Here is a 72,089-nt window from a genome sequence, read left to right on the forward strand (position 1 = left end):
GAATCTTTCTATGTAGTTTCGGAGACTCTCCCGATCTCCTTGTTTGATCCCTAGTAAGCTGGGGGCATGCTTGGCCTTATCTTTCTGAATGGAGAATCTGGCTAGGAATTTTTTAACTAGGTCATCAAAGTTTGAGATGGACTTTGGGGGTAGGTTGTCGAACCATCGGATTGTTGTCTTTGTGAGAGTTGTTGGAAAGGCTTTACAGCGAACAGCATTTGGGGCGTCGGTAAGGTACATTCTACTTCTGAAGTTGCTGAGGTGGTGGTTGGGGTCCGTGGTGCCATCGTATAGGATCATATCTGGGAGTTTGAAGTCTTTTGGAATTTTGGTTTTCATAATTTCTCTGGTGAACGGGTCTTGCTCTTTGCGTGAATTTTCTTCAGGATTGGCCCGGGGGGCTTTTAATTTAAGGTCGGCTTCTAATTGCTGTAGTTTTTCTTCCAAATCTCGACGTCGCCGTACCTCTCTTTGTAGATCTTTTTCGATTTCTCGTTGTTGTTGGGTTTCTTTTTCAAGTTGTTTTAGGCGATCTAGGAGCGCTTCTATTGCCCCGGAATTTGGTGAGTCTTCGTCTTTGTTGGTTTTCGAGGTATCTTGTAGCGTGACGTCCGCGTTCTTGTGCGGTGTTCTATCTTCCAAACCTGAATCATGGTCGTTGTCATGGTCGTCCGCCATGGTGATGGGATGACTTCCAAGTTCCCCGGCAACAGCGCCGATGTTCCGAGGGTTACCTGAAACTGTAGGTCGATCTCGGACGAGATCTTCTGTGCTGGTCGGAGTTGTTGTGTCCAACTTGCTGATGGTGGCTGGAGCCGCCGTGTCCGACTCGTTGGACTTGGTGAGGGTGCTGATCCTTCGTCCCCGGAGGGTGGGGGTACCTGCAAGGGACTCCGATGCTTAAGTTACCAAGGGTATTAAGCAGGTATTGAGTAGAATCAGAGTATGAGTTATATCTGGGTGCTCTAGTGTATTTATAATGGTGAGATGTGACCTTCTGTGGATAAGATAAGTTAGTTATCTTATCTTATCTTTATCTTATCTTGAGGTGAGGTCATCTTATCTTCAAGGGAACTTCCCTTCTTCCTGTAGGCTTGGGCTGCCCTTGGATTTGGGACGTGTTCCTCTATTTTGGCCCTTTGTTTGGGCTTTCCTGTGACTTGGCCGAGCTCTTTGAGAAGAGGTCGGGTTGTCCTGACATAAAGAGGTCGGTCGCTTTGTCTGTCGAACATCCCGGGTCGGACAGCTCGACCCAGGGTATGAACAACTTCCACTCCTCATACCTCTCTGGATCACCTTGACAAACCATTGAGAACCGACATAACTCTTCAAATTTACTAGTGTATTCCGCCACATCATAGAACCTTGCTTCAGCTGTAGCAGGTCCAACTCCTTCGCTGCCCTAACCGAATTTGGAAAATACTTCTTATAAAACTCCACTCAAAAGGCATCCCAACTAACTGCAACATCACCTTGTTGCAATAAACGACGAGCTCCTTGCCACTAAAACTGAGCTTCTCTCTCAAACTTTTGTGTGTGTGTGTATGTGAAAAAACTGAAATATGACCACCCCTAACTATATCAATAAGTTTGTGCAAAATTTTGTATGCTATATTTTGAATTTATTTGCTACGCTTCGAAAATTTGTATGCTATATGTAAAAATTTATGTGTTATATGTTATGTACAAAATTTAGTGCACTATACTTCAAAAATTTGTATTCTATGCTTCAAAATTTTGTTCTCTTTAATCAAAATTTGTGTGCTATAAAAAATGCGAAAAATGCAATGCATGTTCTAATTGTGCGTTAATAGAGTGCGTATACATATGTATTTTTTTAAGAGTATCTTGGTAACAGATAAACTTAGTTAGATTTAGTTAAAAAAAAAAACTTATACATGTAATATTATTCAAATTTTTGTTTCTTAGAATAGATAAAAAAGCAAATCTGGACAAATTTAGACGATCAAAATTTTCATTTTATATATAAATTTGAGAAGTGATTCGTCGTACCAAGGTCAGCAATTTTATTATGATCTTGAGAAATGTCATACATCACTTTATAGTGAAGTCATCAGTTTAAAAATGCCCATTATTTTCCAATTTCAAAAAGGTTATGAAGATCTAATTGTAGGAAATAACCAAAGAAAAAAGTTCTCTTACTAATCATGATGGCCAAGTAAAATAGTAAATAGAAAAGAGGTTTTGAATGAGTTTGATCAACGAGAATTTATTACTTATCAAAGAATAGAAATTAATAAAATTGGATTTCCATATGAAAAGCATGATTAGAACTAAGCCACTCTAAAATTATCAACACATGAATTCTTTGAGTAAATACAAAAATTGTTTACTATTTAGTCCCAGCTCCCTCTCTGCAACTGAGTTAAAGAACTGAATTATGCCTTATGAGCACATGCAAACTGCAATGGAGATGTTAATCGTGCTTCATTTTGATGTTCAGTTTCTCTTTCTCACTTTACTCGGTAAAGTCCTACATCGTGTAGTGTTTCATTATTTTGGCAGAATATATATCAAAGCGAGCAAAGAAGGCTCGTCCCTTTGGGGACATCCGATAAAATTGGAACGATACAGAGAAGATTAGCATGGCCCCTGCGCAAGGATGACACGCACAAATCGAGAAATGGTTCAAATTTTTTTCCTCCCCTTCCCTTCCAATTCGGAAACCCATTCTCATGTGGATTTGGAAATTGATTTGGAAATTAAGTCATTAGGGTTATTTTATTTTTGCACCTTCAAACGCGAATGGATCACCAACAGTTAAACCCTGGCGGAGGGAAACCGGTGGCTGCAGCGGCGCCGCCGCTTCACAAAAGTCACGCCGACGACGATGATGAGAACGTTAAGCAGCTCGACGAGTGTTATGCTGTCTACTTTTTAATGCAGGTGAAAATTCTTGTGTTACTCTCAGCTTCCCTAAACCCTTCGATCTTTGAATTGGAATCGATCGCACTCGTTCGAGTTGTTTTTTGTTTATTATATTTCAGGATTGCGTTGTTCGAACAAACAGGAATTGGAAAGAATGCCAGCCAGGTATGTTTCTTCAATTTCAATCACTTCTCGATGATTTGATTCTTTTACACGCGGCTTTTTTTGTTATTCTGTTGAATGTTACTTAATTTTGTTTTCTTTAGAAGCTCTATATTGCAAATCAATGCTTGTAAGTAAATTGTTGAGTTTTTGACATACAGAAGTTCAAGCTCTAAAGGAATGTTTTGAGAAGAAGAAGAAGATAAACAAAGGCAAGAGAATTTTTAGCTGGCAATAATGAAGGTCATTTATGTAATGTACTTCCTTTTTCTACTCTTCATGGCACCACTTTGATGTTGTTTAGACACTGGTGCACACGGGAAAAGAATTGAATTTGTTTGTAAGAATGATTCAATATTTCAATTGAAACTGGTTGAGATTGAACTTGTGGAAATGGGACTCCATATGAGATCCCTTTATAAAGGTTGATTCTAATTTGAATATAACAGAAAGATGATTAAGAAGAAACCATTTTGGCATTATTGATTTAGATTTAGTGCTTAGGATTATGCTTTTATTCTGGTTGCTCTGCTGTTCTTAGGTGATTTGATATAATTGTTACTATGTTTTGAAGAAATTGTTGAGGGGCCAAACACAAGGGAACCGTGTTGATATTTTGTATTCATCATAAATTTGCATCTAAAAGTGGAGTGTTTATAAGACACCATTGAAGATCAGAGGTAAAATAAAGTAGTTTAGGTGTAGGTGTCAAAGTTGAAGGCCACATAAACATTAAACAATAAGATCTTAAAGTAATGGAATAGGCACCAATATGGGGTGGGTGCAAGGTTTAGATGATTAAGAAACATTGTCTTTCAATCAAGTCCTGTTCCACACCAAGAAAAAAACTATTGTATCGGCACACCACCAAACAAAAGAAATTGATCGACTATCCTTTCTTTGCAGTGTCTTGCAGAAATCCATATTTATGCTACAAACAGAAAGGGATATAAATAGATTTTGCCAAGAAAGAGAAAGGGATTTTATTAGTGCCTCAATTTTCAACACAGGCCATAATGGTTAAGCAGTAGAATTAGATGGAATAAACTTAACGGAAACACTATTAACACAATGGCGTTCATCAGTGGGTGTCTTGAACCCCTCTCCTTTGAAAACATGACCCAAATGGCCACCACATGCTGCACAAGTTATCTCAGTCCTCCTCACATCTGGGTCCGGCTGAAAGTGGTTTATTCAATCAATGTTGGCAAAGGAAAAAAAAGAGAGATGAAAATCCAAATATTGAATAAGAAAAAGAACTCACTGAGCGATTGATGGTACCAGGTAAACCCTCAAAGAAAGCAGGCCAACCACAACCAGAGTCAAATTTAGTGGAAGACTTGTAAAGGGAAAATTGGGGCATGGCAGAAACTGGGGGCGTTGACGAAGGCAGGACACGTGGCATATTAATATAGTTGCTTTCTCAAAGCTTGTGTCACCGATGGGTAACACCCGTAATTAGCTTCCTGCAGATCAGCCCAATAAAAACGTGCATTGTATTAAATGGATCTGAGAGTTTTCAAAGACGGATTAAAAGCCCAATAATACCTGAAAAAGACAAAAAAAGAAGAGAGTTCTGATTTCTTTCCATTCATTCTATAGGCCAAGGATAATGTCAAATGACTTTCGCGTATAAAGTGACATAGCATTAATTGGTAGGAATATTAGTAAGAAAAGCAAAACTTTTTTATATTCACTTAGAAAAATTAGAAATTATAGATTGATTAAGTATTTTTATAAATAGTATTTTTTTTTTTTTTAAATATTGGTAGAAGTTTGAAGCTTGATTTGACTTATGCGTGAATTTTTGACTCACCTCAACTTGATTAAGTTGGATTAACAATTGACGATTAGATGATATAAATTTTATAGATTTTCTTCTTAAACTATCATGATTGGGTTATAACAAACTAGACTTCGGTAATTTAAATTTTCATGTCATCTTATAGTTTTTTCTCTCTGTAAAAGTAAATTTTACTGACATTTTAAAAAAATACATTTATTTTCTATTTTTATTTCTTTTAAATATAAATAAAAAATTCAAAATATTTGTTTAAAAGTGTGAAAAATAAAAAAAAAATCCAAAATTTTCATGTATTGTCTATAATATTTTAAATAAAATATATGTTCATAAATATTTATATAAAAAATTGTCTTATATAATAATACTATTTTAACAAAAGTAGTTATTTAATATATTTTTATTTTTAATAAAATAATTTAATTATTTATCAAATAATATAAAATAATTTAATTATTTTTATATTTTACGTTCTGTAGTCAAAAATAACATTTTAATATAAATTTGTTGATATTATAAACATTTTACTGCATAAAAAATATATTAATGAACAAAAAGATTTATATTTTTATGTATTTATATATAAAGTGAGAATATTAGTAAAGTGATAAAGTAATGTTTTAATCATTTTGAATTTGTAATATTTATTATTTTTGAATCTCACTATCTTAATTCTAGGGGAATTAAAATATTACTCTATTACTTTACTAACACTATCATTTTAGAGGAGTTTGACACATTTTTAAAATACTGTATATTGAAGGATACTTATGCAATTATATATTAGGATAAAGTACTATTTTGTCAATGTTAATTAAGGTCAATCTTAATTTGGTCCCTAACATTTCAAACGTCTTATTTCTATCCTAAAAAGTTTTAAATGGGTTCAATGTTGTCCTATTATTAAATTTCACATGAATAGTTAATAAAGCGAGTGACGTAACGTTATTAGTTAAGTCATACATTCTTCCATGTATTAAAAAACAAAAAAACAAAACCATCTTTTAATACTTCTTCTCCTCAATTTTCTTTTTATGCAAAATTTCAAATCCTAACACTCAATCATTAATGCTCTAAAATTAAAAAAAATTTACATTGGTGATTATTGATAGACCAATTTTACTTACAAACTAAAATCAAACATTATTAGCTCTTCAATATGCGAATTGATTATGTCAAATTTAATAGTAGGATAGCATTGAATCTACTTGAATTTTTTTTAGGATCAAAATAGGATGCTTGAAGGTTTTTGAAACTGAAATAAAAAGTTGGAAACATTAAAAAATAATTAGGATTCAATCCAAATGTAGAAGATCAAAATTATACTTTACCTATATACTAATATGTTTTATATTTATTAAATTCTATTAATATTCTTATTTTATAACATTTTTTAGTTTTTATTTAATAAAATATAATGGTCATAAAAAGTGGCATATTTAATGTACAAAAAATTATTACGCTTATTTTTGACACCCCTTTTGCATGTAAGGTTACAAAGTAAAGAAAGAAATTTATTATGTAAGACCTTTATCACTAGAATATCACGCTTTTGGCTATGTCATTCTGATAACAAAAATATTACTGTGACATATATATAAAATAGGAGCCTTTACTTAAAATTTTTGGTGGCCTCTTGATAAATCCACATTTTATGGTATTTATTTATTTTAATTAGGTGGATTTTATCAACTTTTCCTACACTTATTCAATAAAATAGCTTGGTTTTGTAAATTCTCTATAAAAATTGCTCAAAAGTGAACATGTTTTTTAGGCCCTTATTTGCTAAATTTTATTCACTTTAATTCTATTTGATGCCTTGATGCGTTTGTTGAGTAATTTCAAGTTTACAAGGCTAATATAGATTGAAGAAATGAGGAAAAAGCATGCAAAAATAGAGAAATCATGAAAAAATGGAGTTTGGAGCTTTTCAGCAAGTGTGCGTGCGCACAACTATGTGTGCGTACGGACAGGTGGAAGCGTGCAGTCATGCGTACGCACAACCTTTTGTGCGTACGCACAAGTGGAAAAATCAGAAAGTGTGTGTACGAACACATCTGTGTGTACGCACAGGTGGCAACACGTGACCTCATTAATGTAATTCGCTGGCAGCGAATTTTGGCCCTCAGAACCCAATCTAGCTCATTTCTGAAGATATTTCAACCCTAATCTAAGAGAAGGCAAGGGGGAGCAATTAGGTTTAGATTTTTCCATGTTTTTGTCTTAATTTTCTAGAGAGAGAAGTTCCTCATTCTCTCTAGAATTTAGGTTTTCTTTGTTTAATTTCTCTTTAATTTCAGTCCTTAATTCTTGTTTTAGTGTAGTTTCCTTTATGTTTTCATACTCTTTTGTCTTGATCTTTTTCATTTCTTTTGTTATTTCATTTATTTTGTCACTTTTATGTTATGAACACTCTTGTTGACTTTAATTTCATTTAATGCAAATTTATGTTTCCATGTTATTATTGCTTTCTTTAGCTGTTATTATTATTTTCTTGCATTCGGTAGTTTTAGATTTTATTATTATTACAATTTAATATGCTTTTATTTTCATGTACATCAAGTGTTTGATAAAAATGCTTGACTTGATTTTTACTTAGTTTTTCCTCACTCTTGGCTTGGAATTGAGGACTTTGGTGACCTTGAGTCCTTGATGTCCATCCTTAATTGATATATTAGAGTAGTTAGTTGATTTGGTTTCTACTAACTCTAAGTCTTCAATTAATAGAGTTAGCTAGGACTTGTGGATTGAAATCAATTATGCCTATTTGACCTATCCTCGATGTTAGGGTTGACTAAGTAGGATTAACTCTTCATAATCATCATATGTTTGTGGTCAATGGCTATGATGGGTAACATTAACTCTCAAAATCCATGTCAAGAGGTTTCTTAGCATTTGAATTTCCCTTTTCTTTGATTAGTTGCTTTAAATTTAATTGCTTCCATTTAATTTCTTACGTGACTACTGACTATTTACTTTCTTGCTATTTATATTACTTGCTTCTTGTCACCAACCCCATTTTCTCATAGCCAATAATATGATACTTAATTACAATTCTTAGGAAAAATGACTCGGGATTTAAAAATTCTGGTTATTTTGTGTTGATTGTGACATTCTTATTTTAAAATTTGATGTTTGTTAATGGTTGGTTTGGGACTATACTTGCAACGCTAATTCTATTTTGAGGAAATTCCAAACCTACCTTGGGCCATCATCACCTCTCTTTAAATAACCGGTATGTATATTTTTTTTCATTTTTTATACACCTTATTCCTTAAAAAAATAAATCACACAAGCAAGAACGAATCTAAAAATTTTAATATGGAGAGCCAAATAGATGAACTTTTTTTTTCATTCCATACAAATAATTAACATATAGTCATTTGAGTTAATTTTTCAAAAGATTTATCAATATATATATTGTAAATTATAATTTTTTTAATTTTATTTTTAATATGACAACTACATAAAAGAAACATAACAATATCAATAGTATATTATAAAATTATAAAATATCTTATTAATTTGAAAGGTACAACGACTTGAGAGTTTGATATTAAATTGGTTAAATAAAAAATATTAGTGCGTTAAATAATTAAGACATCAATCTATCACATAGTAAAAAATAATATATATAAAGCTATCAAATTACATAATATCTTTTTTTTATTTAAGTACATATCTCATATATAAGTATATTTACTTAAAATTTGGGGGTCGAAACCATTACTCACCCCTCTAAGTCTGTCTATGCACACAAGTATACATAAATATATCACAATTTATTACTGCATTTTTATTTAAAATAGTTTACACAAATAATGTATAAACATATATAATTACATTTTCTATTTCTAACCTTTGAGTTGATAAATAATTTAACTTTTAAAACTTTTATTAGTTAAATCTTTTTCAAGTTAACTTTAATTACTTATTTTACTCTTTTCGTTGTTAATCAAATTAAATAAATTAAATCATAAATCAATTTCACAAATTAACACAACAATACAACTCATTTTTGTTTAATCTTAAATATATAATTAATTCCATTCCTTTAAATTCGCTAAAGCATCCCAAAACATAATTTTCTTTATAGAAATTACTTAATCAGCATCCAAGACAAAATCTTATATTCTTATTAAAGCCACACAAATATATTTATCATTTTAATTCTTACAAAAATTTTGACAGAATTTTTCTTAAAATTTGATTTTTTTTTTCACTTTTCAAAGGTTCCATCCAAATGAAACATCTCTCAAATCTTTCTCAACTTTTCCAATGCTAAACCATTTCTCAACATATACAAATCAAATTTCTAATATTAATGTATTTATTTTCTTATCTTAATTTATCTTTTAAGTCATTAAATTTTCACACATTAGAGTAACAAATAATTTGTACAAATCCTCATTCAACCCACCAAGAGGCTTTCTTGTTACTAATTAATTTTATTATTAGAACTTAATTACTCAAACTTTAATAGAGATAACCAAACTATAAAAAGGTCATCAACTCAAATGCACATATTTTCTAAATTTTCAACGCATGTCGAATTTGTAAAACAAACATTCCATACCTTAATTAGTCAAAACTCAGAAATTAAACACGACGAACCACCCCTTTTTATTTTTGATTCACAGTAGCGGCAGGAACCTCATGATTTCCAACCAACAATATAGCGACCTCAATGATCATAACAACAACAGTTTATTTGAAATAAATTAGAATTAATGCAAAATTGATAATAAACAAAATTAGAACAAAGTATCATTTAAAAGAGGCAAAAAGTCTCACCATGAAGAATAAGGCAAGATGGCACAATAATAGTTCCGGCAGTCACCTCCAGCAACAACGGTGGTGGAGCAGCTCAACAGTGACAGTTTCATTCAACACAAATAGCTCCAATGGCAACCACCACGACAATAATGGTTTTGGAAAGCAAAAAAGGGACTCAAAAACAGGCAGAGTTGAGCAAGCGAAAGTGACTCCGAAAGTGGTGTTTTTTTTGTGACAACAAACTGACAAACAACCAAAATAAATCGTAGATGTTGCGGGTTCAAAGACAAGAACCAAGAAGATTACGGTGACTGAACAAGACCAAGGCAGTGGCTGAGATGGGTCAGCAGTAGCGGCGCTAGTGATGTCTCTTCGATAACGAGCTCTGTCGACGGCGATAGTAAGCGTGACGGTGACCCCTCTTCCGTCGCATTTCTCTCTCTTCCCCCTGTTTTAGGTTTGTTCTCTCTTGTGCTGGGTTCAACGACGATAGGCTTTTCCTCTGGTAGCGACTCCTTTTGACAGCGATGGTCGTGGCTCTGGCGACAAGCCTTAGCAACGGCGGTCGAAGCTTCAGCAGCGATCCTCTCTCTCTCTCTCTCTCTCTCTCTCTCTCTCTCTCTCTCTCTCTCTCTCTCTCTCTCTCTCTCTCTCTCTCTCTCTCTCTCTCTCTCTCTCTCTCTCTCTCTCTCTCTCTCTCTCTCTCTCTCTCTCTCTCTCTCTCTCTCTCTCTCTCTCTCTCTCTCTCTCTCTCTCTCTCTCTCTCTCTCTCTCTCTCTCTCTCTCTCTCTCTCTCTCTCTCTCTCTCTCTCTCTCTCTCTCTCTCTCTCTCTCTCTCTCTCTCTCTCTCTCTCTGTGTGTGTGTGTCTCTGTGAGCCTCAGCCGATATCGTCCCTTCCTTTCTCCTTCCTATCTCCTTCTTCCCATTCTCCCACTTCTGATTTCTTTTTACTTCTTCGTGTTTGTGTGTGCATGATAGGGTGGCAGCAAAAAAGGGTGCGAGGGTTTGTGTTATAATAAAATTAGGGTTAGAATTAGAAAAAGAGAATAAAGAATAGTTTAGATATTTTAATAAAATTAAAAGTTAGAGTAGTAATTTAAAATTAAATATAATTTAATATAATTATTTTTAAGAATACTATTTATTTATAAATTTACTAATTAGTTTTTAATAAATACTCTAATTTAAAATTAGAGATAATCTAATTAATTCTTTTTTAGTTCATAAAATTACGATATTAAATTATAAATTTCAATTATTCAAATTAAATTAATAAATCTTCATTATTTTTCAATTACTAAAACTTTAAATTTTAAATAAAAAATTTGTCCAATTACTATAATAATTGTTTAGTCCTAATTGATTTAAACTCAAAGTATTATCAATTTAACTTAAATATTTTTAGTAAAATAATTTTTTAAATATAAAATTATAAACAATTATAAGAATTCATAATTAATTCATTATTTTAAATTTTAAATATTCAGGATCTTACCTATTATATTTTTTGTTTAAGACTACAAAATAAGAAGAAATTTCAAACCCATTTCCACGTTCTATGGCTACTAAATGTAGGAAAAAATTGCGTATTGTTAGTCGAGATAATTATTCTCGAAAAATTAAGCTGATTCGAAATGCTGGTGAAGGGTCAAGAAGAAAACAGAGGCAAAAAAGACGCACATGCAGAAATTAATTGGAAGTTATTTGACACGGACTCGATTTAGACACCTTGCTAAATGAACAAGTACTCGAATGAAGAATCAAACAGTTGTTCGAATGGAGAATCAAGCGGTTACACAAGTAGAGAAGTCAAAGGTTTTCTCTAAGTGAGAAATTTATGGGTAACGTTCATGGGCAAAAGAGCGGGAACAGTTACCTAAGAATTCGCATACAAGGCAGCGTCATGTAATTAATGGTCGGTTATGGAAGTGGGCTATAAATATTAGTAAGTTTTAGGAAATAGGGGTTGAAACTTCTTTTCAGAAATACACTCAGGCACACTCATATCCTAGCGAATTCCTGAGTCTGCGTTCGAGTTCGATTTCTGTAGGGTTCCTTCCACTATCTTTACCTTTTCATTTATGATTCTTGCAAAAAAACTTTATCTTTTTGGCAAATTTTTGTTTCAAGCATTGTCCAATTTTCATGTTCAATTTACATTCCAGTATCTTTAATTTCCATGTCTAAAGTCCTTTGATCTAGTCAAAGGCATCTTTATTGCTTTCTTTAAATTTCAATGCAAGCCTTTTCGATTGCAATCAATTTTACTTTTTGAATCATTTATTTTACACTTCTTTTTACCCTTTTTTGCACTTTTCGAACTTATTTCCCATTTTAATACTCGTCTAATTCGAGAACCTTTGATGCACTTATAGAAAACTAGTACCTGCAAAAGAGGAACCCTTAGAATCAAACCACCATCGATTTGCTAAAAATTCACAAAACAAATTGGCATGCCCGATGGAACAGTTTTTAAACTGGAGTTTGTCAAAAGATTTATTTCTTGGTGTCATTTGGTGTATGCAATTAAGAAGTGGAAGGATTATTCACATGGCTGATAAGATGTCAAATGTAATGACCCAATTTTCAGTATGTCTAGATCATACTGGAAACTGAGCGCTACCAACTTGTCTTCCTAATTATTATCTATTATTTATTATATGAGCCTGAATCGTCGTTAAGGCGTAGTTTTTTTAGCGAGGTATTTTTTTGAAAATGTTTGGACTAATAAATGGAATCATTCATAATCAATTCACAAATAATAACAGATATAACAGTTATAAACAACCACACATAAATACATCACAAACAGTTAATAAAATTCAGTGATCCAGCCTTTATTTAGGTATAGACTTTTAGTTAGAATGCCCCTAGATATAGCTAGATAATAACTATATACATATATATACATACAACATCCCAGGCCCTGACCTGTTCAAGAAGTCCCTAAGCTGGCGCCCAGGCTAGCCTAGACTCTATACTCACCTAGTCCCTCTAAACTACTAAGCGAGGGAAAGTACGTTCTAAGTCTTCAAAACTCAAAGTCAAATGGAACGTCATTGAAAGGTAGAACATCATCTGTTACTCCTCTGCACGATCAGACATTGCCATATGACGTCTTTCTGGTACCTCATCAAGTAGCCACACAACAGGAGTCTCGTACACAGGATTTAGGTTAAAGTTCACATACAAACGGGGTGCAGACATTGGCTGGTCTCACTGTACATACATATAAACAGAGAACGAGATTCACCCTAGACTCAGAAGACTACCTAGGAACAAGTCCTAGATATGGTTTCCCTTTGTGTCCTTAGTGCATACGTGTCGGTGGTAAGAATACCACTCCTTCGTGACTACCAGCAATCGGCGCAAAGCTCGACCCCTTAATATACGCACAAGGGGAAACAGTGATCTTCAGTTTGTGGGCGTCCCCGAGATCAATTCACAAACAAAATAATGATCCTCAGTTTGTGGGTTTCCCCGAGATCAACATACAACAACAAATACGATCCTCAGTTTGTGGGCTATACCCGAGATCAATACTCAACAATACAGTAATCTTCAGTTCGTGGGTTATACTCGAGATCAACATACAAACAAAACAATGATCTTCAATTCGTGGGTTATACCCGAGATCAACATACAACAGTTTGTGGGTTATTCCCGTAATCAATGATTATCAGTTCGTGGGTTATTCCCGACGTTACCCAGCAACCTCTGTCTGGATAAGGCTTTCCTGTTGGCAATATCCACTGCAACTAACCTTTGTCTTGCAGGGTGAAACTTATTAGCCGATATACGCCCAACACACTCACTTGAAGCAACCTTTGTCTTACAGGAGCACACTGATCTCGATACCTCTGTAAGCAACCTCTGTCTTACAGCAAAGCATTATAGCAAGGTATCCTAGGAAAGCATTCTCAGTGGTCGTACTACCATCCATCTGACTGCCACAATGCAATAGATGAACACATAGATATCTCTGAGGTTGCCTTAACGCAACAAATGACCTTTCAACAGGCCCTTTACTTGTTCTCTATTCTCTTTATCATATTACTCTTTTCTCCTTATATCTCTTTACTTTGTTCTGGTTTCTCTTTTCTCTATATCTCTTTACTTTTCTTTGATTACTCTTTCCTCTGTATCTGTATTACTCTTTTCTCTTTATCTCTTTACTTTACTCTGATTACTCTGTTCTCTGTGTTTCTTTGCTTAACAAATGTATTTAAAGCTTATGTAAATTTCGGTATGAATAGTTAGTTTGTCCCAAGTATAGGTTCATTAAGTCTATACTGAAACATTTTAACTTTTCATATTATACCTAACCCTAGTCGCAATTCAAGGACTAACTAGGTTGCCCTAGTTCATTCACTAATCTCTGTCTGTTTTTCTGTCATTAAAACTTTACAGACTTTTCTTTGGTTTTTATCTTTTTCAGATCGAAGGTTGAGGCATTTCTAGGAAGACGTCCTCATACGGAGTCGCACACGCACACTTACTTGAGCAGTGCGGAAGACTGGGGAATGGGTTGAGTAACGCCCGTTCTTGGCTAATTACGTATGACTCGTGAAACGCAACTTTCTTAGCCGTCATAGTGTAAGTCTAGTAAGAATTATTTAATTTTTTTATCTTTCCTTTATCTTTGCCTCACTAACATATTATTACCACTCCCTAAGTGTTTTATGAAGGTAATTATGAGATTCTACGCTTAAAGTTGTCTTTCTAAAGCTTTTACAAAAAACTGCCTTTTCCGTATTATTTTATTATTTTTATTAAAATATTATTTTTAATTAAATATTATTATTTAATATTTTATTATTATTTATTATTTTATTATTAAATTTTCGAAAATTACCCCACTTTAACCTTTAACCTTTAAAAATTCACTTTTTACTACCCGTAACTTTTAATATATCTACTTTAACCACCCTAACTTTCAGAAATTACCAAATAACCCCTCAAACACCAAAATAATTACTTCCTTGCCCTTTCTAAGATCTAAAAGGTGTTCTTCAATGTTCTTCACCACACTCAAAGTGTTCTTCGTGTTCTTCGTAAATTCTTCAGATTCTTTCTCTGTTTTTACCCATTTTTCAATCTTTTCAGCAACCGATTTTTACCATAATTCATAATAAATTTCCAGCCACTAAAACCCCATATTTTCACATGATTATAACACAAATTGAACCCCAATTTAAGCTCTAGGGTTCGTTTTTCCAGAAGCCCTCAAGAACAACATTCATAGCTTGAATATCATCAAATTTCATCAAAATTTCAATAAACTTTCACCAAGAATAACTCATAGAAGCAATCAATTTCAACCATAACCAAACCATATCATAATTAAACATCCCAAAAACAATCAATTAAGATTAAATTCGTCACACTCTACCTGGTTTTGCTGCTCCTAATTCGGTTAGACTTTCAGGTGGTCCTTAAGCACTTTTTCCTCCTAAATCACATCAAGAATAACTTTAAATCCAAAACTCTCAACTGACCAAATCTCACTCAGCATGTTAGGAAGGGATTTCTCACCTTAGAGTTGCTAGAAATTAACTTTTCTTGGCCCTCAAGTCAAGTTAAGCATGATTCCTAAGGAAGAACATCAAGAAAACACATGTTTTGCATGGTTTTCCTTGAAAACCAAATTGAAGAGGGAGGGAGACAGCCATCTCACCTTATTTCCAGCCTTGATATGTTATATGGTTATGTAGAGGAAGAAGAGAGGATCATTTTGGTGAAATCGGAGTTTTGATTTGAGTTTTAGTTCAGAAGAAATCAAGCTTTGAAGATTAAGTGTTCATGAAAGTTTCTCTCTTTTCTCTCTTCTCATTTTCGTCCAAAGGGAGTAAATGACCAGCCTTGGAGTGTCTTGGGGGTGTAGAGTGAGTTGTGATTGGTTGGCTTGGAGGTGGGTTAAAATAATATTAAAATATCTCAGGTGTATAACTACTAAAACTAGGTGTATCGGAACACTTGTAAAAATATCTCTAGAAATTATTTTCTGAGCTACTAGCATAAATGACACTAGTAAAATATTTATTATGAGAATAAAACATGTATGATGAGGCCTTAGCTTTGCTAAAGTCATCAGAGAGTGCTAGTGCTAAGCTGCACCAGTAAACTGTGAACCCGGTTAAACCGATTTTCTGTTTTTAACTAAAACTGACCAGGTAACCTCATAATATCATTCAAGCATCTTCTAATACTAATGTAATGATAATATTATACTATTATCTCTCTTCTCTCATGAATCGATTTTGGTTCATCAAACTGAGACTATTTACGAAAAATAAAATCAAAACTCCTAACCGATACGGTTCAAAAACTAGGTTCTTCGTGACTATGTTATTGAGCTTCCCTCAGAAAAGATTCTATCTTAAAGATGACATAATGAAAATGAGGACTGAGATACTTGATGATATAGCAGAAGTTCTCCCCTTAGTGATCTTCCAAAGAAATCCGTATTTTCAAAAAAGATCTCACATACTCGAAAATCGCGGTTGTTACATCAAATGTGAATGGTGGTTCATCCACCAATGACAGCATACCAGTAACTGTGCAATCTTTGGACATTACTTCACGTTCAAAAGGTTTGGTTGTAAGTGAAAGTAAGGCGGTTACTAGCATACAAACTGGAAATGTTGCGTTGGACGTAATATTCGTCCGTGGTAACTTACCACCAGTTCAGCCTACAATAACCACTAGTTGGCCTTCTTACGGTCTTCTTGTTCAGTTTTGTTCATAGGTTATACTCCACCGTTGGGTAGTTTTGTTCCTCTTGTTCATTTCGGGAGTGTAAATGGAGTAAATAATTCTCAAAACTCACAACAATATTTTGAGTTCTCTCGTGATTACAATGTGGGCTCTATATCGAAAGCTTCTAATTCCATGGCGGTATTTCGATAACATGTAGAGGAAAGTCATCATGATTCAGTCAATTTATTAACTCAACAAATGACCATAATTTTAAATCCCATGATGGCTGATCATGAATCTAAATTCGAACGGATTGCTCGAATCGTTGATTTTGATGGTTGACTGGTGCACGAAATTGTGATCTCAATGGCGCCAACAACTTGAAACGCATAATTATAATCTCAACTCTTTTTCACAATTTTGCACAACTAACCAACAAGTGCACTGGGTTGTCCAAGTAATAAACCTTACGTGAGTAAGAGTCAATCCCACGGAGATTGTCGGCTTGAAGCAAGCTATGGTCATCTTGTAAATCTCAGTCAGGCAGATTCAAATGATTATAGTGTTTTGATAATTAAAAGAAAAATAAAACATAAAATAAAGATAGAGATACTTATGCAATTCAGTGGTGGGAATTTCAGATAAGCGTATGGAGATGCGTTATTCCTTTTGAATCTCGCTTTCCTACTGCCTTCATCCAATCCTTCATACTCCTTTCTATGGCAAGCTGTATGCTGGGTGTCACCGCTGTCAATGGCTACTTTCCGTCCTCTCAGTGAAAATGGTACTCTACGGTTTCTGTACGGCTAATCAACTGTCGAATTTCTCATCTCGGATGAAAAATACCATGCACAAATATCGTATGGCTAATCAGCTGTTGGTTCTCGATCGTGTAGAAATAGGATTTACTATCCTTTTGCGTCTGTCACTACGCCCTACAGTCACGAGTTTGAAGCTCGTCATAGTCATCCCATCCCAAATCCTACTCGGAATACCACAGACAAGGTTTAGACTTTCCAGATCTCAAGAATGCTGCCAATGGATTCTAGCCTATACCACAAAGACTCTAATCTCAGATTCAGATGCCCCATTTTCAGAGGGGAGTCAATGTGTATCATTAATTAGAAACCCAAGAGATATACATTCAAGCTTGTTTTCATGTAGAACAGAAGTGGTTGTCAATCACGCGTTCATAAGTGAGAATGGTGATGAGTGTCACATAATCATCACATTCATCATGTTCTTGTATGCGAATGAATATCTTAGAATAAGAATAAGCATGAATTGAATAGAAGAACAATAGTACTTTGCATTAATACTCGAGGAACAGCAGAACTTCACACCTTAATCTATGGTGTGTAGAAACTCCACCGTTGAAAATACATAAGTGATAATGGTGTTCATTGGTTTCGGCCCCAGAGGGGGAACCAGAATAACCAAGACCTGGGTCTAGGGACTAAATGTCCAAAGATGTCTAATACAATAGTAAAAAGTTCTATTTATACTAAACTAGTTACTAGGGTTACAGAAACAAGTAAATGATGCAGAAATCCACTTCCGGGCCCACTTGGTGTGTGATTGGATTGAGCATTGAAGCTTTCACGTGTAGAGGCCTTGTCTGGATTTAAACGCCAGTTTGTAACTTGTTTCTGGCGTTTGACTCTAGCTTGCAACTTGTTTCTGGCGTTTAACGCCAGAATAGGGCAGAAAGCTGGCGTTGAACGCCAGTTTGCGTTATCTAAACTCGAGCAAAGTATAGACTGTTATATATTTCTGGAAAGCCCTGGATTTCTACTTTCCAACGCAATTGAGAGCACGCCATTTAGACTTCTGTAGCTCCAAAAATTCCATTTCGAGTCAAGGGAGGTTAGAATCCAACAGCATCTACAGTCCTTCTTCAGCCTCTGAATCAGATTTTTGCTCAGGTCCCTCAATTTCAGCCAAAAACTACCTGAAATCACAGAAAAACACACAAACTCATAGTAAAGTCTATAAATGTGAATTTTGCTTAAAAAATAATAAAAATATACTAAAAAACTAACTAAATCATACTAAAAACTATCTAAAAATAATGCCAAAAAGCGTATAATTTATCCGCTCATCACAACACCAAACTTAAATTATTGCTTGTCCCCAAGCAACTGAAAACAAAATAGGATAAAAAGAAGAGAATATACAATGAATCTCACAATATCAATGAAACTTAGTCCTAATTAGATGAGCGGGGCTAGTAGCTTTTTGCTTCTGAACAGTTTTGGCATCTCACTTTATCCTTTGAAATTCAGAATGATTGGCATCTATAGGAACTCAGAATTTTAGATAGTGTTATTGATTCTCCTAGTTCAGTATGTTGATTCTTGAACACAGCTACTTTATGAGTCTTGGCCGTGACCCTAAGAACTTTATTTTCCCGTATTACCACCGGATACATAAATGCCACAGACACATAACTGGGTGAACCTTTTCAGATTGTGACCCAGCTTTGCTAAAGTCCCCAGTTAGAGGTGTCCAGAGTTCTTAAGCACACTCTTTTGCTTTAGATCACGACTTTAACCACTCAGTCTCAAGCTTTTCACTTGGACCTTCATGACACAAGCACATGGTTAGGGACAACTTGATTTAGCCGCTTAGGCCTGGATTTTATTTCCTTGGGCCCTCCAATCCATTAATGCTCAAAGCCTTGTATCCTTTTTACCCTTGCCTTTTGGTTTAAAGGGCTATTGGCTTTTTCTGCATGCTTTTTCTTTTTCTTTTAATTTTTGCTTTTTTTTCGCCATTTTTTTCGCAAGCCTTGCTATTCACTGCGTTTTCTTGCTTCAAGAATCAATTTCATGATTTTTCAGATTATCAATAACATTTCTCTTTGTTCATCATTCTTTCAAGAGCCAACAATTTTAACATTCATAAACTTCACTATAAAAAATATGCACTATTCAAGCATTCATTCAGAAAACAAAAAGTATTGCCACCACATCAAAATAATTAAACTAATTTCAAGATAAAATTTGAAATCCAAGTACTTCTTGTTCTTTTGTAATTAAAACATTTTTCATTTAAGAGAGGTGAAGGATTCATGGAATTATTCATAGCTTTAAGGCATAGACACTAGATACTAGACACTAATGATCATGTAATAAAGACGCAAAACATAGCCAAACATAAAGCTCAAAACTGAAAACAGAAAAATAAATAGACAAGGAGATTAAGGAATGAGTCCACCTTAGTGAGGGTGGCGTCTTCCTATTGAAGAACCGATGGTGCTCTTGAGCTCCTTTATGTCTCTTCCTTGCCTTTGTTGCTCCTCCCTCATAGCTTTTTGATCTTCTCTAATCTTATAGAGAATGATGGAGTGCTCTTGGTGCTCCACCCTTAGTTGGTCCATGTTGTAACTCAAGCCTTCCAAGGAGGTATTGAGTTGTTCCCAATAGTTATGTGGAGGAAATTGCATCCCTTGAGACATCTCAGGAATTTCTTGATGAGGATCTTCCTCATGCTCTTGTTGAGGTCCATGAATGGGCTCTCTTGTTTGCTCCATCCTTTTCTCAGGGATGGGCTTGTCCTCTTCAATGAGGATGTCTATGTCAATCCCAGCTAAATTACATAGATGACAAATGAGATGAGGAAAGACTAACCTTGCCAAGGTGGATGACTTGTCAGCCACTTTGTAGAGTTCTAGAGGTATGATCTCATGAACTTCCACTTCCTCCCCAATCATGATACTATAGATCATGATGGCCCGATCCACAGTCACTTTAGATCGGTTGCTAGTAGGAATGATGGAGCGTTGGATGAACTCCAACCATCCTCTAGCCACAGGCTTAAGGTCCGGTCTTCTCAATTAAACCGGATTGCCTCTTGAGTCTCTTTTCCATTGAGCTCCTTCCACACATATGTCCATGAGGACTTGGTCCAACCTTTGATCAAAGTTGACCCTTCTAGTGTAGGGGCGTGCGTTTTCTTGCATCATTGGCAAGTGGAATGCCAACCTTACATTTTTTGGACTGAAATCTGAGTATTTCCCCCGAACTATTGTAAGCCAATTCTTTAGATTCGGGTTCATACTTTGATCATGGTTCCTAGTGATCCATGCATTGGCATAGAACTCTTGAACCATTAAGATTCTGACTTGTTGAATGGGGTTGGTGAGAACTTCCCAACCTCTTCTTCGGATCTCATGTCGGATCTCCGGATACTCATTTTTCTTGAGCATGAAAGGGACCTCAGGGATCACCTTCTTCTTGGCCACAACTTCATAGAAGTGGTCTTGATGGACCTTTGAGATGAATCTCTCCATCTTCCATGACTCGGAGGTGGAAGCTTTTGCCTTCCCTTTCCTCTTTCTAGAGGTTTCTCCGGCCTTAGGTGCCATAAATGGTTATGGAAAAATAAAAAGCAATGCTTTTACCACACCAAACTTTAAATATTTGCTCGTCCTTAAGCAAAAGAAGAAAGAAAGAAGGGGAGGAGGACGAAAATGAAGGAGATGGAGGGTGATATATGGTTCAGCCAAAAGGGGGGAAAGGTGTTTCTGTTGTGTGAAAATGATGGAGTAGTGAGGGGTTTATATAGGAGTGAGGGGGTTAGGTGGAGATCCTGTGGGGTTCACAGATCCTGAGTGGTCAAGGATTTCTCATCCCTGCTCCTTTTAAGCGTGCAAAACGCCCTTAGTGTGCAATCCTGGCGTTTAACGCTAGACTGCTGCTTGTTTCTGGCGTTAAACGCCAATTTTTATTCCTTTCCTGGCGTTAAACACCAAGCTGTAACTTGTTTCTAGCATTTAACGCCAATTTGTTGCTTCTTTCTGGCATTTAACGCCAGTCTGGTACTTCTTTCTGGCGTTTAACGCCAGATTGTAACCTCTTTTTGGCATTTAACGCCAGTCTGGTGCTTCTTTCTGGCGTTTAACGCCCAGAATAGTGCCAGACTGGGCGTTAAATGCCCATTCTACTACCTTTACTGGCGTTTAAACGCCAGTAAGTTTCTCCTCCAGGGTGTGCTATTTTTAATGCTTTTTTTTATTTTTCTTTAAATTTTTTGCAGTTGTTTTTGTGACTCCACAACTTGTGATCTCAATGGCGCCAACAACTTGGTACGCACAATTGTAATCTCAACTCTTTTTCACAACTTCGCACAACTAACCAGCAAGTGCACTGGGTCGTCCAAGTAATAAACTTTACGTGAGTAAGGGTCGATCCCACGGAGATTGTCGGCTTGAAGCAATCTATGGTCATCTTGTAAATCTCAGTCAGGCGGATTCAAATGATTATAGAGTTTTGATAATTAAAAGATAAATGAAACATAAAATAAAGATAGAGATACTTATGCAATTCAGTGGTGGGAATTTCAGATAAGCGTATGGAGATGCGTTATTCCTTTTGAATCTCTACTATCCTACTGCCTTCATCCAATCTTTCATACTCCTTTCTATGGCAAGCTGTATGTTGGGTGTCACCGTTGTCTATGGATACTTCCCGTTCTTTTAGTGAAAATGGTCCTCTACGGTTTCTGTACAGCTAATCAACTGTCAGATTTCTCGTCTCGGATGAAAAATACCATGCATAGATATCGTATGGCTAATTAGCTGTTGGTTCTCGATCGTGTAGGAATAGGATTTACTATCCTTTTGCGTCTGTCACTACGCCCTACAGTCGCGAGTTTGAAGCTCGTCACAGTCATCCCATCCCAGATCCTACTCGGAATACCACAGACAAGGTTTAGACTTTTCGGATCTCAGGAATGCTGCCAATGGATTCTAGCCTATACCACGAAGACTCTAATCTCGGATTCAGATGCCCCATTGTCAGAGGGGAGTCGATGTGAATCGTTGATTAGAAACCCAAGAGATATATATTCAAACTTGTTTTCAGGTAGAGCGGAAGTGGTTATCAATCACGCGTTCATAAGTGAGAATGGTGATGAGTGTCACATAATCATCACATTCATCATGTTCTTGTGTGCGAATGAATATCTTAGAATAAGAATAAGTATGAATTGAATAGAAGAACAATAGTACTTTACATTAATACTCGAGGAACAACAGAGCTCCACACCTTAATTTATGGTGTGTAGAAACTCCACCGTTGAAAATACGTAAGTGATAATGGTGTTCATTGGTTTTGGCCCCAGAGGGGGAACCAGAATAACCAAGACCTTGCTCTAGGGACTAAACGTCCAAAGATGTCTAACACAATAGTAAAAAGTTCTATTTATACTAAACTAGTTACTAGGGTTACAGAAACAAGTAAATGATGCAGAAATCCACTTCTGGGCCCACTTGGTGTGTGATTGGGCTGAGCATTGAAGCTTTCATGTGTAGAGGCCTTGTTTGGATTTAAACACCAGTTTGTAACTTGTTTCTGGCGTTTGACTCTAGCTTGCAACTTGTTTCTGGCGTTTAACGCCAGAATAGGGCAGAAAGCTGGCGTTGAACGCCAGTTTGCGTTGTCTAAACTCGAGCAAAGTATAGACTGTTATATATTGCTGGAAAGCCCTGGATGTCTACTTTCCAACGCAATTGAGAGCGCGCCATTTGGACTCCTGTAGCTCCAAAAATTCTATTTCGAGTCAAGGAAGGTTAGAATCCAACAGCATCTACAGTCCTTCTTCAGCCTCTGAATCAGATTTTTGCTCAGGTCCCTCAATTTCAGTCAGAAAATACCTGAAATCATAGAAAAATACACAAACTCATAGTAAAGTCTAGAAATGTAAATTTTGCTTAAAAAATAATAAAAATATACTAAAACCTAACTAAATCATACTAAAAACTATCTAAAAACAATGCCAAAAAGTGTATAAATTATCCGCTCATCACAGACCACAATTTTAAATCCCAGGGGGAACAATGAAGAATTCCAAAATATATTTCAAAATAAAAATAATGTTTTAAACAGAGAGAATTCTCAGATATTTCCCCATGGTTAAAATGCATGTGATGTTCTAGCCCGATTATGTGCTAATCATGGTGTTGAGTGTTATCAGGTTACAAGAATTATGGAAGAAGTGCTTAATCGAGTTGGTTTGAATGTTGGTTCTATGAATTGACCCCATTTTGTGTCTGCTTTCCCTCAAGTTGTTCAAATGGCTGAAGTTTCAAGTGGGGTGAAAAATCCAAATATAATCACAAAATTTGTAAGGAAAGTTGGAAAGTCAACTACTGAACATGTTGCTCGATACTTGGCCAAGATTGGGAATCTAGCTAATGATAAAAACTTGAAAATGAAGTTTTTTCCTTCTTCGTTAACGAAGAATGCATTTACCTAGTTTTCGAATCTCAAACCAAATTCGATAGCGACATGGAATCAGTTGGAAATTGCTTTTCACGCTCAATTTTATCGAGGGGAGTTGAATGTAGCAGTTTCTGACCTAGTTGCTTTGAAATGAGAAGATGGTGAAACCATTGATGATTATATGATACGTTTCAAAAATGCTAGAAGTAGATACTATGTGTCATTACCTGAAAGTGAAGTAGTGAAAATAGCAGTTATAAGGTTAGGATTCTATATGCGTCGAAAATTGCTTAATGTGCATATACCTGACTTAGCCCATTTGACTGAATGGGTTTGTCAGGTCAAACTTATAAAAAAGGAAAAAGAGAAATATAGGAATTAACAAAAGTTAAAGAGTAAACCTTTTTCTCAAAAGGAGAGAGTCGCTTATGTGACCATGGAATTCTCAGAAGAGGAGTTCGATCTCGAAGTAGAGGTTGATTTGGCTGAACTTAAGAAGGGTCCTCCATTTGTTTGTTCTTTACTTAAAAATCTCCCTAGTAATGAAAAGTCAAATGATTAAAAACTAAAGAGTGGAAAGAAGTATAGTTTTGATATCTCGAAATCTGATCAGATTTTCGATGTATTGCTTAAAGATAAACAATTAATTCTGCCTAAAGGTAGAACTTTACTTTCGGTGAAAGATTTAAAAGAGAAACCTTATTGTAAATTTCACCAAGCAACCAGTCATTCGACTAACAGCTGTGTTCGTTTCAGGGACTTGATTCAGGAGGCCATTATGGAAGGACGTTTAAGGTTTGATGATGGGAAAAAAAGAAATGAAAGTTGATGCTGATCCTTTCGATGCTGAAGCTGGTTATGTTGAACCATATTTTGGAGTAAATATGGTTGGGATGTCATATGATTTTGGTGTGGCTCTAGGTGATTTCGAGTCACAAGTCCGATTAGTATATCCTCGGGCAGGGGATGGTTTGTTAGATTTTTTGGTGCAATAAAAGATCAAAGATCGGGATGTATCTCTGTGTCCTCGATGTAATGCTGTATTTGACGCTGAAGCTGCAGCGATCTTTGAGAAAGAAATGATGAAAAAGGAGTTGGCTCATAGGGAGGAGCATGCTCGTCAAAGGCAACCTGTTAGACGAGTGAAGGCAGAAAGTTCTAGGGCTCCTTAGCAGAATGCTATTGCACCGATGAGTCGTTCTCAAGCTATTGGAGTTTAGTGGATTTGGAATTGCCAAGAATTCCAAAATTGAGATGCTTAGTATCGGCAAAACCCACAATGGGGACATCGAGGTCCTCCTCGAAACCAATATCCTTATCAACGTGGTCGAGCAAGAGGATACCCAAAGGGAAGAGAAAGAAGGAGTCTACCTCGAAATAAAAAATCTCAGGTTGACAAAGGCAAGGGAGCAACACCTTCGGTGCATTCCCGAATAGCTTTTCCCTATGATGGGGAAATATGCCCAAAGAGTATTCCTTCCCCTGCGAAGTTGGAGAAGGGCAAGGTGATAGCTCATACTTCTGGGGTGGACAAAGACAAAGATGCCGATTTGGAAGAAGAGTATTTTGAGGAGGGAGATGATAAGATGGTTAGAAGTATTTCGATTATTCCAACTGAGTATTTGGGTGAGTATGAAGGCAACCCTGAAGAAGATTATGACATGGACACTGAAGAAGCTTTTTCTTTCATTCGATATGATATTTTCTGAGGCCTTCCAAAAAATGAAAGTCTCATCTTCGCCTACTTCATATTACTACTACTTTAAGTGGAATTAAAGTAAATAAAGTGTTAATTTATGGCAGAACAGCAATAAGTCTCTTGCCAGAGAGGATGCTGATGAAAGTTGGTAAGCATCCTGATGATTTGGTTCCCACCAATATTGCTATAACAGACTTTAGTGGTTCTTCTACTCCTGCAAAAGGTCTGGTTACTTTGGGGGTGAAAGTGGTATCTTCTGAACGAAAGATTATTTATGTGGTAGTGCCATCAAAAGCAAGTTATAATGCTTTATTGGGCCGAGACTGGATTCATGGAGTTGGAGCTGTACCATCTACTGTGCATCAAAGTGTCCTTCTTTGGACAAAGTATGGAAAGCCTGAAATTGTTAAGGCTGATTTGAATTTATATGTCGAGCAGTTGTATGTCGATTTTTGGGTATATAATCCGTGACTGAAGCCTTTAAATGTTGACAGGATGTTAAATTCCTATAATTGTGAGGGCTGCTATTTTGTCTTCGGAAGGCCTAACGATAAAGCTACGTTATCCACACCTTGATATACCCCCAACTAGTTGGGATTGTTCATCTTAGAATGGATTCGAGACGGTATTCGATGGAGCATGCTCAAGATGTCTTGAATTACCTGGTAACTTTAAATAATTATATAAGTAACTTTCCTTCAGTAGAGAATAAATTTGATTCTTTTGATGAAGTTGAATCATTTAGAAATGTAATATTTTCTTTTAGTAGTAACAATTCGATGTCTTCAATCGAATTTAGTGATGGTTTAAATTTTTCTTCATTATGTACTGCGAATGATATTATTAGTCAAACTGCTGATCTAATAGCAGAAGTCCATTGTATTGAAAATAAAGTTGTTGTTAATCCAGCAAATGATCAAGTCCGTTCTGTTTATAATGAATCTGTTGATTTCTCTTTCGATTGCATCTATGATTTAGAACCTTTGGGTTTTGAAATATATTCAGTAAAAGATGAGAATCATTTCATCGGGTTTGAATCTCAAAATCCTTTAGAAGAAATTAATTTAGGATCTGTTGATGACATTTGAATTACTTATATCTGTAAGAATCTTATGGATCCTTTTCAAACTGAACTTTTCCATCTTTTACATGAATTTAAAGATTGTTTTGCTTGGGATTATCATGAGATGCCTGGTTTCAATCATTCTCTCGTAGAGCATCGATTAGCATTGAAACTAAATGCTCGACCTATGAAGCAAACTCCCTGACGCTTTGCTCCAGAAATCAATCTAAAGATTAAGAAAGAAATTGAACGGTTGATTAAAGCCAAATTTATTCGAACCGCATGTTATGTTGAATGGGTTTCGAATATTGTTCCCGTAATAAAGAAAAATGGAAAGATAAAGGTGTGCATTGATTTTAGAGATTTAAATAATGCTACCCCGAAGGATGAGTATTTTATGCCAATTGCAGATATGTTGATCGATTCTGCAGCGGAAAATAAAATTTTAAGTTTTATGGATGGTTATTCAGGATATAACCAAATCTTCATTGCAGAAGATGATGTGTCTAAAACTGCTTTCCGTTGTCCCGGGGCATTAGGCACTTATGAGTGGGTGGTTATACCTTTCGGCTTGAAAAATGCTGGTGCAACTTACCAGCGAGCAATGAATATTATATTCCATTAGTACATTGGGAGATTTATAGAAGTGTATATCGATGACATTATGGTCAAATCGATTTTGATAAATAAACACAATGATCATTTAAGAAAAGCGTTTGTCACTATAAGGAAGAAAGGATTAAAAATAAATCCTTTGAAATGTGCCTTTGGTGTGTCGGCTGAAAACTTCCTGGGTTTTTTTGTTCACAAAAAGGGGATTGCAATCGATAAAAGCAATGCCGATGCAATATTAGCATTGCCTTCGCCTAAATCAAAAAAAGAAGTGCAATCATTCTTGGGAAAAGTAAATTATCTTTGAAGGTTTATTTCGAATCTTTTTGATCGAACTCGAGTGTTTGCACCTTTAGTGAAACTAAAGAATGATTTATAGTTCGAGTGGATGCATGAGCACCAACGGGCATTTGAGTCAATAAAAGCATATTTATCTAAGGCTCCAATAATGGCGAATGTTCATCCACATGAGCCTTTGAAATTGTATATTGTAGCATCTACCAACACAATTGGGTGTATGCTAGCCCAAGATGATGAGGACGGGCAAGAACGGGCAATTTATTACCTTAGTCGTGTTTTGACTGATATTGAAACAAGGTATTCCCCGATAGAAAAATTGTTTTTGTCCCTATACTATGCTTGTATGAAATTAAAGTGTTACATGGTAGCTAAATAGGTGAAAGTTGTAGCACAAACTCATCTTGTCAAATATATGTTGAGTTTTCCAATGCTACGGGGTCGTTTAGGAAAATGGATGCTCGCTTTGATAGAGTTCGATTTGCAATATATCCCAGCAAAAGCTGTGAAAGGTCAAGTCATTACAGATTTTCTAGTTAATAATTCGAATAATCTGAATGACTAGGGGGCAAATGTAATTGACATTAAAGTCGATTATTGGAAATTATATTTTGATGGATCGAAGCACAAGGATGTTGCAGGGGTTGGAATTCTTATTATCTCGCCAGAAAGGATTCCATCAGAATTCCTGTTTGAGCTAAAATATCCTTGCTCGAATAATATGGTAGAATATGAAACTTTAATTTTGGGCCTTGAAATCTTGATCGGAAAAGGAGCTTTGGAAGTCTAAATCCTAGGGGATTCTCAGTTAGTCTTGAAATAGTTATCGAAAGAGTTCGAATGTAATAATGAGAAGTTGCAAAAATTTTTGGCAAGGGCTTGAAAGTTGTTAACCTCTTTTCAAAAAGTTTCTTTGGTTCATATCCCAAGGATTCATAATGAGATCGCTAGTGAGTTAGCCTAAATTGCTTCGAGATATAGAATCAACCCAGAAACTTTAAGAAAATTGGCCAGTATCCATCAAATTTTGGTGCCTACGGATGAAAGGGAAGTTTTGTGTGTAGGCGAATAGAAAGATGATGATTGGAGGAAACCCATTGCTGAATTCTTAAAGAATCCTAGCATCCCAGTCGATAGAAAGATAAAATTGCAAGCAATGAATTTTGTCTTGATGGCTGATGAATTGTATAAGAAAAGAATCGATGGAAGTATTTCAAGATGTATAAGTCAAAATGATAAAGACATTGCTCTAGGTGAAGTCCATAAAGGGATATGTGATGCTCATCAGGCTGGGATAAAGTTGAAATGGGTGTTATATCGGAATCATGTACATTGGCCTACATGATCAAAGATTGTATCGAATACGCTAAGGCGTGTTAAGAATGTCAAAAGCATGGATCGATACAACATATCCCAGCGTCTGAGTTGCATTCGATTATAAAGCCATGACCATTTAGAGGTTGCGCTTTGGATCTAATTGGATTGATTCCTCCTCCTTCATCGAAACATCATAAATTTATTTTGGTAGCAGTTGATTATTTCACAAAGTGAGTCGAAGTATTTCCTTTAATAGAAGTTGGGCAAAATGAAATAATAGATTTTATTGAAGAACATATAATCCATCGATTTGGAATTTCTCAAACATTAAGTACTGATCAAGGGACTATGTTTACTGGTCAGCGAATTAAGAATTTTGTAGCTTCGAGAAATATTAATATGGCTACTTTAACCCCTTATTATGCATAGGCCAATAGACAAGTGGAGGCAGCAAATATAATTCTTATAAGTTTGATTAAAAATAGATCGGGAATAGACCTTGAACTTGGCATGAAACATTAAATCAAGTACTATGGGCTTATCAAAATTCACCAAGAGGGTCGACAGGTACATCGTCCTATAAATTAGTATATGGCCATGATGCTGTGCTACCATTGGAAATCAATCTGAATACTTTGAGGGTGTCAAGGCAAAATGATTTGCTAGTTGTTGATTATTGGAATGCAATGCTTGATGAGTTGAATGAATTAGACTCAGAGCGAATATTGGCAGTTGAAAACATGATTCGGCAAAAAGAAAGTATTGCTCGAAATTATAATCGTGGAATAAAAGAAAAATATTTTAGTATAAGTGAGTTGGTTTTAAAAGTTATTTTTCCAATGGAAAAGAAATTGAGAGTTCTTGGCAAATGGTCCCATACTTGGGAAGGCCCTTTCCAAGTGATTGGGTTATATTGTAGAAATGCATATCGAATCAAGGATATTGAGTCTGGAAATATAATCAAATCGATAAATGAAAAGTTTTTGAAGTAATATTATTATTTTCTAAACGAGGATTAAAATGCATAAGTCTGAAGATAAAAGAACTTATTACAAACATTGAGTTCTAAGATGGAGAAATGTAAGGTGCCATAAGCTCTGCTAAGTCTGAGCGTAACTTTACCCTTTTACTGTCCAGAGCTGAAAGTGTTTCAGCATGCTTGAATTCTTCATATTGGGCCTTGTCAAATTATTTCTCACATTCTTCTTGCTTGACCTCAATGGAAACAATTTCTTGCACAAGTCTTTGTTGTTCTTGCTGGACAGTGGCTAGAGGTGTAGCTATATCAGCCCTCCTCTTTCGAATTTTGGCAAGTCTTTCATTGATCTGAGCCAATTCTGCCTCAAGTTTTCTCTTTTTCTTATCATAGTGAGCTTGAATGGAAAAGGCCTGAGAGATTCTTAAATCAAATTATTCACGGGAAGCTTTTATTGGCTGGAGGGTTGCAGTATAGCTTTTTGACTCAGTTTTGATCTTAACTACTTCATCTTTAATTCTTTGAAGTTTCTCTTGGGTAGTTACGTTTTTGTTGGCAATTTGTTTGAATTGATTGATTATGGCAGAGTGTGGGGATGGAACCTGAAGTTCAAAAGGTGAACTTAAAAGATCAGACAAAAGCTTGTTCAAGGCTGCATCATTGGTCCATTCGATGGGTGGATAGTCTAGGAGCTTGAGAAGTGACAAAAGTTGTTCTCGAGCATTGATATTTAGCTCAAATGAAGGACCAGATGTAATAGAACCTATAAGTATAGGAGCAGAAATGGGCACTTTGTCGTCTTGAATAGCTTGATTCAAGATACTGACCAAGTTAACCAGATCAACATTTTCAGTAAATACACCCAAACTTCCAGATCCTAGACCAGGGGAAGGTTGAAGGTCGGCTTGTTTGGGTGGACTGTAAGTCCTTTGTGGTGAAGGGAGAGTTTCTAGAACTCGAGATGGAGAATCTAAATCAGGAGCAACAGTTTCGGCAACTCGATAGGGAGAGTCTAAATCAGGGGCCACCTGAAATCTAGTAGAAGTTTCAGCCTGGTTTGTTGGAGAAACATGTCCAATAATCAAAGTTTGTGTTGGGGAATGACGGGTATGATCCTCTGTTAAATCAACTACTTGTGTCCCAATTGGAATTGGAAAGTCTACCTGTTCTGTGGGTTACCTGAAACTGAAAGGTCGATCTCGGATAAGATCTTCTAGATTGATCAAGGCTGCCGTGTCCGATTTGTTGGAGTGGAAGGCGTTGCTGGTCCTTGTTCACCGGAGGAGGGTGGTACCTGCAAGAGACTCCGATGCTTAAGTTAGTACGGGCTTTATGCAGATTTTTTTGTAGAATTGGAGTATGAGTTATACCTGGGTACTCCAGTGTATTTATATTAGTGCTTGACGACATTCCTTTGAGATAAGTTTGTTATATTATCTTATCTTTTGTGGGTGAGATCGTTATCTTTTGGCCAGCCGCCTTCTAGTGGGCGGTGACCCTTCTTTTTGGGCCTTCTTGGGCCTTTCTTGGGTCTCCTGCGGCAGTTTGTCCGACCTTTTTGTAGTGAGGTCGGTGGTCAAGTAATTCAGAAAGAGGTCGGCCGGTTTGTCTTAGTCCAGTCTAGACCTTGTAGCTTAGACGGGATATGAACAGTACCTGAAGAGGTTCAACAGACACAGTAGCTTGAATTGAAGAGTGAGATGCTGGTTGTTCTAAATTTTGCTGATGTTGTTGAGGTGGTTGGTCAAGTGCAAGAGATGAGGTGATTGACTGAGCAGCGGTAATAGACTGAAATACAACATACATGAGTCGAGATTTATGTTGATTGAATCTAGATATATTTAAAAACAATATAATGTTACCAGAATAAGTCTTGTTCTTCAAATCAATTGGGAGCCCAAATCTGAATCAATTGGATCATCTGAATTTGAGGATCCAGCAAGAAGATTCTGGATGGATGGCTCACTATCATCAGAAGAGCTTTCGCTCGACGATTGCAACTGTAACTTTTGAAAGATTGAAATCAAGAGATTTGTAAGTAGATGTGATTTTTGAAGAATTTCGGTTTAAGTATACATGTATGAGTAGAAAGTAGTTACCCTTCTGGAAGTCCTTGTAGGAGTCCTTCGATTCTTCCTTAGCGGTTGTCTTGAGGAAGCTGTGGCTTCAGCCTTTCTTTTTTGAGGTTTCTTAGGAGAATCTTCAGCAGCAGGGACTATTCGAGACAGAACACTTGATCTCTTCCAAGGTGCGACTGTACTTGGAATAGTAAGTAGTCCACCAATCGAAGCAAGACTTGGTGATGAATGAGCTTCGATCATAGATAAGATGGTAATAGCCCTCTCTTTGTTGTTAATTTTTTGAGAGGCAAATGTCAAGATCTTTCTTTGAGGTCAAAGTGATATGGCAAAAGGGTTTACTTTTCCTAGGGAGTGGAGTGGGAATAGCTTGTGAGAAGCCTAGCTGTCTAGTAGCATAATGAGGGGCATATAGGGTTGCGTTGAAACGTTCTTTTTTATGCAGAGGTAGCCCCGTTGGAATTACCTGCACAGCTAGCAAATTTGTCCAACTCCTGTTAGCAAGTTCGCTCTCTTCGGTATCGTTGGAGAAGAGGAGGCGTTCGAGCTAGGCAGGACGACAATTTTGACGCAAAAAATGTGTGAAATTGAGGTCATGATGAGCGGATAATTTATACGCTTTTTGGCATTGTTTTTAGATAGTTTTTAGTATAATCTAGCTACTTTTAAGGATGTTTTCATTAGTTTTTATGATAAATTCAAATTTCTGGACTTTACTATGAGTTTGTGTGTTTTTTTGTGATTTCAGGTATTTTCTGGCTGAAATTGAGGGACCTGAGCAAAACTCTGATAAAAGGCTGACAAAGGACTGCTAATGCTGTTGGATTCTGACCTCCCTGCACTCGAAATGAATTTTCTGGAGCTATAAAACTCCAAATGGTGCGCTCTCAACGGCGTTGGAAAGTAGACATCCAGAGCTTTCCAGAAATATATAATAGTTCATACTTTATTTGGGATTAGACAATGCAAACTGGCGCTCAACGCCAGTTCTACGCTGTATTCTGGAGTCAAACGCCAGAAATACGTCACGAACCAAAGTTGAATGCCAAAAACACGTTACAACTTGGCGTTCAACTCCAAAAGAAGCCTCTGCACGTGTAAAGCTCAAGCTCAGCCTAAGCACACACCAAGTGGGCCCCGGAAGTGGATTTCTACATCAATCACTTATCTCTGTAACCCTAGTAGCTAGTCTAGTATAAATAGAACATTTTACTATTGTATTCAGTGTCTTTTGAACACGTTACATCTTTGGTCTTAGTTTTATTCTATTATTCATCTTAGGAGGCTATTGATCACGTTTATGGGGGCTGGCCATTCGGCCATGCCTGAACCTTCATTACTTATGTATTTTCAACGGTGGAGTTTCTACACACCATAGATTAAGGGTGTGGAGCTCTGTTGTACTGATGAGCGGATAATTTGTACGCTTTTTGGCATTGTTTTTAGTATGTTTCTAGTAGGATTTAGTTAGTTTTTAGTATATTTTTATTAGTTTTTAGTTAAAATTCACTTTTCTGGACTTTACTATGAGTTTGTGTGTTTTTCTGTGATTTCAGGTATTTTCTGGTTGAAATTGAGGGACTTGAGAAAAAATCTAATTCAGAGACTGAAAAGGACTGCAGATGCTGTTGGATTCTGACCTCCCTGCACTCAAAGTGGATTTTCTGGAGCTACAAGGGCCCAATTGGCGCGCTCTCAACGGCGTTGGAAAGCAGACATCCTGGGCTTTCCAGCAATATATGATAGTCCATACTTTGCCCAAGATTTGATGGCCCAAACCGGCATTCAAAGTCACCTTCAGAATTCTAAGCGTTAAACGCTGGAACTGGCACCAAAGTGGGAGTTAAACGCCCAAACTGGCACAAAAGCTGGCGTTTAACTCCAAGAAGAGTCTCTACACGAAAATGCTTGAATTCTCAGCCCAAGCACACACCAAGTGGGCCCGGAAGTGGATTTTTATGTCATTTACTCATCTTTGCAATTCTTAAGCTACTAGTTCCCTATAAATAGGACCTTTTACTATTGTATTTTCATCTTGAGATCTTTGAATCTTTTGATCACTCTAGATCTTAGATCATTGGGAGGCTGGCCTCACAGCCATGCCTAGACCTTGTTCTTATGTATTTTCAATGGTGGAGTTTCTACACACCATAGATTAAGGTGTGGAGCTCTGCTGTACCTCGAGTATTAATGCAATTACTATTGTTCTTCTATTCAATTCAGCTTGTTCTTATTCCAAGATATTCATTCACACTCAAGAACTTGATGAATGTGATGATTATGTGACGCTCATCATCATTCTCACTTATGAACAAGTGACTGACAACCACTTCTGTTCTACAAGCAAACAAGGCTCTAATGTTTATCTCTTGGGTTCTTTAACCGGAATCTTCGTGGTATAAGCTAGAACTGATGGCGGCATTCAAGAGAATCCGGAAGGTCTAAACCTTGTCTGTGGTATTCTGAGTAGGATTCAATGATTGAATGACTGTGACGAGTTTCAAACTCGCGATTGTGGGGCGTTAGTGACAGACGCAAAAGAATCACTGGATTCTATTCCGACATGATCGAGAACCGACAGCTGGATAGCCGTGCCGTGACAGGGTGCGTTGAACATTTCCACTGAGAGGATGGGAGGTAGCCACTGACAACGGTGAAACCCTTGCATACAGCTTGCCATGGAAAGGAGTAAGAAGGATTGGATGAAGACAGTAGGAAAGCAGAGAGACGGAAGGGACAAAGCATCTCCATACGCTTATCTGAAATTCTCACCAATGAATTGCATAAGTATCTCTATCTTTATCTTTATGTTTTATTCATCATCTATACCCATTTGAGTCTGCCTGACTGAGATTTACAAGGTGACCATAGCTTGCTTCATACCAACAATCTCTGTGGGATCGACCCTTACTCGCGTAAGGTTTATTACTTGGACGACCCAGTACACTTGCTGGTTAGTTGTGCGAAGTTGTGATAAAGAGTTGAGATTGCAATTGTGCGTACCATGTTGATGGCGCCATTGATGATCACAATTTCGTGCACCAAGTTTTTGGCGCCGTTGCCGGGGATTGTTGAGTTTGGACAACTGACGGTTCATCTTGTTGCTTAGATTAGGTATTTTTTTCAGAATTTCTTTAAGAATGAATTCTAGTGTTTCAAGGTGATGCTCTTATCATCACCAAAGCTGATTGATTCTCATCAATTTAGCTCTTGAATGCAATGTCCTGCTGAAGCTTGGCTATCCATGTCTAATTCCTTTAGACTAACATTGCATGATTCCTGGAATTCTCATTAAGAATTTTGATATCTTTATCTTCTTTTCCACTTAATTTTCGAAAAAGCACAAAAAAATTACAAAATCATAAAAACCAAAAAATATTTTATGTTTCTCGTTTGAGTCCAGTGTCTTATTTTAAGTTTGGTGTCTTGGATGCATTGTTTATTTGATCTTGGTTCTATTTTCAAGTCAATAATACAGAGAACTGAAGATTCAGTACATGCAGCAGAGGAATTACACAGAAAAAGCTGGGCGTTCAAAACGCCCAGTGAAGAAAGGAAAACTGGCGTTTAAACGCCAGCCAGGATACCTGGTTGGGCGTTTAACGCCCAAAAGGGTAGCATTTTGGGCGTTAAACGCCAGAATGGATACCATTCTGGGCGTTTAACGCCAGGATGGCACAAGAGGGAAGATTCTGTTTTCAATTCAGATTTTTTTTCAAGTTTTCAAAGTTTTTCAAAATCAAATCTTTTTCAAATCATATCTTTTCAATCATATGTTTTCAAAATCAATTTCTTTCCTTTTTCAAAGATACTTGCTATCAATTAATGATTTGATTCAATATTTCAAGTATGTTGCCTTTTCTGTTGAGAAAGGTTTAATGTTTGAATCATATCTTTTCTTGTTAGGCAAGTCATTAACTTTTAAAATCAAATCTTTTTAAATTGTTTTTCAAATCAAATCTTTTCAATCATATCTTCTTAATCCCATCTTTTTCAAAAAACGTTTTCAATCATATCTTTTTGATTTCCAATTTCAAAATCTTTTTCAAAAATCACTTGATTTCTTTCCCACTCTTAGTTTTCGAAAATTATCAATCAATTTTTCAAAATGTTTTCAAAATCTTTTACTTAATTTTCGAAAATTTCTTCCCCTCTTCTCACATCCTTCTATTTATGGAGTACCACTCCTCCTCAATGCACAATTCGAACTCTATCTCACTAAGTTCGAATTCTTCTACTCATTCTTTCTATTTTTCTGTTCCTCTGACACCTCAAGGAATCTCTATACTGTGACATAGAGGATTCTATATTTTCTTGTTCTCTTCTCTTTTATATGAGCAGGAACAAAGACAAAGGCATTCTTGTTGAAGCTGACCCTGAACCTGAAAGGACCTTGAAGCGAAAGCTAAGAGAAGCTAAGGCACAACTCTCCGAGGACCTAACAGAAATCTTCAGAGAAGAAGAAGACATGGCAGCCGAAAATACCAACAATGCCAACAATGCAAGGAAGGTGCTGGGTGACTTTACTGCACCTACTCCCGACTTCTATGGGAGAAGCATCTCTATCCCTGCCATTGGAGCAAACAACTTTGAGCTTAAGCCTCAATTAGTTTCTCTAATGCAACAGAATTGCAAGTTCCATGGACTTCCATTGGAAGATCCTCATCAGTTTTTAGCTGAGTTCTTGCAAATCTGTGACACTGTCAAGACTAATGGGGTTGACCCTGAGGTCTACAAACTTATGCTATTCCCTTTTGCTGTAAGAGACAAAGCTAGGATATGGTTGGACTCACAACCTAAAGAAAGCCTGAACTCTTGGGAAAAGCTAGTCAATGCCTTCTTGGCAAAGTTCTTTCCACCTCAAAAATTGAGTAAGCTTAGAGTGGAAGTCTAAACCTTCAGACAGAAGGAAGGAGAATCCCTCTATGAAGCTTGGGAAAGATACAAACAATTGATCAGAAAATGTCCTTCTGACATGCTTTCTGAATGGAGCATCATAGGTATTTTCTATGATGGTCTCTCTGAACTGTCCAAGATGTCATTGGATAGCTCTGCTGGAGGATCTCTTCATTTGAAGAAGACGCATGCAGAAGCTCAAGAACTAATTGAAATGGTTGCAAATAACCAATTCATGTACACTTCTGAAAGGAATCCCGTGAACAATGGGATAAATCAGAAGAAAGGAGTTCTTGAGATTGATACTCTGAATGTCATACTGGCTCAGAATAAAATATTAAATCAGCAAGTCAATTTGATTTCTCAAAGTCTGTCTGGAATGCAAAATGCACCAAGCAGTACTAAGGATGCTTCATCTGAAGAAGAAGCTTATGATCCTGAGAACCCTTCAATAGAAGAGGTGAATTACATGGGAGAACCCTATGGAAACACCTATAATTCTTCATGGAGAAATCATCCAAATCTCTCATGGAAGGATCAACAGATACCTCAACAAGGTTTCAACAACAATAATGGTGGAAGAAACAGGTTTAGTAATGGCAAACCTTTTCCATCATCTTCTCAGCAACAGACAGAGAATCCTAAGCAGAACCACTCTGACTTAGCAACCATGGTCTCTGATCTAATCAAAACCACTCAAAGTTTCATGAATGAAACAAGGTCCTCCATTAGAAACTTGGAGGCACAAGTGGGACAGCTGAGCAAGAAAATTACTGAACTCCCTCCTAGTACTCTTCCAAGCAATACAGAAGAAAATCCAAAAGGAGAGTGCAAGGCCATCAACATGGCCGAATTTGGAGAGGAGGAAGAGGCAGTGAACGCCACTGAGGAAGACCTCAATGGACATCCACTGGCCTCCAATAAGTTCCCTAATGAGGAACCATGGGAATCTGAGGCTCAAAATGAGACCATAGTGATTCCATTGGACTTACTTCTGCCTTTCATGAGCTCTGATGAGTATTCTTCCTCTGAAGAGGATGAGTATGTCACTGCAGAGCAAGTTGTTAAATACCTTGGAGCAATCATGAAGCTAAATGACAAGTTATTTGGTAATGAGACTTGGGAGGATGAACCTGCTTTGCTCACCAAAGAACTAGATGACTTGTCTAGGCAGAAATTACCTCAAAAGAAATAAGATCCTGGGAAGTTCTCAATACATTGTACCATAGGCACCATGACCTTCAAGAAGGCTCTGTGTGACCTAGGGTCAAGTATAAACCTCATGCCTCTCTCTGTAATGGAGAAGCTAGGGATCTTTGAGGTACAAGTTGCAAGCATCTCACTAGAGATGGCAGACAATTCAAGAAAACAAGCTTATGGACTTGTAGAGGATGTTCTGGTTAAGATTGAAGACCATTACATCCCTGCTGATTTCATAGTCCTAGAGACTGGGAGGAGCATGGATGAATCTATCATCCTTGGCAGACCCTTCCTAGCCACAGCAAAGGCTGTGATTGATGTGGACAGAGGTGAATTGATCATTCAAGTGAATGAAGAATCCTTTGTGTTTAAGGCTCAAGGATATCCCTCTGTCACCATGGAGAGGAAGCATGAAGAGCTTCTCTCAAAACAGAGCCAAACAGAGCCCCCACAGTCAAACTCTAAGTTTGGTGTTGGGAGGCCACAACCAAATTCTAAGTTTGGTGTTGAACCCCCACATTCAAACTCTAAGTTTGGTGTTGGGAGGTTCCAACATTGCTCTGAGTATCTGTGAGGCTCCATGAGAGCCCTCTGTCAAGCTACTGACATTAAAGAAGCGCTTGTTGGGAGGCAACCCAATGTTGTATTTTATCTATTTTCCTTTGTTATTTTATGTTTTCTTTAGGTTGATGATCATGAGAAGTCACAAAATCAATTGAAAAAGCAAAAATAGAATGAAAAACAGAAAGAAAAACAGCACACCCTGGAGGAAGGCCGTGCTGGCGTTCAAACGCCAGTAAGGCTAGCAGATGGGCGTTTAACGCCCAGTCTGGCACCATTCTGGGCGTTTAACGCCAGAAAGGGGCACCAGACTGGCGTTAAACGCCAGAAAAGGGCAAGAACTTGGCGTTAAACGCCAGAAATGGGCACCAGCCCGGCGTTTGATGCCAGAATTGGCTCAGAATGCATTTTTGCACGCCACCTGGTGCAGGGATGACTTTTCCTTGACACCTCAGGATCTGTGGACCCCACAGGATCTCCACCAACCCCACCACCCTCTTTCTTCTTCACCCATTCACCAATCACCTCAATACCTCTTTCCCAAAAACCCTTCACCTATCAAATCCCATCTTTCTCTTCACCACTCACATCCATCCTTCATAAAACCCCACCTACCTCACCATTCAAATTCAAACCACTTTCCCTCCCAACACCACTTCTCCTCTTTTGGCCGAACCATAAGCCATCTCCATCTCCTCTATTTCTTCTTCTTCTACTCTCTTCTTTCTTCTTTTGCTCGAGGACGAGCAAACATTTTAAGTTTGGTGTGGTAAAAGCATTGCTTTTTATTTTTTCATAACCATTTATGGCACCTAAGGCCGGAGAAACCTCTAGAAAGAGGAAAGGGAAGGCAAAAGCTTCCATCTCCGAGTCATGGGAGATGGAGAGATTCATCTCAAGGGTGCATCAAGACCACTTCTATGAAGTAGTGGCCAAGAAGAAGGTGATCCCTGAGATCCCTTTCAAACTCAAAAAGGGTCAACTTTGATCAAAGGTTGGACCAAGTCCTCACAGTCATTTGTGAAGAGGGCGCCCAATGGAAGAGAGATTCAAGAGGGAAGCCGGTTCAATTGAGAAGGCATGACCTCAAGCCCGTGGCTAGGAGATGGTTGGAGTTCATCCAACGCTCAATCATTCCCACTAGCAACCGGTCCGAAGTTACTATAGACCGGGCCATCATGATCCATAGCATCATGATTGGAGAAGAAATAGAAGTTCATGAGGTTATAGCCCAAGAACTCTATAAGGTGGCGGACAAGTCCTCTACCTTGGCAAGGTTAGCCTTTCCTCATCTCATTTGTCACCTCTGTTATTCAGTAGGAGTTAACATAGAAGGAGACATCCTCATTGATGAGGACAAGCCCATCACTAAGAAAAGGATGGAGCAAACAAGAGATCCCACTCATCATGAAATCCCTGAGATACCTCAAGGGATGCACTTTCCTCCACAAAACTATTGGGAGCAAATCAACACCTCCCTAGAGAATTGAGTTCCAACATGGGACAACTAAGGGTGGAGCACCAAGAACATTCCATCCTCCTCCATGAAATTAGAGAAGATCAAGGAATCATGAGAGATGAGCAACAAAGACAAGGAAGAGACATTGAGGAGCTCAAGCACTCCATAAGACCTTCAAGAGGAAGAACAAGCCATCACTAAGGTGGACCCGTTCTTTAATCTCCTTGTTCTTTACTTTCTTGTTTTTCGAAATTTCATGCTTATGTTTATCTATGTTTGTGTCTTATGATCATTAGTATCTTAATGTCTATGCCTTAAAGTTATGAATGTCCTATGAATCCATCACCTTTCTTAAAATGAAAAATGTTCTTAATTGAAAAAGAGAAGAATTGCATGAATTTCAGATTTTATAACAGATTAATTATTTTGATGTGGTGGCAATACTTTTGTTTTCTGAATGTATGCTTAAACAGTGCATATGTCTTTTGAATTTGTGGTTCATGAATGTTAAAGTTGTTGGCTCTTGAAAGAATGATGAAAAAGGAGACATGTTACTGAGGATTTGAAAAATCATAAAAATGATTCTTGAAGCAAGAAAAAGCAGTGAATACAAAAAAAAAAAGAGAAGAAGCGAAAAAAAAAGAAAAGGGAGAAAAAGAAAAAGAAAGAAATAAAGTTGTGATCCAAGGCAAAAAGAGTGTGCTTAAGAACCCTGGACACCTCTAATTGGGGACTCTAGCAAAGCTGAGTCACAATCTGAAAAGGTTCACCCAATTATGTGTCTGTGGCATGTATGTATCCGGTGGTAATACTGGAAGACAGAGTGCTTTGGGCCACGCCCAAGACTCATAAAGTAGCTGTGTTCAAGAATCATCATACTTAACTAGGAGAATCAATAACACTATCTGGATTCTGAGTTCCTAAAGAAGCCAATCATTCTGAATTTCAAAGGATAAAGTGAGATGCCAAAACTGTTCAGAGGCAAAAAGCTAAAAGCCCCGCTCATCTAATTAATACTGATCTTCATAGATGTTTTTGGAGTTCATTGCATATTCTCTTCTCTTTATCTTATTTGATTTTCAGTTGCTTGGGGACAAGCAACAATTTAAGTTTGGTGTTGTGATGAGCGGATAATTTGTATGCTTTTTGGCATTGTTTTTAGTATGTTTCTAGTAGAATTTAGTTAGTTTTTAGTATATTTTTATTAGTTTTTAGTTAAAATTCACTTTTCTGGACTTTACTACGAGTTTGTGTGTTTTTCTGTGATTTTAGGTATTTTCTGGCTGAAATTGAGGGACTTGAGCAAAATCTAATTCAGAGACTGAAAAGGACTGCAGATGCTGTTAGATTCTGACCTCCCTACACTCGAAGTGGATTTTCTGGAGCTACAGAGGCCCAATTGGCGCGTTCTCAATGGCTTTGGAAATTAGACATTCTGGGCTTTCCGGCAATATATGATAGTCCATACTTTGCCCAAGATTTGATGGCCCAAACTGGCGTTCAAAGTCACCTTCAGAATTCCCAGCGTTAAACGCTGGAACTGGCACCAAAGTGGGAGTTAAACGCCCAAACTGGCACAAAAGCTGGCGTTTAACTCCAAGAAGAGTCTCTACACGAAAATGCTTCAATGCTCAGCCCAAGCACACACCAAGTGGGCCCGGAAGTGGTTTTTATGTCATTTACTCATCTTTGTAATTCTTAAGCTACTAGTTCCCTATAAATAGGACCTTTTACTATTGTATTTTCATCTTGAGATCTTTGAATCTTTTGATCACTCTAGATCTTAGATCATTGGGAGGCTGGCCTCACAGCCATGCCTAGACCTTGTTCTTATGTATTTTCAACGGTGGAGTTTCTACACACCATAGATTAAGGTGTGGAGCTCTGCTGTACCTCGAGTATTAATGCAATTACTATTATTCTTCTATTCAATTCAGCTTGTTCTTATTCCAAGATATTCATTTGCACTCAAGAACTTGATGAATGTGATGATTATGTGACACTCATCATCATTCTCACTTATGAACAAGTGACTGACAACCACTTCTGTTCTACAAGCAAACAAGGCTCTAATGTTTATCTCTTGGGTTCTTTAACCGGAATCTTCGTGGTATAAGCTAGAACTGATGGCGGCATTCAAGAGAATCCGGAAGGTCTAAACCTTGTCTGTGGTATTCTGAGTAGGATTTAATGATTGAATGACTGTGACGAGCTTCAAACTCGCGATTGTGGGGCGTTAGTGACAGACGCAAAAGAATCACTGGATTCTATTCCGACATGATCGAGAACCGACAGCTGGATAGCCGTGCCGTGACAGGGTGCGTTGAACATTTCCACTGAGAGGATGGGAGGTAGCCACTGACAACGGTGAAACCCTTGCATACAGCTTGCCATGGAAAGGAGTAAGAAGGATTGGATGAAGACAGTAGGAAAGCAGAGAGACGGAAGGGACAAAGCATCTCCATACGCTTATCTGAAATTCTCACCAATGAATTGCATAAGTATCTCTATCTTTATCTTTATGTTTTATTCATCATCTATACCCATTTGAGTCTGCCTGACTGAGATTTACAAGGTGACCATAGCTTGCTTCATACCAACAATCTCTGTGGGATCGACCCTTACTCGCGTAAGGTTTATTACTTGGACGACCCAGTACACTTGCTGGTTAGTTGTGCGAAGTTGTGATAAAGAGTTGAGATTGCAATTGTGCGTACCATGTTGATGGCGTCATTGATGATCACAATTTCGTGCACCATGTACCTCGAGTTTTAATGTAATTACTACTATCTTTTATTCAAATTCAATCTTAATTCTATTCTAAGATACTACTCGTACTTCAACCTGATGAATGTGATGATCCGTGACACTCATCATCATCCGTTCCTATGAACGCGTGCCTGACAACCACTTCCGTTCTACAAGCGAAAGCTAGAGTGTGTATCTCTTGGATTCTTGATGCACGACGCATGGTTGCCCTCGCCTGACAACCGAGCCTTCCATTCTGTGAGATTAGAGTCTTCGTGGTATAAGCTAGAATTGATGGCGGCATTCATGAGAATCCGGAAAGTCTAAACCTTGTCTGTGGTATTCCGAGTAGGATTCCGGGATTGAATGACTGTGACGAGCTTCAAACTCGCGATTGCTGGGCGTGATGACAAACGCAAAAGAATCAAGGGATTCTATTCCAACATGATCGAGAACCGACAGATGATTAGCCGTGCCGTGACAGAGCATTTGGACCTTTTTCACTGAGAGGATGAGATGTAGCCATTGACAACAGTGATGCCCTACATACAGCTTGCCATGGAAAGGAGTAAGAAGGATTGGATAAAGGCAGTAGGAAAGCAAAGATTCAGAAGGAGCACAGCATCTTCATACGCCTATCTAAAATTCCCATCGATGATCTACATAAGTATTTCTATCTTTATTTTCAGTTTATTTATTATTATTATTCGAAAACTCCATAACCATTTATTATCCCCTTGACTGAGATTTACAAGATGACCATAGCTTACTTCATACCAACAATCTCTGTGGGATCGACCCTTACTCACGTAAGGTTTATTACTTGGACAACTGGTGGACGAAATTGTGATCCTCTTTGTATTTGCATGAGATTTAAAAATTGGCTCCATTGGAATTTATGATCACAACTTCATTCAACTTAACCAGCAAGTGTACTGGGTCATCCAAGTAATACCTTACGTGAGTAAGGGTCGATCCCACAGAGATTGTTGGTATGAAGCAAGCTATGGTCACCTTGTAAATCTCAGTTAGGTAGATTAAATGGTTATGGGTTTCAAAAATTAATAATAAATAGAAAATAAAAAGGGATAGAAATACTTATGTAAATCAATAGTGGGAATTTCAGATAGGCGTGTGGAGATACTAGAATCCTTTCGAATCTCTACTTTCTTATTGCTTTCATCCAATCCTTCTTACTCCTTTCCATGGCAAGCTGTATGTAGGGCATCACCATCATCAATGGCTACTTTTCATCCTCTCGGGAAAATGGTCCTATGCGCTGTCACTGCACGGCTAATCGTTTGGAGGCATCACCCTTGTTGATAGCTACATCCCATCCTCTCAGTGAAAATGGTCCAAATGCTCTGTCACAGCATGGCTAATCATCTGTCGGTTCTCAATCAAGTTGGAGTAGAATCCCTTGATTCTTTTGCGTTTGTCATCACACCCAGCCTTCAGGAGTTTGAAGCTCGTCACAGTCATTCAATACCGGAATCCTACTCGGAATACCACAGACAACGTTAGACTTTCCGGATTCCTAGGATCCTACTCGGAATACCACAGACAAGGTTAGACTTTCCGGATCCCCATGAATGCCGCCATCTATCTAGCTTATACCACAAAGATTCTGTTGGGAAATCTAAGAGATATGCGCCCGGCCTAAGGTAGAACGGAAGTGGTTGTCAGTCACGCGCATTCATAAGTGAGAATGATGATGAGTGTCACGGATCATCACATTCATCAAAGTGTTGTGCAACATATATCTTGGAATAAGAATAAAAGAGAATTGAATAGAAAGTAATAGTAATTGTATTGAAACTTGAGGTACAGCAGAGCTCCACACCCTTAATCTCTGGTGTGCAGAAACTCCACCGTTGAAAATACATAAGTGAAAGGTTCAGGCATGGCCGAATGGCCAGCCCCCTAAATGATCAAAAGACCGAATGGTCAAGAGATAAGACGTCTAATACAATAGTAACTTATCCTATTTATACTAGACTAGCTACTAGGGTTTACATGAGTAAGTAATTGATGCATAAATCCACTTCTGGGGCCCACTTGGTGTATGCTTGGGCTGAGCTTGATCTATCCATGAGCTGATGCTTTTCTTGGAGTTGAACGCCGAGTTATAACGTGTTTTGGGCGTTCAACTCCGGATCATGACGTGTTTCTGGCGTTTAACTCCAGACAGCAGCATGTACTTGGCGTTCAACGCCAAGTTATGTCATCAATTTCCGAATAAAATATGGACTATTATATATTGCTGGAAAGCTCTGGATGTCTACTTTCCAACGCCGTTGAGAGCGAGCCATTTGGAGTTCTGTAGCTCCAGAAAATCTATTTTGAGTGCAGGGAGGTCAGATTCCAACAGCATCAGCAGTCCTTTTGTCAGCCTTTTTTAGAGTTTTGCTCAAGTCCATCAATTTCAGCCAGAAATTACCTGAAATTACAGAAAAACACACAAACTCATAGTAAAGTCCAGAAATGTGAATTTAACATAAAAACTAATGAAAACATCCCTAAAAGTAGCTTGAACTTACTAAAAACTACCTAAAAACAATGCCAAAAAGCGTATAAATTATCCGCTCATCACAACACCAAACTTAAATTGTTGCTTGTCCCCAAGAAACTGAAAATCAAATAGGATAAAAAGAAGAGAATATACTATAAATTCCAAAATATCAATGAATATTAATTCTAATTAGATGAGCGGGACTTGTAGCTTTTTGCTTCTGAACAGTTTTGGCATCTTACTTTTTCCTTTGAAGTTTAGAATGATTGGCTTCTCTAGGAACTTAGAATTTCGGATAGTGTTATTGACTTTCCTTGTTAAGCTTGTTGATTCTTGAACACAGCTACTTATGAGTCTTGGCCGTGGCCCTAAGCACTTTGTTTTCCAGTATTACCACCGGATACATAAATGCCACAGACACATGACTGGGTGAACCTTTTCAGATTGTGACTCAGCTTTGCTAGAGTCCCCAGTTAGAGGTGTCCAGAGCTCTTGAGCACACTCTTTCTGCTTTGGATCCTTTTTACCCTTGCCTTTTTGTTTTAAGGGCTATTGGCTTTTTCTGCTTGCTTTTTCTTTTTCTTTCTATATATATATTTTTTTTTGCCATTTTTTTTCGCAAGCTTCTTCTTTTTCACTGCTTTTTCTTGCTTTAAGAATCAATTTCATGATTTTTTTGGATCATCAATAACATTTCTCTTGGTTCATCATTCTTTCAAGAGCCAACAATTTTAACATTCATAAACAACAAGATAAAAAATATGCACTGTTCAATCATTCATTCAGAAAACAAAAAGTATTGTCACCACATCAATATAATTAAACTAAATTCAAGGATAAATTCGAAATTCATGTACTTCTTGTTCTTTTGAATTAAAACATTTTTTCATTTAAGAAAGGTGAAGGATTCATGGAATTATTCATAACTTTAAGACATAGTTACTAACTACTAATGATCATGAAGTAGAGACACAAAACATAGATAAACACAGCATAAAAACCGAAAAGCAGAAAGAAATAAGAACAATGAATGAATCCACCTGAGTGAGGGTGGCGCCTTCTTGAAGGTCCAATGGTGCTTTTTGAGCTCCTTTATGTCTCTTCCTTGCTTCTGTTGCATGATCCCTAGTAATTTTGGTGTTCCTATCCTTAGTTGTTCCCAATAATTGTGTGGAGGACAATTTATCCCCTGAGGTATCTCAGGGATCTCTTGATTTGCAGTCAAATGTTCTACCACTGAGCTATAAACCCTTTACATGAGTCTTTCCATCTCCTATGACTCAGAGGTGGAAGCTTTTGTCTTCCCTTTTTTTTCTCTTCTTCTCTCTTTTTTTTAGATGTTTCTGGCCTTAGGTGCCATTAATGGTTATGGAAAAGTAAAAAGCTATGCTTTTACCACACCAAACTTAGAAAATTGCTCGCCCTCGAGCAAGAGAAGAAAGAAAAGATGAAGAATAAGAAGAAGATATGGAGGAGATTGAGGGATGTGTGTATTCGGCTATATGGGTGGGATTGGGTGGGAAAGAGAATTTGAATTTTAAAGGTAGGTGGGGTGTATGGGGAAGAGTGGATAGGTGTAGGTGGTGAATGAAAAACAGAAGGGATGACCATGAATGGAGAGAGAGGGTGAGGTAGGTGGGAATATGTTAGGTGGGGATCCTGTGGGGTCCACAGATCCTGAGGTGATCCTGTGGGGTCCACAGATCCTGAGGTGTCAAGGAATTCCATCCCTGCACCAAATAGGCATGTAAAATGCCTTTGCATACCATTCTGGCATTTAAACGCCGAGTGATGCACATTCTGGGCGTTCAACGCCCATATGTAACATGTTTCTGGCGTTGAACGCCAATTTCATGCTTGTTACTGGCGTTCAGCGCCAGCTTTTCCTCTAGGCACATTCCTGGCGTTCAAACGCCAGAATGTTGCTTGTTTCTGGCGTTTAGCGCCAGATTCATGCTCTGTTCTGGCGTTGAACGCCAGCCAGATGCTCCTTACTGGCGTTGAACGCCAGTCTGTGCTTCCTCCAGGGTGTGATTTTTCTTCTGCTATTTTTGATTCTGTTTTTAATTTTTATATTTTTTTTTGTGACTCCTCATGATCATGTACCTAATAAGACACAAAATAACAATAAAATAAAATAAAATAAAAATTAGATAAATAAAATTGGGTTGCCTCCCAACAAGCGCTTCTTTAATGTCAATAGCTTGACAATGGGCTCTCATGGAGCCACAAAGGTGATCAGGTCAATGTTGTATAGTCCCAACACCAAACTTAGAGTTTGGATATGGGGTCTTAACACCAAACTTAGTGTTTGGTCGTGGCCTCCCAACACCAAACTTAGAGTTTGACTGTGGAGGCTCTTCTTGACTCTGAACTGAGAGAAGCTCTTCATGCTTACTCTCTTTTGTCACAGAGGGATGGCCATGTGCCTTAAACATAAGGTAGTCCTCATTCAATTGAAGGACTAATTCACCTCTGTTGACATCTATCACAGCTCCTGCTGTGGCTAGGAAAGGTCTTCCAAGGATGATGCATTCATCCTCTTCCTTCCTAGTGTCTAAGATTATGAAATCAGCAGGGATGTAAAGGCCTTCAACCTTTACTAACACGTCCTCTACTATTCCATAAGCTTGTCTTAATGACTTGTCTGCCAATTGTAATGAGAACAAGGCAGGTTGTACCTCAATGATCCCCAGCTTCTCCATTACAGAGAGTGGCATAAGATTTATCCCTGACCCTAGATCACATAGAGCTTTTTCAAAGGTCATGGTGCCTATGGTACAAGGTATTAAGAACTTGCCAGGATCTTGTCTCTTTTGAGGTAAAATTTGCTGAATCCAGGTATCCAGTTCACTAATGAGCAAAGGAGGTTCACTTTTCCAAGTCTCATTACCAAACAACTTGGCATTCAGCTTCATGATAGCTCCTAAATATTGAGCAACTTGCTCTCCAGTCACATCTTCATCCTCTTCAGAGGAAGAGTAGTCTTCAGAGCTCATGAATGGCAGAAGAAGATTTAATAGAATCTCTATGGTCTCTATATGAGCCTCAGATTCCTTTGGATCCTTAATAGGAAACTCCTTCTTGCTTGAGGGACGTCCCAGGAGGTCTTCCTCACTAGGATTTTCGTCCTTCTCCTCCCTTGTGCATTCGGCCATATTGATTATATCAATGGCCTTGCACTCTCCTTTTGGATTCTCTTCTGTATTGCTTGGGAGAATACTGGGAGGAGTTCCAATGACTTTCTTACTCAGCTGGCCCACTTGTGCCTCCAGATTTCTAATGGAGGATCTTGTTTCACTCATGAAACTGAAAGTGGCCTTTGACAGATCAGAGACTAGATTGGCTAAATTAGAAGTATTTTGTTCAGAATTCTCTGTCTGTTGCTGAGAAGATGATGGAAAAGGCTTGCTATTGTTCAGCCTGTTGCGTCCACCATTGTTAAAGCCTTGTTGAGGCTTTTGTTGATCCTTCCATGAGAAATTTGGATGATTTCTCCATGATGAGTTATAGGTGTTTCCATAAGGTTCACCCATGTAATTAACCTCTGCCATGGCAGGGTTCTCAGGATCATAAGCTTCTTCAGAAGCTGCCTCTTTAGTACTGTTGGATGCATTTTGCCATCCATTCAGACTTTGAGAGATCATGTTGACTTGCTGAGTCAACACTTTGTTCTGAGCCAATATGGCATTCAGAGCATCAATTTCAAGAACTCCCTTCCTCTGAGGCGTCCCATTATTCACGGAATTCCTCTCAGAAGTGTACATGAATTGGTTATTTGTAACCATGTCAATGAGTTCTTGAGCCTCTTCAGACGTTTTCTTTAGGTGAATGGATCCACCTGCAGAATGGTCCAATGACATTTTCGAAAATTCAGATAGACCATAATAGAATATATCTAATATGGTACATTCTGAAAACATGTCAGATGGACACCTTTTGGTCAGCTGCTTGTATCTTTCCCAAGCTTCATAGAGGGATTCACCATCTTTTTGCTTGAAGGTCTGAACATCCACTCTAAGCTTGCTCAGCTTTTGAGGAGGAAAGAATTTATCCAAGAAGGCTGTGACCAGCTTATCCCAGGAGTCCAGGCTATCCTTAGGTTGTGAATCCAACCATATTCTAGCTCTGTCACTTACAGCAAAAAGGAAAAGCATGAGCCTGTAGACTTCAGGATCTACTCCATTCGTCTTAACAGTCTCACAAATCTGCAAGAACTCAGTTAAAAACTGATAAGGATCTTCAGATGGAAGTCCATAAAACTTGTAGTTTTGTTGCATTAAGGCAACTAGCTGAGGTTTCAGCTCAAAGTTGTTGGCTCCAATGGCAGGAATGGAGATGCTTCTTCCATCAAATTTGGATGTTGGCTTTGTGAAGTCACCAAGCATTCTCCTTGCATTATTATTATTTTCGGCTGCCATCTCCTTCTCTTGTTCGAAAATTTCTGAAAGGTTGTTTCTGGATTGTTGTAATTTAGTTTCTCTTAGTTCCTTTTCAGAGTCCTTTCAGGTTCAGGATCAATTTCAACAAGAGTGCCTTTTTCCCTGTTCCTGCTCATATGAAAGAGAAAAAAACAAGAAAAGAAGAGGAATCCTCTATGTCACAGTATAGAGATTCCTTTGTGTTAGTAGAAGAAGAAAGGGGAGAAGAATGAAGAAGAGTGGGTTCGGATATTTGGGTGAAGAGAGGTGAAGAGAGGTGTTAGTAAATAAATAATTAAATAGAATAAGAGAAAAGAGACAGAAAATTCGAAAATAATTTTTAAAAAGGGTTAGAAATTTTCAAAAATTAGAGATAAGAAATAAGATTAAATTTAAATTAAAACTAATTAATTAATTAAAAAGAATTTTGAAAAAGGGTGAGATATTTTTGAAAATTAGAGAGGGAAAAGTAGTTAGGTGGTTTTGAAAAAGATAAGAAACAAACAAAAAGTTAGTTAGTTGATTGAAAAAGATTTGAAATCAAATTTTAAAAAGATAAGAAGATAAGAAGTTAGATAAGATATTTTAAAATCAAATTTTGAAAAAGATAAAATTTTGAAAAAGATAAGATATGTTTGAAAAAGATTTAATTTTTTTTTAAATTAAAATTAATTACTAACAAGAAACTAAAAGATAAGATTCTAGAACTTAAAGATTGAACCTTTCTTAACAAGCAAGTAACAAACTCCAAATTTTTGAATCAATCACATTAATTGTTAGCTAATTTTCGAAAATATGATATAAAGATAAGAAAAAGATTTTGAAAATATTTTGAAAAATATTTTTGAAATTTTTGAAAAATAGAAAATGAAAAAGATATAATTTTTGAAAAAGATAAGATTTTTAAAATTGAAAATTTGACTTGACTTGTAAGAAACAACTAATTTTGAAAATTTTTGACCAAGTCAACCCAAAATTTCGAAAATTTGGAGAGAAAAAAGGAAAAGATATATTTTTGATTTTTGAATTTTTAATTATGAGAGAGAAAAACACAATTATGACCCAAAACATAAAAATTTTGGATCAAAACACATGATGCATGCAAGAACACTATGAATGTCAAGATGAACATCAAGAACACTTTGAAGATCATGATGAACATCAAGAACATATTTTTGAAAATTTTTTTATGCAAAGAAAACATGCAAGACACCAAACTTAGAAATCTTTAATACATGGACTCTAACAAACGAAAAATGCATATGAAAAACAACAAACAACACAAAACAAGAAATCATCAAGATCAAACAAGAGGACTTATCAAGAACAACTTGAAGATCATGAAGAACACTATGAATGCATGGAATTTTCGAAAAATGCAAGAAAAATTTTTAAAGCATGCAATTGACACCAAACTTAAAAGTTGACTCAAGACTCAAACAAGAAACACAAAATATTTTTGATTTTTATGATTTTATGATTTTTTTTGTATTTTTATTATATTTTTTTTTTTCGAAAATAAAGTTTGGAAAAACGAAAAATAAAAGAAAAATTTTAAAAAAGATTTTTGAAAAGAAAATTACCTAATCTGAGCAACAAGATGAACCGTCAGTTGTCCATACTCGAACAATCCCCGGCAACGGCGCCAAAAACTTGGTGGACGAAATTGTGATCCTCTTTGTATTTGCATGAGATTTAAAAATTGGCTCCATTAGAATTTATGATCACAACTTCATTCAACTTAACCAGCAAGTGTACTGGGTCATCCAAGTAATACCTTACGTGAGTAAGGGTCGATCCCACAGAGATTGTTGGTATGAAGCAAGCTATGGTCACCTTGTAAATCTCAGTTAGGCAGATTAAATGGTTATGGGTTTCGAAAATTAATAATAAATAGAAAATAAAAAGGGATAGAAATACTTATGTAAATTAATAGTGGGATTTTCAGATAGGCGTGTGGAGATGCTAGAATCCTTTCGAATCTCTACTTTCTTATTGCTTTCATCCAATCCTTCTTACTCCTTTCCATGGTAAGCTGTATGTAGGGCATCACCATCATCAATGGCTACTTTTCATCATCTCAGGAAAATGGTCCTATGCGCTGTCACTGCACGGCTAATCGTCTGGAGGCATCACCCTTATTGATAGCTACATCCCATCCTCTCAGTGAAAATGGTCCAAATGCTCTGTCACAGCACGGCTAATCATCTGTCGGTTCTCAATCAGGTTGGAGTAGAATCCCTTGATTCTTTTGCGTTTGTCATCACGCCCAGCCTTCAGGAGTTTGAAGCTCGTCACAGTCATTCAATACCGGAATCCTACTCGGAATACCACAGACAAGGTTAGACTTTCCGGATTCCCGGGATCCTACTCGGAATACCACAGACAAGGTTAGACTTTCCGGATCCCCATGAATGCCGCCATCTATCTAGCTTATACCACAAAGATTCTGTTGGGGAATCTAAGAGATATGCGCCCGGCCTAAGGTAGAACGGAAGTGGTTGTCAATCACGCGCGTTCATAGGTGAGAATGATGATGAGTGTCACGGATCATCACATTCATCAAAGTGTTGTGCAACGTATATCTTGGAATAAGAATAAAAGAGAATTGAATAGAAAGTAATAGTAATTGTATTGAAACTTGAGGTACAGCAGAGCTCCACACCCTTAATCTATGGTGTGCAGAAACTCCACCGTTGAAAATACATAAGTGAAAGGTTCAGGCATGGCCGAATGGCCAGCCCCCTGAATGATCAAAAGACCGAATGGTCAAGAGATAAGACGTCTAATACAATAGTAACTTATCCTATTTATACTAGACTAGCTACTAGGGTTTACATGAGTAAGTAATTGATGCATAAATCCACTTCTGGGGCCCACTTGGTGTATGCTTGGGCTGAGCTTGATCTATCCACGAGCTGAGGCTTTTCTTGGAGTTGAACGCCGAGTTATAACGTGTTTTGGGCATTCAACTCCGGATCATGACGTGTTTCTGGCGTTTAACTCCAGACAGCAGCATGTACTTGGCGTTCAATGCCAAGTTACATCGTTAGTTTCCGAAGAAAGTATGGACTATTATATATTTCTGAAAAGCTCTGGATGTCTACTTTCCAACGCCGTTGAGAGCGTGTCATTTGGAGTTCTGTAGCTCCAGAAAATCCATTTTGAGTGCAGGGAGGTCAGATTCCAACAGCATTAGCAGTCCTTTTGTCAGCATTTTTCAGAGTTTTGCTCAGGTCCCTCAATTTCAGCCAGAAATTATCTGAAATTACAGAAAAACACACAAACTCATAGTAAAGTCCAGAAATGTGAATTTAACATAAAAACTAATGAAAACATCCCTAAAAGTAGCTTGAACTTACTAAAAACTACCTAAAAACAATGCCAAAAAGCGTATAAATTATCCGCTCATCAACGACCCAATACACTTGCTGGTTAGTTGAGCGAAGTTGTGAAATTATGTTTAGACCATGGTTTTGAGCACCAAGTTCTTGGGGCCATTACCTGGGAATCAATTTCGAACAACAATTTAAGTATGAATCACAATTTCGTCCACCAAGTTTTTGGCGCCGTTGCCGGGGATTGTTCGAGTATGGACAACTGACGGTTCATCTTGTAGCTCAGATTAGGTAATTTTCTTTTTTGTTTTATTTTCAAAAATTTTTCAAAAATCTTTCAAAAATTTATCACCTATTTTTGAAAATCTTCAGAGTTATCAAGAATGAATTCTAGAGTTTCATATAACATGTTTTAGCTTGGTTGGCTATTAAGCCATGTCTAATTCATAGGATTTTGATTGAGGACTTTGGATTCATTACTTTCTTTTTCCTATATGTTTTTCAAAAAATATAAAATAAAATAAAAAAATAATAATAAAAATAATAAAATTATAAAAATCAAAAATATTTTTGTGTTTCTTGTTTGAGTCTTGTGTCATGTTTTAAGTTTGGTGTCAATTGCATATTCATATTGTTCTTGCATTTTTCGAAAAATTCATGCATTCATAGTGTTCTTCATGATCTTCAAGTTGTTCTTGGTAAGTCTACTTGTTTGATCTTGATAATTTCTTGTTTTGTGTTCTTTGTTGTTTTTCATATGCATTTGTGCATTCATAGTGTCTAAGCATTGCAAATTTCTAAGTTTGGTGTCTTGCATGTTTTCTTTGCATCAAAAATTTTTCAAAAATATGTTCTTGATGTTCATCATGATCTTCAAAGTGTTCTTGGTGTTCATCTTGACATTCATAGTGTTCTTGCATGCATCATGTGTTTTGATTCATAATTTTCATGTTGTTAGTCATTTTTTATGTTTTTCTCTCTTATAATTAAAAATTCAAAAATCAAAAAAATATCTTTTCCTTTTTTCTCTCAAAATTTCGAAAATTTGGGTTGACTTAGTCAAAAAAATTTTAAAATTAGTTGTTTCTTGTAAGTCAAGTCAAATTTTCAAATTTTAAAAATCTTATCTTTTCAGAACTTTTTCAAAAATTAAATCTTTTTCATTTTTCTTATTAATTTACGAAAATCCTTTAAAATATTTTTCAAAAATCTTTTTCTTAGTTTTATCTTTATTTTTGAAAATTATGCTAACAATTAATATGATTGATTCAAAAATTTGAAGTTTGTTACTTTCTTGTTAAGAAAAGGTTCAATCTTTAAATTATAGAATCTTATCTTTTAGTTTCTTGTTAGTCAAGTAATTAATTTTAATTTTAAAAATTAAATCTTTTCCAACCATATCTTTTTAATCATATATTTTTATCATATCTTTTTCAAAATTTTATCTTTTTTTTTCAAAAATTTGATTTCAAAATATCTTCTTATCTTCTAATCTTTTTCAACTAACTATTTGACTTTTTGTTTATTTCTTATCTTTTTCAAAACCACCTAACAACTTTTCTCTCTCTAATTTTCGAAAATACCTCCCTCTTTTTCAAAAAATTCTTTTTAATTAATTAATTGTTTTAAATTTTAATTTTAATTTTATTTCTTATCTTAATTTTCGAAAATCATTAACTCCTTTTCAAAATTATTTTCGAAAACTTCTATCTCTCATCTTATTCTATTTATTTATTCTTTTACTAACACTTCTCTTCATCTCAAATCTCTGCCCCTATCCTCACCCTTGTGTTTGGATTCTCCTTTCTTTATTCCCTTCTTCTTCTACTAACATAAAGGAATCTCTTTACTGTGACATAGAGGATTCCTCTTCCTTTTCTGTTCTCTTCTTTCTCATATGAGCAGGAACAAGGAAAAAGGTATTCTTATTGAAGCTAATCCAGAACCTGAAAGGACTCTGAAGAAGAAACTAAGAAAAGCTAAATTACAACAATCCAGAGATAACCTTGCTGAAATTTTTGAACAAGAAAAGGAGATGGCAGCCGAACCCAACAACAATAATGCAAGAAGGATGCTTGGTGACTATACTGCACCTACATCCAAGTTTGATGGAAGAAGCATCTCAATTTTTGCCATTGGAGCAAACAATTTTAAGCTGAAACCTCAATTAGTTGCTCTAATGCAACAGAACTGCAAGTTTCATGGACTTCCATCAGAAGATCCCTACCAGTTCTTAACTGAGTTCTTGCAGATCTGTGAGACTGTTAAGACTAATGGAGTAGATCCTGAAGTCTACAGGCTCATGCTTTTCCCTTTTGCTGTGAGAGACAGAGCTAGAATATGGTTAGACTCTCAACCTAAAGATAGCCGGGACTCCTGGGATAAGCTGGTCACGACCTTCTTGGCTAAGTTCTTTCCTCCTCAAAAGCTGAGCAAGCTTAGAGTGGATGTTCAGACCTTCAAACAAAAAGATGGTGAATCCCTTTATGAAGCTTGGGAAAGATACAAGCAGATGACCAAAAGATGTCCTTCTGACATGTTTTTAGAATGGACCATGATAGATATATTCTATTATGGTCTATCTGAGTTCTCTAAGATGTCACTGGACTATTCTGCAGGTGGATCCATTCACCTAAAGAAAATGCCTATAGAGGCTCAAGAACTTATTGACATGGTTGCAAATAACCAATTCATGTACACTTCTGAGAGGAATTCTGTGAATAATGGGACGCCTCAGAGGAAGGAAGTTCTTGAAATTAATGCTCTGAATGCCATATTGGCTCAGAACAAAATGTTGACTCAGCAAGTCAACATGATTTCTCAAAGTCTGAATGGATGGCAAAATGCATCCAACAGTACTACAAAGGCATCTTCTGAAGAAGAGGCCTATGATCCTGAAAACCCTGCAATGGCAGAGGTAAATTATATGGGGAAAGCCTTTGGCAACACCTATAACCCCTCATGGAGAAATCATCCAAATTTCTCATGGAGAAATCATCCAAATTTCTCATGGAAGGATCAACAAAAGCCTCAACAAGGCTTTAATAATGGTGGAAGAAACAGGCTCAGCAATAGCAAGCCTTTTCTATCATCTTCTCAGCAACAGACAGAGAATTCTGAGTAAAATACCTCTAGCTTAGCAAATATAGTCTCTGATCTGTCCAAGGCCACTTTAAGTTTCATGAGTGAAACACAGTCCTCCATCAGAAATCTGGAGACACAAGTGGGCCAGCTGAGTAAGAAAGTCACTGAAACTCCTCCTAGTACTCTCCCAAGTAATACTGAAGAGAATCCAAAAAGAGAGTGCAAGGCCATTGATATAATCAACTTGGCTGAACCTAAAGAGGAAGGAGAGGATGTGAATCCCAATGAGGAAGACCTCATGGAACGTCTCTCAAGCAAGAAGGAGTTCCCTATTGAGGACCCAAAGGAATCTGAGGCTCATATAGAGACCATAGAGATCCCATTAAACCTCCTTCTACCATTCATGAGCTCTGAAAATTATTCTTCCTCTGAAGAGGATGAAGATGTAACTGGAGAGCAAGTTGCTCAATATCTAGGAGCTATCATGAAGCTGAATGCCAAATTATTTGGTAATGATACTTGGGAAGGTGAACCTCCCTTGCTCATCAGTGAACTAGATACATGGGTTCAGCAAACCTTACCTCAAAAGAGACAAGACCCTGGCAAATTCTTAATACCCTGTACCATAGGCATCATGACCTTTGAAAAGGCTCTGTGTAACCTGGGGTCAAGCATAAATCTTATGCCACTCTTTGTAATGGAGAAGCTGGGGATCATTGAGGTACAACCTGCCATATTTTCATTACAAATGGCAGATAAGTCAGTAAGACAAGATTATGGATTGGTAGAGGACGTGTTGGTAAAGGTTGAAAGCCTTTACATCCCTGTTAATTTCATAATCTTAGACACTAGGAAGGAGGAGGATGAATGCATCATCCTTGGAAGACCTTTCCTAGCCACAGCAGGAGCTGTGATAGATGTTAACAGAGGAGAATTAGTCCTTCAATTAAATGGGGACTACCTTGTGTTTAAGACCCAAGGGTGTTCTTCTGTATACATGGAGAGGAAGCATGAAAAGCTTCTCTCAGTACAGAGTCAAACCAAGCCCCCACCATTAAACTCTAAGTTTGGTGTTGGGAGGCCACAGCCAAACACTAAGTTTGGTGTTGAATCCCCGCATCCAAACTCTAAGTTTGGTGTTGGGAGTCTACAACATTGACCTGATTACCTGTGTGGCTCCATGAGAGCCCACTGTCAAGCTATTGACATTAAAGAAGCGCTTATTAAGAGGCAACCCAATTTTTATTTATCTAATTTTATTTTTCTTTTTATTGTTCTTTAATGTTTTATTAGGTTCATGATCATGTGGAGTCACGAAAAAAAATACTAAAATTAAAAACAAAATAAAAAACAGCAAAAGAAACAGCACACCCTGGAGGAAGGGCTTACTGGCATTTAAACGCCAGTAAGGAGCATCTGGCTGGCGTTCAACGCCAGAACAGAGCATGGATCTGGCGTTGAACGCCAGAAACATGCAGCAATCTGGCGTTTAAACGCCATGATTGCACACTGAGGAAAGCTGGCGTTCAACACCAAAAACATGCTGCAGATGGGCGTTGAACGCCCAGAATAAGCTTAGAGCCGGTGTTCAACGCCAGAAACAAACATCAATCTGGCGTTGAACGCCGGGATTGCATGCAGAGGGCGTTTTACACGCCTCATTGGTGCAGGGATGTAAATCCTTGACACCTCAGGATCTGTGGACCCCACAGGATCCCCACCTACCTCAACTCACCTTCTCACCTCTTCACCACTTACATCCATCCATCTCTTCCCCACCCAATCCCACCCATATGGCCGAAACATACACATCTCTCCCTCTCCTCCATATCTTCTTCTCCTTCCATTCTTTTTTCTTTGCTCGAGGGCGAGCAACATTCTAAGTTTGGTGTGGTAAAAGCATAGTTTTTTTCTTATTTTTCCATAACCATTGATGGCACCTAAGGCCAGAGAAACCTCAAAATAAAAGAGAAGAAGAAAAAGGGAAGACAATTGCTTCCACCTCTGAGTCATGGGAGATGGAGAGATTCATCTCAAAGGTCCATAGCTCAGTAATAGAGCATTTGACTGCACATCAAGAGAGCATAAGGAATCCCCTCATCAAGAAATCCCTGAGATACCTCTGGGGATACATTTTCCTCCACACAATTATTGGGAGCAACTAAGGATAGGAGCACCAAAATCACTAGGGATCATGCAACAAAGGGAAGGAAGAGACATAGAGGATCTCAAAGCACTATTGGTTCTTCAAGAAGAAAGCGCCATCATCACTAAGGTGGACTCATTCCTTGTTCTTATTTTTTCTATTTTTCGGTTTTTATGCTATATGTGTGTTTATGTTTTGTGTCTCTACCTCATGATCATTAGTATTTAGTAGCTATGTCTTAAGGCTATGAATAATTCCATAAGTCCTTCACCTCTCTTAAATGAAAAATATTTCTAATTTAAAAGAACAAAAAGTACATGAATCTCAAATTTATCCTTGAATTTAGTTTAATTATATTGATGTGGTGACAATAATTTTTGTTTTCTGAATGAATGCTTGAACAATGCATATTTTGATCTTGTTGTTTATGAATGTTAAAATTGTTGGCTCTTGAAAGAATGATGAACAAAGAGAAATGCTATTGATAATCTGAAAAATTATGAAATTGATTCTTGAAGCAAGAAAAAGCAGTGAATAACAAAAGCTTGCGAAAAAAAATATGGCGAAAAAACAATTTTTAGAAAGAAAAAGAAAAAGCAAGCAGAAAAAGCCAATATCCCTTAAAACCAAAAGGCAAGGGTAAAAAGGATTCAAGGCTTTGAGCATCAATGGATAGGAGGGCCCAAGGAAATAAAATCCAGGCCTAAGTGGCTAAATCATGCTGTCCCTAACCATGTGCTTGTGGCATGCAGGTCCAAGTAAAAAGCTTGAGACTGAGTGGTTAAAGTCATGATCCAAAGCAAAAAGAGTGTGCTTAAGAGCTCTGGACACCTCTAACTAGGGACTTTAGCAAAGCTGAGTCACAATTTGAAAAGGTTCACCCAGTCATGTGTCTGTGGCATTTATGTATCCGGTGGTAATACTGGAAAACAAAGTGCTTAGGGCCACAACCAAGACTCATAAAAGTAGCTGTGTTCAAGAATCAACAAACTTAACTAGGAGAATCAATAACACTATCTGAAATTCTAAGTTCCTAGAGATGCCAATCATTCTAAACTTCAAAGGAGAAAGTGAGATGCCAAAACTGTTTAGAAGCAAAAAGCTACAAGTCCCGCTCATCTAATTAGAATTAATATTCATTGATATTTTGGGATTTATAGTATATTCTCTTCTTTTATCCTAATTGATTTTCAGTTGCTTGGGGACAAGCAACAATTTAAGTTTGGTGTTGTGATGAGCGGATAATTTATACGCTTTTTGGCATTGTTTTTAGATAGTTTTTAGTATAATCTAGCTACTTTTATGGATATTTTCATTAGTTTTTATGCTAAATTCACATTTCTGGACTTTACCACGAGTTTGTGTGTTTTTCTGTGATTTCAGGTATTTTCCGGCTGAAATTGAGGGACCTAAGCAAAACTCTGATAAAAGGCTGACAAAGGACTGCTGATGCTGTTGGATTTTGACCTCCCTGAACTCGAAATGAATTCTCTGGAGCTACAGAACTCCAAATGGTGCGTTCTCAACGGCGTTGGAAAGTAGACATCCAGAGCTTTCCAGAAATATATAATAGTCCATACTTTATTCGGGATTAGATGACGCAAACTGGCGCTCAACGCCAGTTCTACGCTGCGTTCGGGAGTCAAACGCCAGAAATACGTCATGAACCAGAGTTAAATGCCAAAAACACGTTACAACTTGGCGTTCAACTCCAAAAGAAGCCTCTGAACATGTAAAGCTCAATCTCAGCCCAGGCACACACCAAGTGGACCCCGGAAGTGGATTTCTACATCAATCACTTATCTCTGTAACCCTAGTAGCTAGTCTAGTATAAATAGAACATTTTACTATTGTATTCAGTGTCTTTTGACCATGTTACATCTTTGGTCTCAGTTTTATTCTATTATTCATCTTAGGAGGCTATTGATCACGTTTATGGGGGCTGGCCATTCGGCCATGCCTGAACCTTCATCACTTATGTATTTTCAACGGTGGAGTTTCTACACACCATAGATTAATTAAGGGTGTGGAGCTCTGCTGTACCTCGAGTTTTAATGCAATTACTACTATCTTTTATTCAAATTCAATCTTAATTCTGTTCTAAGATACTACTCGTACTTCAACCTGAAGTATGTGATGATCCGTGACACTCATCATCATCCGTCCCTATGAACGCGTGCCTGACAACCACTTCCGTTCTACACTTATCTCTTGGATTCCTGATGCACGACGCATGGTTGCCCTCGCCTGACAACCGAGCCTTCCATTCCGTGAGATCAGAGTCTTCGTGGTATAAGCTAGAATTGATGGCGGCATTCATGAGAATCCGGAAAGTCTAAACCTTGTCTGTGGTATTCCGAGTAGGATTCCGGGATTGAATGACTGTGACGAGCTTCAAACTCACGATTGCTGGGTGTGATGACAAACGCAAAAGAATCAAGGGATTCTATTCCAACATGATCGAGAACCGACAGATGATTAGCCGTGCTGTGACAGAGCATTTGTACCTTTTTCACTGAGAGGATGGGATGTAGCCATTGACAACGGTGATGCCCTACATACAGCTTGCCATGGAAAGGAGTAAGAAGGATTGGATAAAGGCAGTAGGAAAGCAGAGATTCAGAAGGAGCACAACATCTTCATACGCCTATCTGAAATTCCCATCGATGATCTACATAAGTATTTCTATCTTTATTTTCAGTTTATTTATTATTATTATTATTAAAAAACTCCATAAACATTTATTATCCGCCTGATTGAGATTTACAAGATGACCATAGCTTGCTTCATACCAACAATCTCTGTAGGATCGACCCTTACTAACGTAAGGTTTATTACTTGGACGACCCAGTACACTTGCTGGTTAGTTGAGCGAAGTTGTGAAATTATGTTTAGACCATGGTATTGAGCACCAAGTTCTTGGGGCCATTACCTGGGAATCAATTTCGAACAACAATTTAAGTATGAATCGCAATTTTGTCCACCAGGTCCTCATTGTGGAAGTCTTTACAAGAGTGAAAAAGAGAAAAGACAGCCCAAAATCAGTCTTCATCCGATTTAAAGTTAGCCAATCAAAAACCTTCAAGGTGCTGTTTGTCTGTAGCACCACCTTGAGGTTTAATCATATATTTTTCAAAGATGGCATTAAGCCAAAGTTGGAGAAGCCAGAGAGGGCCTCCCATGCTGACCAAGTAATTGTTTCGAAGACAATTAACGAATTGGCCAAGTTCTTCAAAAATATGCCCTAGAAGTAACTTGGCCAAGTTAAGGTTGTTCCCTTCATGAAGTAGAGCGGCAAGAGAAAGGAAAAGCTTCTGCATTTGAGCACTTCAAGAGCAGAAGACAATTGCATTTATCCAGTAGAATAGAAAGGATATTATGTTCATCATCTGTAATGCTAGTGCCTTCTACACCCATGTGATGAGAAATAAAGTCACTATAGGAAGTTGTGGGGGCAATGTTGTACGGTTGCCTAGGTTGCATGTTAGAGGTGAAGTCTAGAGGACTAATCGGGAGTCCTGTAATAGCAGCCACATCTAGAAGTGACATACCAATCATCCTATAAGAAAGGTGAAAATTATTGGTAGTCTTGTTCTAGAAAAAGGTCACAGCTCCGATCATCCAAGGGAGCGTTGAAGGAGAAAAGTGAGAAAGTCTCAAAAGATCTTGAATTCCAAGAGCCCCCCAAGCAGTGCTCTTCGATGCAGCATGATGAGTGGATAATTTATACGCTTTTTGGCATCGTTTTTAGGAAGTTTTTAGTAGGATCTAGCTACCTTTTAGTATATTTTTATTAGTTTTTAAGAAAAATTCACATTTCTAGACTTTACTATGAATTTGTGTATTTTTCTGTGATTTCAGGTATTTTTTAGCTGAAATTGAGGGGCTTGAGCAAAAATCTGATTCAGAGGCTGAAAAAGGAATGCTGATGCTGTGGGATTCTGACCTCCCTGCACTCGAAATGGATTTTTTGGAGCTATAAAAACCCAAATGGCGCGCTCTCAATTGTGTTGGAAAGTAGACATCCTGGGCTTTCCAAAAATATATAATAGCCCATACTTTGCTCGAGTTTTGACGATGCAAACTGGCGTTCAAACGCCAACTTCCTACCCTATTCTGGCGTTAAACGCCAAAAACAGGATAGAAGCTGCAGTTAAACGCCCAAACTGGCATAAAAACTGGTGTTTAACTCCAAGAAAAGCCTCTACATACAAAAGTTTCGATGCTCAGTCCAAGCACACACCAAGTGGGCCCGGAAGTGGATTTCTGCATCATTTACTCATTTCTGTATTCCTAGTAACTAATTTTAGTATAAATAGGACCTTTTACTTTTGTATTTTCATCTTTTGATCATCCTTGATCTTGGGATCAGGTCTTTGAACCCTTTTTCGATTGTTTCATGTTATTTGGGAGGCATGGCCATTCGGCCATGTCTGGACCTTCATCACTTAGTATTTTCAACGGTGGAGTGATGAGCGGATAATTTATACGCTTTTTGGCATTGTTTTTAGGTTGTTTTTAGTAAGTTCAAGCTACTTTTAGGGATGTTTTCATTAGTTTTTATGTTAAATTCACATTTCTGGACTTTACTATGAGTTTGTGTGTTTTTCTGTGATTTCAGGTAAATTCTGGCTGAAATTGAGGGACTTGAGCAAAACTCTGAAAAAGGCTGACAAAAGGACTGCTGATGCTGTTGGAATCTGACCTCCCTGCACTCGAAATGGATTTTCTGGAGCTACAGAACTCCAATTGACGCGCTCTCAACGGCGTTGGAAAGTAGACATCCAGAGCTTTCCAGCAATATATAATAGTCCATACTTTATTCGGAAATTGACGACGTAACTCGGCGTTGAACGCCAAGTTCATGCTGCTGTCTGGAGTTAAACGCCAGAAAAACGTCATGATCCGGAGTTGAACGCCCAAAACACATCATAACTCGGAGTTCAACTCCAAGAGAAGCCTCAGCTCGTGGATAGATCAAGCTCAGCCCAAGCATACACCAAGTGGGCCCCGGAAGTGGATTTATGCATCAAATACTTACTCATGTAAACCCTAGGAGCTAGTTTATTATAAATAGAACATTTAACTATTGTATTAGATGTCTTTTGACCACGTTTATCTTTAGTCTCAGTTTTGTATTATCCTTCATCTTAGGAGGCTATTGATCACGTTTAGGGGGCTGGCCATTCGGCCATGCCTGAACCTTATGTATTTTCAACGGTGGAGTTTCTGCACACCATAGATTAAGGGTGTGGAGCTCTGCTGTACCTCAAGTATTAATGCAGTTCTATTTTCTTTTATTCAATTCTCTCTTATTCTTATTCCAAGATATTCATTCGCACCCAAGAACATGATGAATGTGATGATTAGATAACCCTCATTATCATTCTCACTTATGAACGCACGTGATTGACAACCACTTCCGTTCTACATGCAACAGAGCTTGAATGTGTATCTCTTAGATTCCCCAACAGAATCTTCGTGGTATAAGTTAGATAGATGGCGGTATTCATGAGAATCCGGAAAGTCTAAACCTTGTCTATGGTATTCCGAGTAGGATTCTAGGATTGAATGACTGTGACGAGCTTCAAACTCCTGAAGGCTGGGCGTGATGACAAGCGCAAAAGAATCAATGGATTCTATTCCAACCTGATTGAGAACCGACAGATGATTAGCCATGCGAGTGACAGCCGCAGAGGACCATTTTCACTGAGAGGATGGGATGTAGCCACTGACAACGGTGATGCCCTACATACAGCTTGCCATGGAAAGGAGTAAGAAGGATTGAGTTGAAGCAGTAGGAAGGCAGGCGTCCTTGAGCCTTACAGTATCTCCATATGCTTATCTGAAATTCCTACCTATGAATCTGCATAAGTGTTCTATCCCTTTTATTATTTCATCTATTTTCTTATTATTAATTTCCGAAACCATAAACAATTTTAATCTGCCTAACTGAGATTTACAAGGTAACCATAGCTTGCTTCATACCAACAATCTCTGTGGGATCGACCCTTACTCACGTAAGGTTTATTACTTGGACGACCCAGTACACTTGCTGGTTAGTTGAACGGAGTTGTGAATTCAACCAGTGCCATAATAATGATTTCTCTCAAAATAGTTAGAACATGGAACACAATTTCGTCCACCAAGTTTTTGGCGCCGTTGCCGGGGATTGTTCGAGTATGGACAACTGACGGTTCATCTTGTTGCTCAGATTAGGTAATTTTCTTTTCAAAAATCTTTTTCAAAATTTTTCTTTTCTTTTTCGTTTTCTCCAAAAATATTTTCGAAAAAATTAAAATAAAAATACAAAAAAAATTAGAAAATCATAAAAATCAAAAATATTTTGTGTTCCTTGTTTGAGTCTTGTGTTAATTTTTAAGTTTGGTGTCAATTGCATGCTTTTAAAATTTTTCTTGCATTTTTTCGAAAATCTCATGCATTCATAGTGTTCTTCATGATCTTCAAGTTGTTCTTGACAAGTCTTCTTGTTTGATCTTGATGATTTCTTGTTTTGTGTCTTTTCTTGTTTTTCATGTGCATCTTTGCATTCATATTTTCCATGCATTAAAGATTTCTAAGTTTGGTGTCTTGCATGTTTTCTTTGCATCAAAAATTTTTCAAAATTATGTTCTTGATGTTCATCTTGATCTTCGAAGTGTTCTTGGTGTTCATCTTGACATTCATAGCATTCTTACATGCATCTTGTGTCTTGATCCAAAATTTTCATGTTTTGGGTCATTTTTGTGTTTTTCTTTAAAAATTCAAAAAACAAAAAAATATCTTTTCCTTATTTCCCTCCAAAATTTCGAAATTTTGGGTTGACTTGGTCAAAAAATTTTTAAAATTAGTTGTTTCTTACAAGTCAAAGTCAAAATTTCAATTTTGAAAATCTTATCTTTTTAAAATCTTTTTCAAAAATCATATCTTTTTCATTTTTTTTATCATTTTCGAAAATTTCAAAATTATTTTTCAAAATATTTTCAAAATCTTTTTCTTATCTTTATATCATATTTTCGAAAATTCACTAATAATTAATGTGATTGGTTCAAAAATTTGAAGTTTGTTACTTTCTTGTTAAGAAAGGTTCAATCTTTAAGTTCTAGAATCTTATCTTGTAGTTTCTTGTTAGTGAAGTAAATAATTTCAAATTTTTAAAATTAAATCTTTTTATCTTTTATCTTATCTTTTTCAAAATTTTTATCTTTTTCAAAATTTGATTTCAAAATATCTTATCTAACTTCTTATCTTATTATTTTTTTAAAATTTGATTTCAAATCTTTTTCAATCAACCAACTAACTTTTTGTTTGTTTCTTATCTTTTTCAAAACCACCTAACTACTTTTCCCTCTCTAATTTTCGAAAATACCTCTCTCTTTTTCAAAAATTCTTTTTAATTAACTAATTATTTCAAGTTTTAATTTTAATTTTAATTTTAATTCATCTTTAATTTTCAAAAATACTAACCCCTTTTTCAAAAATTATTTTCGAATTCTTCTCCCTCTCTTCTCTTCTTCTATTTAATTAATTTATTTACTAACACTTCTCTTCACCTCTCTTCATCTAAAAATCCGAATTCTTCTTCATTCTTCTACCCCTTTCTCTTTCTACTGACATAAAGGAATCTCTATACTGTGACATAGAGGATTCCTCTTTCTTTTCTTGTTTTCTTCTCTTTCATATGAGCAGGAACAGGGAAAAAGGCACTCTTGTTGAAATTGATCCAGAACCTGAAAGGACCCTGAAGAGAAAATTAAGAGAAGCTAAATTACAACAATCCAGAAATAACCTTTCAGAAATTTTCGAACAAGAGAAGGAGATGGCAGCCGAAAATAATAATAATAATGCAAGGAGAATGCTTGGTGATTTTACAAAGCCAACGTCCAAGTTTGATGGAAGAAGCATCTCCATTCCTGCCATTGGAGCCAATAACTTTGAGCTTAAGCCTCAACTAGTTGCTATAATGCAACAAAACTGCAAGTTTTATGGACTTCCATCTGAAGATCCCTATCAGTTTTTAACTGAGTTCTTGCAGATCTGTGAGACTGTAAAGACGAATGGAGTTGATCCTGAATTCTACAGACTCATGCTTTTCCCTTTTGCTGTAAGAGACAGAGCTAGAATATGGTTAGATTCACAACCTACGGATAGCCTGGACTCCTGGGATAAGCTGGTCACTGCCTTCTTAGATAAATTTTTTCCTCCTCAAAAGCTGAGCAAGCTGAGAGTGGATGTTCAAACCTTCAAACAAAAAGATGGTGAATCCCTCTATAAAGCTTGGGAAAGATACAAGCAGCTGACCAAGAGATGTCCATCTGACATGTTTTCAGAATGGACCTTATTAGATATATTCTATTATGGTCTCTCTGAATTTTTGAAAATGTCATTGGACCATTCTGCAGGTGGATCTATTCACCTGAAGAAAACGCCTGAAGAGGCTCAAGAACTCATTGACATGGTTGCAAATAACCAGTTTATGTACACCTCTGAGAGGAATTCCGTGAATAATGGGATACCTCAGAAGAAAGGAGTTCTTGAAATTGATGCTCTGAATGCCATATTGGCTCAGAACAAAGTGTTGACTCAACAGGTCAACATGATCTCTCAAAATCTGAATGGATTGCAACATGCATCCAACAGTACTAGGGAGGCAGCCTCTGAAGAAGCTTATGATCCTGAGAACCCTGCCATGGCAGAGGTTAATTACATGGGTGAACCATATGGAAACACCTACAACCCATCATGGAGAAATCACCCAAATTTCTCCTGGAAGGATCAACAAAAGCCTCAACAAGGCTTTAACAATGGTGGACGCAATAGGCTAAGTAATAGCAAGCCATATCCATCATCTTCTCAGCAACAGACAGAGAATTCTGAACAAAACAATTCTAATTTAGCCAATATAGTCTCTGATCTGTCAAAGGCCACTTTCAGTTTCATGAATGAAACAAGATCCTCCATCGGAAATCTGGAGGCACAAGTGGGCCAGCTGAGTAAGAAAGTAATTGAAACTCCTCCCAGTATTCTCCCAAGCAATACAGAAGAGAATCTAAAAGGAGAGTGCAAGGCCATTGATGTGATCAATGTGGCCGAATGCACAAGGGAGGGGGAGGACGAAAATCCTAGTGAGGAAGACCTCCTGGGACGTCCCTCAAGCAAGAAGGAGTTTCCTATTAAGGATCCAAAGGAATCTGAGGCTCCTATAGAGACCATAGAGATTCCATTAAATCTCCTTCTGCCATTCATGAGCTCTGAAGACTATTCTTCCTCTGAAGAGGATGAAGATGTGACTGGAGAGCAAGTTGCTCAATATTTAGGAGCTATCATGAAGCTGAATGCCAAGTTATTTGGTAATGAGACTTGGGAAAGTGAACCTCCCTTGCTCATTAGTGAACTGGATACCTGGATTCAGAAAACTCTACCTCAAAAGAAACAAGATCCTGGCAAGTTCTTAATACCTTGCACCATAGGCACCATGAGCTTTGAAAAAGCTCTATGTGACCTGGGGTCAGGAATAAATCTTATGCCACTCTCTGTAATGGAGAAGCTGGGGATCATTGAGGTACAACCTGCCTTGTTCTCATTACAATTGGCAGATAAGTCATTGAGACAAGCTTATGGAATAGTAGAGGACGTGTTAGTAAAGGTTGAAGGCCTTTACACCCCTGCTGATTTCATAATCTTAGACACTAGGAAGGAAGAGGATGATTGCATCATCCTTGGAAGACCTTTCCTAGCCACAGCAGAAGCTGTGATAGATGTCAACAGAGGTGAGTTAGTCCTTCAATTGAATGGGGACTACCTTGTGTTTAAGGCACATGGCCATCCCTCTGTGACAAAGGAGAGTAAGCATGAAGAGCTTCTCTCAGTTCAAGGTCAAGAAGAGCCCACACAGTCAAACTCTAAGTTTGGTGTTGTGAGACCACAACCAAACTCTAAGTTTGGTGTTAAGACCCCATATCCAAACTCTAAGTTTGGTGTTGGCAACTATACAACATTGACCTGATCACCTTGTGGCTCCATGAGAGCCACTGTCAAGCTATTGACATTAAAGAAGCGCTTGTTGGGAGGCAACCCAATTTTATTTATCTAATTTTATTTTATTTTGTTTTATTGTTATTTTATCTTTTATTAGGTACATGATCATGAGGAGTCACGAAAAAATTCAAAGAAATTAAAAACAGAGTCAAAAAATAAAAGAAAAAAATTTTTCACCCTGGAGGACGCATGGGCTGGCATTCAACGCCAGTAAGATGCATCTGGCTGGCGTTCAACGCCAGAATAGAGCACCATTCTGGCGCTGAACGCCAGAAACAAGCAACAACCTGGCGCTGAACGCCAGGAATGTGCACAGAGAGGACAAACTAGCGCTGAACGCCAGTAACAAGCATGAAACTGGCGTTCAACGCCAGAAACATGCTTTACATGGGCGTTGAACGCCCAGAACGTGCACCAATGGGCGTTTGAACGCCAGAATGATACACAAAGGCATTTTACATGCCTATATGGTGAAGGAATGGTATTTCTTGACACCTCAGGATCTGTGGACCCCACAGGATCACCTCAGGATCTGTGGACCCCACAGGATCCCCACCTACCATAATCCTAATCACACTCTCCTAATCCTAATCTCATTTTCACTCCTCCCCATATCATACTTCCCAAAAACCTTCACCAATCACCTCAATTCCCATCAACCCACTCTTCCCTATAAACCCCACCTACCTTCATAAAATTCAAATTCAATTTCCCACCCATTCCCACCCAATATGGCCGAACCTATACCCTCCCCTCTCCCTATAAATACCCTTCCTTTCTACTTCATTTTCACACAACACAAACCCCTTCTTCTCCCACATTGCCGAACCTACTTCTTTCCTTCTCTTCCCTATTCTCTTCTTCTTCTTCTTCTCCTCTTTTCTTTCTTGCTCGAGGGCGAGCAATATTTTAAGTTTTGTGTGGTAAAAGCATAAGCTTTTTTTGTTTTTCCATTACCATCAATGGCACCAAAGGCCGGAGTATCCTCTAGAAAAGGAAAAGGGAAGACAAAAGCTTCCACCTCCGAGTCATGGGAGATAGAAAGATTCATCTCCAAAAGCCATCAAGACCACTTCTATGATGTAGTGGCAAAGAAGAAGGTGATCCCCGAGGTCCCTTTCAAGCTCAAAAAGAATGAGTATCCGGAGATCCGACACGAGATCCAAAGAAGAGGTTGGGAAGTCATAACCAACCCCATGCAACAAGTCAGAATCCTAATGGTCCAAGAGTTCTATGCCAATGCATGGATCACTAGGAACCATGATCAAAGTATGATCCCGAGTCCAAAGAATTATCTCACAATGGTTCGGGGGAAATACTTAGATCTTAGTCCGGAAAATGTGAGGTTGGCGTTTCACTTGCCCATGATGCAAGGAGATGAACGCCCTTACACTAGAAGGGTCAACTTTAATCAAAGGTTGGACCAAGTCCTAATGGACATATGTGTGGAAGGAGCTCAATGGAGAATAGACTTCAAAGGCAAGCCAGTTCAACTAAGAAGACTGGATCTCAAGCCTGTGGCTAGAGGATGGTTGGAGTTCATCCAAAGATCCATCATTCCTACTAGCAACCGATCTGAAGTTACTGTGGATCGGGCCATCATGATTCACAGCATCATGATTGGAGAGGAAGTAGAAGTTCATGAGGTCATCTCCAATGAACTCTACAAAAAGCCGACAAGCCCTCACCTATGGCACGGCTAGCCTTCCCCCACCTTATTTGCCATCTGTGTTACTCAGCTGGAGTTATCATAGAAGGAGACACCTCCATTGAAGAGGATAAGCCCATCACTAAGAAGAGGATGGAGCAAGCAAGAGAGACCATGCACGGTTCTTAAGAGATGCATGAGGAAGTTCATCATCAACAAATCCCTGAGATGCCTCAAGGGATGCACTTTCCTCCCAACAACTATTGGGAGCAACTCAACACCTCCTTAGAAGATCTGAGCCACAATGTGGAATAATTAAGGGTGGAACATCATGAGCACTCCATCATTCTCCAAGAAATAAGAGAAGATCAAAGAGCAATGAGGGAGGAGCAACAAAGGCAAGGAAGGGACATAGAAGAGCTTAAGGACATTGTTGGTCCTTCAAGAAGAAGACGCCACTAAAGGTGGATTCATTCCTTGTTCTTTATTTCTTTCTGTTTCGGTTTTTAATATTGTGTTTATCTATGTTTTGTGTCTTTACTTCATGATCATTAGTATGTAACCATGCCTTAAAGCTATGAATAAATCCATTAGTCCTTCACCCCTCTTAAATGAAAAATGTTTTAATTCAAAAGAACAAGAAGTACATAAATTTCGAATTTATCCTTGAATTTAATTTAATTATATTGATGTGGTGACAATACTTTTTGTTTTCTGAATGAATGATTGAACAGTGCATATGTCTTTTGATATTGTTGTTTATGAGTGTTAAAATTGTTGGCTCTTGAAAGAATGATGAACAAAGAGAAATGTTATTGATGATCTGAAAAATCATGAAATTGATTCTTGAAGCAAGAAAAAGCAGTGAAAAAAAAATATAGAAAGCAAGCAGAAAAAGCCAATAGCCCTTAAAACCAAAAGGCAAGGGTAAAAAGGATCCAAGGCTTTGAGCATCAATGGATAGGAGGGCCCAAGGAAATAAAATCCAGGCCTAAGCGGCTAAATCAAGCTGTCCCTAACCATGTGCTTGTGTCATGAAGGTCCAAGTGAAAAGCTTGAGACTGAGTGGTTAAAGTCGTGATCCAAAGCAAAAAGAGTGTGCTTAAGAGCTCTGGACACCACTAACTGGGGACTCTAGCAAAGCTGAGTCACAATCTGAAAAGGTTCACCCAGTTATGTGTCAGTGGCATTTATGTATCCGGTGGTAATACTGGAAAACAAAATGCTTACGGCCACAGCCAAGACTCATAAGTAGCTGTGTTCAAGAATCAACATGCTTAACTAGGAAAGTCAATAACACTATCCGAAATTCTAAGTTCCCAGAGACGCCAATCACTCTAAACTACAAAGGAAAAAGTGAGATGCCAAAACTGTTCAGAGGCAAAAAGCTACAAGTCCCGCTCATCTAATTAAATTAATATTCATTGATATTTTAGAATTTATAGTATATTCTCTTCTTTTTATCCTAATTGATTTGCAGTTGCTTGGGGACAAGCAACAATTTAAGTTTGGTGTTGTGATGAGCGGATAATTTATACGCTTTTTGGCATTGTTTTTAGGTTGTTTTTAGTAAGTTCAAGCTACTTTTAGGGATGTTTTCATTAGTTTTTATGTTAAATTCACATTTCTGGACTTTACTATGAGTTTGTGTGTTTTTCTGTGATTTCAGGTAAATTCTGGCTGAAATTGAGGGACTTGAGCAAAACTCTGAAAAAGGCTGACAAAAGGACTGCTGATGCTGTTGGAATCTGACCTCCCTGCACTCGAAATGGATTTTCTGGAGCTACAGAACTCCAATTGGCGCGCTCTCAACGGCGTTGGAAAGTAGACATCCAGAGATTTCCAGCAATATATAATAGTCCATACTTTATTCGGAAATTGACGACGTAACTTGGCGTTGAACGCCAAGTTCATGCTGCTGTCTAGAGTTAAACGCCAGAAAAACGTCATGATCCGGAGTTGAACGCCCAAAACACGTCATAACTCGGAGTTCAACTCCAAGAGAAGCCTCAGCTCGTGGATAGATCAAGCTCAGCCCAAGCATACACCAAGTGGGCCCCGGAAGTGGATTTATGCATCAAATACTTACTCATGTAAACCCTAGGAGCTAGTTTATTATAAATAGAACATTTAACTATTGTATTAGATGTCTTTTGACCACGTTTATCTTTAGTCTCAGTTTTGTATTATCCTTCATCTTAGGAGGCTATTGATCACGTTTAGGGGGCTGGCCATTCGGCCATGCCTGAACCTTTTACTTATGTATTTTCAACGGTGGAGTTTCTGCACACCATAGATTAAGGGTGTGGAGCTCTGCTGTACCTCAAGTATTAATGCAGTTCTATTTTCTTTTATTCAATTCTCTCTTATTCTTATTCCAAGATATTCATTCGCACCCAAGAACATGATGAATGTGATGATTAGATAACCCTCATTATCATT

The 72,089-nt window shown here is 37.4% G+C and overlaps 1 protein-coding gene, 1 long non-coding RNA gene and 3 other non-coding genes across 6 annotated transcripts; 2 read left to right on the forward strand and 3 right to left on the reverse strand.

Annotated features, from left to right (window-relative positions):
- Positions 1–2,294: 2,294 nt before the first annotated feature.
- Positions 2,295–4,301, forward strand: LOC130979474 (uncharacterized). 2 transcript variants are annotated; one of them, XM_057902926.1, is made up of 3 exons: positions 2,298–2,907; positions 3,009–3,054; positions 3,213–4,282. In XM_057902926.1, the coding sequence occupies exons 1-3, from the start codon at positions 2,767–2,769 to the stop codon at positions 3,287–3,289; spliced, it is 264 nt and encodes an 87-aa protein (XP_057758909.1). In that variant the 5' UTR covers positions 2,298–2,766; the 3' UTR covers positions 3,290–4,282. The 2 variants fall into 2 exon arrangements, with proteins under 2 accessions (XP_057758908.1, XP_057758909.1); XM_057902925.1 differs by having other exon boundaries at positions 2,295–3,054; positions 3,213–4,301.
- Positions 2,557–2,659, forward strand: LOC130983429 (U6 spliceosomal RNA). The gene has a single exon (XR_009087421.1). It is a non-coding gene; the product is annotated as a U6 spliceosomal RNA (small nuclear RNA).
- Positions 4,302–4,518: 217 nt separating the features above from the next.
- Positions 4,519–10,215, reverse strand: LOC130979475 (uncharacterized). Its single transcript, XR_009086651.1, has 3 exons — positions 9,647–10,215; positions 9,429–9,535; positions 4,519–4,599 (listed from the first exon to the last, which is right to left on the reverse strand). It is a non-coding gene; the product is annotated as an uncharacterized LOC130979475 (long non-coding RNA).
- Positions 10,216–36,469: 26,254 nt separating this feature from the next.
- LOC130984646 (small nucleolar RNA R71) lies at positions 36,470–36,577 on the reverse strand. Its single transcript, XR_009088564.1, has one exon. It is a non-coding gene; the product is annotated as a small nucleolar RNA R71 (small nucleolar RNA).
- Positions 36,578–55,165: 18,588 nt separating this feature from the next.
- LOC130983567 (small nucleolar RNA R71) lies at positions 55,166–55,269 on the reverse strand. Its single transcript, XR_009087551.1, has one exon. It is a non-coding gene; the product is annotated as a small nucleolar RNA R71 (small nucleolar RNA).
- Positions 55,270–72,089: the final 16,820 nt, after the last annotated feature.

Source organism: Arachis stenosperma, chromosome 5 (assembly GCF_014773155.1).
Source record: "Arachis stenosperma cultivar V10309 chromosome 5, arast.V10309.gnm1.PFL2, whole genome shotgun sequence".
Classification (NCBI taxonomy): Eukaryota; Viridiplantae; Streptophyta; class Magnoliopsida; order Fabales; family Fabaceae; genus Arachis; species Arachis stenosperma.

Bases quoted from the DNA above. Each gene is read 5' to 3' on its own strand.
- LOC130979474 (XM_057902925.1), top strand. From the start codon at position 2,767: ATGGATCACCAACAGTTAAACCCTGGCGGAGGGAAACCGGTGGCTGCA.